This window comes from Malania oleifera, chromosome 6 (assembly GCF_029873635.1).
Source record: "Malania oleifera isolate guangnan ecotype guangnan chromosome 6, ASM2987363v1, whole genome shotgun sequence".
In the NCBI taxonomy this organism is placed as follows: Eukaryota; Viridiplantae; Streptophyta; class Magnoliopsida; order Santalales; family Ximeniaceae; genus Malania; species Malania oleifera.
This window is the reverse complement of record NC_080422.1, coordinates 49,048,637-49,120,725: the sequence shown is the minus strand read 5'-3', so window position 1 is coordinate 49,120,725 and position 72,089 is coordinate 49,048,637. Positions and strand designations below refer to the sequence as shown.

At 35.3% G+C, this 72,089-nt stretch overlaps 1 protein-coding gene across 1 annotated transcript; it reads left to right on the top strand.

Moving 5' to 3' along the window:
* Positions 1-20,162: 20,162 nt before the first annotated feature.
* LOC131158270 (uncharacterized) lies at positions 20,163-70,897 on the top strand. The gene is made up of 7 exons (XM_058113013.1): positions 20,163-20,733; positions 40,468-40,676; positions 51,765-52,437; positions 53,396-53,762; positions 55,911-56,002; positions 69,511-69,705; positions 69,981-70,897. Exons 1-7 carry the CDS (start codon positions 20,542-20,544, stop codon positions 70,650-70,652), a joined length of 2,400 nt encoding a protein of 799 aa, XP_057968996.1. The 5' UTR covers positions 20,163-20,541; the 3' UTR covers positions 70,653-70,897.
* The last annotated feature ends 1,192 nt before the right edge of the window (positions 70,898-72,089 follow it).

The window sequence follows — 72,089 nt, the reverse complement described above, 5'->3', positions numbered from 1 at the left end:
ATGAAAACACCTACTGGGATCTTCAACCCATGCTTGAGGTGTTTGGAAACCCAAACCCAACAATCACAACACCCTAATTTAATTAACCCAAACACCAGTATATTTCCATCTAACCCAAAATATGGGTTCAGAAAAGCTTGATAACTACTAAACCCTTTAACAACCTACTTATCCTGATTTTGGGATGGTGTCTAAATTCCTCAAACCAAAATTTTGCTCCCACTAAGTTGTAGAGAATCTCCCCAGGATCGTCGTGGTAGCTTCTGATTGTCAAACCGAGGAGAAACAGGGCCGAAATCGATTTTCTCACCAAAATCCATCTTTTTGCATATTTATAGGTGGCCGGCCACGTGGCTTTGTCAACGAACCATGTGTACTCATCAACGAACCAAAGAACGGAGTTCGTCGACGAAAGTAAAGAACTCGTCGACGAACCAATGGGTCAGAATTATCCCCCTCTCAGTATCTCTTCGTCGACGACATACTAGAACTCGTCCACGAACACTACATGGGGGTTCATCGACGAAATCAGGACATTCGTCAACGAAACCTGCTTTGATTCTTCTAAATTTTTCCTTCCTCTCTATTATTTAATTATTATAATTTTTGGGTCTTTACATTCTTCCCTTCTTATAAAATTTCATCCTTGAAATTTGCTATCTGCACTATACACCATCCTCTGAGGAAAACTTGCTACTTATTTTATTAATTACCCTCACTTATGGCGGAGGAATACCATGGTTACAATTAAGGTTCTAGGAGATTACAAATATATTCATAAAAGAAAATTCTCCTGAAACCAAAAACACTACATATCCTATATTCTACTATACAGTTTATACATTATTTACTCTGAACTATATAAATGATATTAAAATAAAACTTATTCTATCTGTTATGTTGTTGTTTCTTCTCTGTTTAATACTAATCCCCACTGAACAAATGTGGGTATTTCTATCGTATCTCTTCGTCTAAATCCCACGAGGCCTCTTCCACTACATGATTCCTCCACAGGACCTTTACTAATGGAATTTTCTTGGTACGCAATTCTTGTTCCTTTCTATCTAGAATTAGCACTAGTGTTTCCTTATATTCTAATGTATCTCTAAGCTCTATCTCCTCGCAACTGACTACATGGAAGGGATCTAAGACATATTTCCTCAGCATGGAAACATGAAATACGTCATGTATCCTAGATAGTGCTGATGGTAACGCTAGCCTATAGGTGACTAGACCCACCCTCTCTAGTATCTCAAATGGGCCAATAAACCTAGGGATCAACTTACCCTTCCTCCAAAACCTTATAGTTCCCTTCAGCGGTGCTACTCTAAAAAACACTCAATCTCCTACATTAAACTCTAACTTCCGGTGGCGTGTATCTCTGTAACTCTTCTACCGACTCTTAGCTACACTAATTCTATCTTTAATAAGTCAGAATTTATCATATTCCTACTACACTAACTCTGGTCCCAAAATTCACCATTTGCTCATTTCATCCCAATATAGTGGAGAACGACACCTACTGTCATATAATGCCTCGTATGGTGCCATCCCTATGCTGACCTGATAGCTGTTATTATATGTGAACTCAACCAATGGCATATACTGGGTCCAACTACCCTCAAAATCTAACACACATGCTCATAGCATATCCTCAAGTATCTGAATCGTCCTCTCTGTCTGCCCATCATTCTAAGGATGAAATGTTGTGCTGAATGACAATTGAGACCCCAAAGCCTCATGTAAGCTTCTCCAAAATCGTGATGTAAATCGTGGGTCTTGGTTTAAAACTATAGATACTGGCACACCATGGGGTCGAACTATTTCCTCAATCTATATCTCTGCTAGTCTATTCATAGGGAAGCTAATTTTAATAGGTAAGAAGTGGGTAATCTTCGTCAGCCGGTCTACAATCACCCAAATGGCATTCTGACCATGCAGCGCCGGTGGTAATCCTATGACAAAATCCATGGATATATGGTCCTATTTCCACTCAGGGATCTGGAGTGGTTGTAGCTGTCCTGTAGGCCTCTAGTGTTCAACCTTCACTTGCTGGCATGTCAAACACTACTCCACAAATTTAGCTTTCTCACTCTTCATAGCACTCCACTAGAAAGATTCCCAAAAGTCTCGATACATCTTAGTGCTGCCAAGATGAACTATGTAAAGGGATTTATGCACCTCTTCTAAGATAGCCCTCCTAATCTCAACATCTACAGCGACGCACAATTTGGTACGAAACCGTAGAGCACCATCATCTGATATATTGAACTCCTCTTCCTTACCGTCCTACACTTTATCTATCGGCTCCACCAATTCTGTGTCATTTCTCTTAGCAGTTTTAATCTTCTATTGCAGGGTAGGCTATAATACTAAGATGACAATGAATGTCTGGGAATCACCCTTTATTAACTTTACATCGAGCCTCTCTAGGTCCATCTGAATCAGATGCTGAATCTGTACTGCTGACAATGCTGCACCCACTGACTTTCAACTTAGCGCAACAACTACCACGTTTTCTTTCCTTAGATGGTAACTTATGGTACAATCATAATCTTTAATAAGCTCTAACCATGTTCTTTGCCTTATATTCAACTCTTTTTTAAGAAAAGAAATATTTCAAATTTTTATGGTTAGTGAAGTTTTCACATCTTTCACCATAAAGATAGTGCATCCAAATCTTTAGAGCACACACCACTACAATTAACTCTAAATCATACACTGGGTAATTCCTTTCATATTCTTTAAACTGCCTTGATGCGTAGGCAATAATTGTCCTATGCTGCATCAACCCGCATCCGAGTCCCTTTAGAGATGCATCACTATATATAACAAATCCATCCGCTCATGATGGAATGGATAACACTGGTGAGTGACCAACTGCTGCTTCAACTCCTGGAAGCTCTACTCATAATCGTTGATCCATTCAAATCTCACATTTTTCCTCGTGAGTCATGTCAGTGGACCCGATAATCTGGAGAAGTCATCCACAAAACATCTGTAGTATCCTACCAGACCTAGAAAACTCCTGACTCCTGAACGTTCCTTGGTCTCACCCAACTCACCACTACATCTATCTTGCTCGGGTCTACTAATATGCCTTCCCTCGAAATTACATGTCTGAGAAAAGTAACCTGCCTCAACCAGAATTTGCATTTCTTAAATTTAGCGAATAGTTTTTTTCCCCTCAATACCTGCAATACCAACCTTAAATGATTCTTGTACTCATCAAAACTTCTCAAGTAGACTAGTATATCATCAATAAATACCACAACAAACTAGTCTAAGTACTAATAGAACTCCCGATTTATTAAATCCATAAATATTGTCGATGCATTAGTTAACCTGAACGACATTACCAGGAATTCATAGTGCCCATACCTGGTTCAGAAAGCTGTCTTTGAGATGTCCTCTACTTTAACTCTCACCTGATGATATCCTAACTATAGGTCAATTTTGGAGTAGACATAGGTCCCCTAAAGCTGATCAAATAAATCATCAATTTTGGGAAAAGGATATTAATTCTTGACAGTTACTTTATTTATTTCTTTATAATCAATGCACATCCTCATAATCCCGCCTTTCTTATTCACGAACAAGATTAGTGTTCCCCAAGGCGACACGCTAGGTCTAATAAGCCCTTTATCCAAAAACTCCTACAAGTGATCTTTCAATTCTTTTAGTTCAGTTGGAGCCATTTTGTAGAGCGCTTTAGATATTGGTGCTGACCCTGGTGGTAAATCCACGGCAAATTCAATCTCTTGATATGGTGGTAAACCAGGTAATTCTTATGGAAAAACATATAAAAATTCTCTAACTACTGGAATATCAATTTGTTTCAATTCTTCTTTTACCATCTCCTTTATATACATAACATACCCTTGACAAACACCCTGAAGCAGCCTCCTCTCCTAAATAGCTAATACTAATTGTGGTGTGGCGTGTGCACGTAATCCCATGAATCTGAATTCTTGCTCACCCGAGGGTCTAAATATCACTTCTTTTTTATGGTAGTCAATGCTGGCATAGTTAGCTGCCAGCCAGTCCATACCCAATATCACATCAAACCCCTCATATCTAATACTACAAGGTCATCTGGTAATACTTTTTCCTGAATACTTAAGTACTTTCCTACACCTCATTACTGATCCAGTCGGCATGACAACTAACAATTCAATATCTAACAACTGCGCCTCCACCCTAGATATTTTAACATATCCTAACGATACAAAGGAATGGGTGGCACCTGAGTCAAATAAAACAACTTTATATGGTAAAGCAGTAAGTGTACCTGTAACATCATCTCTTGTAGCCTCGGCGTCTCCTGGCATCAGTGTATAAACCCTCGTCAGAGCTATGTTCCTCTGTTTGCCTCTATAGGGCACCTAATAACCATCCTAGAATGGTCTGTGAGTTAGTGCGTGGGTTGGCGGTCCTCGACATAATCGTGTCATATGGCCAAATCTCCCACACCGATAGCATATGTTCTCTTCCACTCTACATTCTCTCGGATACCTCCTGGCACATCTAAGGTTGACAAGATAATTCTGCTCACCCTGAGCACCACTATGTCTCGTCATCTACCTCTGACCTCCACTATACCAATCTTCCCTCCGTAAGCCCCAACTAGAACTTGCCTGAAAACTCAGAGGTGTGGGCCTCTTCCTCTGGCTCAGTATTCCCATATCTCTCTATTCACTTTCTTCTACTACTATGGCTCGATCAACTAGCTCAGAGAAATCCTTTATCTTTAGTACTGCCACCTATTTATATATTTCTCGCCTCAAGCCCCTCTCAAACATCCTTGCCTTCTTAACATTTTTTGGAACAAACATAGGGGGTGAAGCATGACAATTCGATAAATTTTGCTGCATATTGTTAAACTATGAGATTTGCTTAAGATAAATTCAGAAACTCCACTACCTTAGCCTCTCTGACAGTGGCTGGAAAATATCTGTCAAAGAATACTTCTCTAAACTAGCTCCAAGTCATAGCCATTGGTATGTGCCTTTGCTCCTTTTAAAATCTCATAGTCGTCCACCATCTCTCGACCTCGCTTGTCAACTTGTACGTGGCATAGAGGACCCCCTGCTCATCGGTGTAGTGGAGCACCGTTAGTATTTTCTTAATCTCTTGCATCCAATTCTCTGCAACTGCGGGATCTGCTCCTCCTAAAAGTGCTAATGGATTCATCTTCGGGAACTTTTCTATCATACAGCCCTAAACTGTAAACGGGCCTCCCTACTCCTTGGAGCTCCATGCAATCTCAGTCATAACCTATTAAGCTACGCTACACAAAACAGCATTTGAATCCCCGACACCCATGCTAGAAGGCCCTGCTTCATCATCACCACTAGCGTGAGCACTACTACCTCTAGGGTCCATCCTGTAATAGCACCAAATTATTTTGAGAATCCGAACCTCACAATATTTCTTCTCACATTAATCTAACTAAGATACCCTCATAACTCCTATCACTAAGTTAAAGTCTAGTCCTACCATATGAAAATTGAAACTAACGATAGTTTACTATGATTTTCCTGAAATCGTCACCCTCGGAAAAACATAGAAACCACCCTGAAATTCCTGCTTCTAGACTGAAGAACAGAACCCTAAATTCTTATCCTAATTTCCAACATTAACTCACTGAAATTCTGTTTTATCCAAAATTCTATCTTTCTCCAAAATACATTCCTATATTCTGGTATTGTTTTCCGATGTACTCTAGAATCTACAGAACCTAACAACCTAGGCTCTGATAACAAAATGTAATGACTTGAAAATTCACACCATTTTTTTCTTCTATATATATTAAAATAAATAAATTTACTCTAATACCATTGTATTATCTATTATAACATCTCAGGCCCCAAGTGGCACTGAGGAAATTCTTGTTCACAAGATAGCATTCCTATGCAGTTGAAAACATAAACTCATACACCCATATTTAAAATACCAGAATTCAGTAATTTCTCAAACATTAATACATACATATCCACCAAAAATCCCCCACCAGATCCCCTATAAACTACTGAAAAATACATCTCCCCAAAACCACTTATCCTTCTGACAGAGCAGTATAACTATCCCCTCTACCTCCAAGCCTGATCTGCTCATCTAATTGGATCACCTGAAATATGTTAAATTACTGGGCTGAGACAACTCTCAGTAAGAAGAAATATGCTATTACCAGTGTGTGACAACTGAGTTTACATAATATACTGATAAATAATTGAAACTGAGATAACATGTAAAATAATATTCAATATAACTCACACCTATATGGCTTAAAATACAACTGTGATATCTTAGTTTTCTATTTATTCATACTTCTAGTACTATAATATATCTGATGTTATTCTGTAAATTTGTATACATATAAATAACTACGAAAGCTTCCCTAGAAAACTGTATGTCATGATTTAATCCCTCATGACAGGGTTGTGCGGTCCATAGGCGAGACTTAACACTAGTTGGCCTACAAGGATAAGTCAACTGAAACCTCTATCGTCAGATTGGCTGCCTCAACCTAGACTATTGGGGAGCCTACAATCTCTCCCAAGACACGATTGACTACTCATAAAATTCACACACTATCTGAGATATGTGGTTGCACTCTGAACTGAATAGCTACGATACCATGCTTTTATACTGATCTAATTCATTATGGTCTGATACTGTAAAATACTATTCTCTGTATATATCTTACTCTTTCATCATGATTCCAAAATAACCATAACACTGTAAAATTGATCTGAATATACTATATTATCTGAGCTAAAATATCTACAATATCTAATCTGTATGATCTATAATATCTGAACTGATTAAACTGTAATATCTAATTTGTATGATCTGTAATATCTGAACTAAATAAACTATAATATCTGAGTGTTATGGTTTTGTAATTCTAGAAATCATGGTATTTTGTGAATGTTATAAAATATTTTTCTATGTATATATTGTAAATCATGATTCTATAATTTTGGTAAAACATATTTCTATGCATAAATACTGTAGATCATGATATTTTGAAAACTGTATAAATTCCATACTAAACAATATTTACTCAGGCCACACAATTAATGAATAAAACTCATATACTGAAATTTATATAACTATATGATTTATACTTTTTATCTCATAATTAATTACTATAATTTATTGGCAAAATTCCTGATTTAACTAGCATAACATATTTCCCTAACCTAACTGGCTAGGAGATCTGACTCCAATTATATTCCTACACCCGCCACATCAAACACAGAATCCTATAATAATATACATTTCCCAATTCAATCAACCCTTCTCAGAATAATAACCATATCTACCTTTTCCCCAGACTCACATTTATCTTTTATTCATAAAATTCCTAAACTATTAATTATTTATCAATATTTACTGAGTTCCTAGGAAAACACCTTCTGGGATCCTCAACCCATGCCTGAGGTGTTTGGAAACCCAAACTGTAACGCCCCGGCCCTCTAGGTCGCCCCCGAGTGCTACTAACATACATAATATGCATATCTCTGGTAATAAACATAAACTACCTGCCACAATGGGTGTATCATACTGATATATACTCTCATGTACAGTGGAAAACATAAAAGTTCATACATCTTTTGATAGATTACCAGAGTATCTAACTGTTTCTTACATACATTCATATGTACTAAAATATAATTTGCTATTACAATCCCCAAAAGACATCCTGGCCAAAACTCCAATACATATACAAAACTTACATAAAGTAAAACAACACTACGCTCCAAAGTCCCTCTAGAAATCTTGGACCAGTTTCTCGTAGGACTTGAAACAAAAGGTTGTATATTGGGGTGAGACACTTCTCAATAAAGTAGATCATATTACATCTGTGTGTGACAACATGAGTTTATTTCAATAAAAGCAGTTAAACATTTAAAATATTCTCAATCCTGTAATATAGGACACACACACACACACACACACACACACACACACACACACACACACACACACATATATATATATATATATATAATTCCTGCAATAGATACTTCAGCATCATTACAAGCGTGAGTTCCCGAGGTTAGGGTAGGGTATAGGCTCATACACTGGACAATCCCTCCGCTCGGTACTTAACCCTGTGACTTTGCCTATTTTAGTTTTTAAATCATGTATATGTATATAAAACTCATCCTAGCTTTGAAACATCATAACTAAGCCATCTACTACCCCTATGGCAAGGGTTGTGCGATAATAAAGCTCCGATCAAGCCTTGTTCGTGCAAGCATTGTTAGGCATCATATTCTCTCTACTCCGATTTGTCCATCACCACCCTGGCCCTTAAGTTGACTAGTGGCCTTTCGTACCAATCAACTATCTTGATACCCACACTAAAGAAACTATCGTGTGGTTGCACTGTACCTTATATTCTAGCAACGATACCGCGTTTACTGATAATAACGAGCTTTTTAACGCTTTCTGATAATAAGCTTATCTAAAGCTTTATTAGTAACAAGCTTTCTAAGTCGGTTCCAACATCATATATACAGTTTATAATAAAAGCATATTAACCTGTTTCATTCCGTAATTCATCTAAGCAATTCCAGTATTTTTCACAAACTCATTCATACATTCTTTCATACATTCATTTTGTGGTATAAACCGGCACACGCACTCTCGATTTAACCCTTGCATACATAGCGCTCGGTATCTAACTGGAATCTCTTTGCTGTATTTCCTGATAATCATTTGAAACTCTAGTTCCCATATTTCATAAACATGCTTTTCATTTTAGTACATTCCTATTTCATATCATATGCCACACTTATTTGGTTAAGTATACAAGACATAGTAAAATGGTTCGTAAAATATCATTTGAACTGCAAACAAGGGTTTCAAGCATCTCCTACTTTAAATTTAATGCAAATAAAGGAGTTTTTAGAAGTTTGGAGATCATATGCCAAAACCCTAGTTTTTACCAAAATCGTAAAATCGTAAAAACGACCATTTTACCCGATAGAATTTTCCAAATGAACAGTCTACTGGTTTAGTTTTCTAAAATAACTTATGTAAACAAATCCCCTTACCTATTTCCCGAAAAACAACCCGAGACGTTCGAAAATCAAACCCTAGTTTTTTCCCGAGTTCGAGAATCTGCCCTACTAGACTTGTAGATGTTCACTCCTTGATCCTCGTGGTAACTTTCGATTGTTGAACCGAGTAACGATCGACAAAAGATCAAAGAGAGAGAGAGAGAGAGAGAGAGAGAGAGAGAGAGAGAGAGTTATATATAAAAAAATACATAACTTAGCTCTTAAGTAACTAAAATATCTCCTCCAAGATATTTATATATAAATATCTAAAAAAATATGTAAAAATATCTCCTCCGAGATATTTATTATATAAATATATAAAAGTATCTGAAAATATCTCCTCCAAGATATTTATTATTATATTTATTTTTATTTTTTTTGGGTTCGGGCTCCTATAATATCCCCTCCTTATAAGAATTTCGACCTTGAAGTTTGCTAACCGTTTCCTAACCCATCATCTTATCTGATACTGTTTCGACCCTAAGATCCCAAATTTATTACCTGGCTCACTTATGGCTGAGGAATACCGTGGTTACAACATAATGTCTCGGGGGTTAACAATACCATACATAAAACTCCAGAGACCATCCATACATAAACTCATACACAACTAACAACTAAACGTACTTACTTTACCTGACATGCATATAACTAACTCTTACCTAATCAACCATACTAGTTTGTCTAACCCTAATCATCACTGAAAAGTTGTGGGTACTTTTAGTGTATTTCTATTTCTAGTTCCCATGAAGCCTCCTCAACCGCATGATTACGCCACAGTACCCTGACTAACGGTATTTCCTTCGTACGCAGCTTCCGTACCTTCTGATCCAGAATATGAACTGGTACATCCTCGTAAGTCAAAACATCCCCTAATTCTAAGGGTTCATAACTTAGCACGTGCGAAGGATCTGGCATGTACTTCCTCAGCACTAACACATAAAACACGTCATGAACTCTGGATAGTGCTAGAGGTAACACCACTTGATAAGCAACTAGACCTATTCTTTCCAGGATCTCGAATGATCCAATATACCAAGGACTTAACTTCCCCTTTTTCTCAAACCTCATCACTCCCTTCATTGGAGCAATCTTTAGGAATATCATATCTTCTACCTCAAACTCTAGCTCTCGTCGGTGAGTATCTACATAACTCTTCTACCGACTCTATGTTGCCCTGGTCCTCTCCCTAATTAGCTCAACCTTTGAGAAGGTCTGCTGAATCAATTCCAGTCCTAGTATATGTCGCTTACCTACTTCATCCCAGTACAATGGAGATCGACACTGATGACCATATAATGCCTCATATGGTGCCATCTCTATACTGGCTTGGTAACTGTTATTATATGCAAACTCCACAAGTAGTAGATATCGTATCCAACTATCCCCACAATCCAATACACATGCTCGTAGCATATCCTTTAAAGTTTGAATAGTCCTCTCGGATTGTCCATTCATCTGTAGGTGAAACGATGTACTGAATGTGAGCTACGATCCCAAGGCATCTTGTAGGCTCTTCCATAATCAAGAGGTAAAATGTGGGTCTCAATCTAAAATGATAGAAACTAGGATGCCATGGAGTCATACAATCTCCTGCATATATAGCTCTGCCATCTTGTTCAGAGAATAGCTGACTCTAATTAGATTAAAATGCGCAGTCTTTGTCAGCCGATCTACTACAACCCATACAGCATTTTGTCTATGCACAACTACAAGTAGCTTCGATACAAAATACATCAAGATGTGTTCCCACTTCCACTTGGGGATGTCAAGTGGCTGAAGTGGTCCTACTAGCCTCTGGTGCTCTGCCTTAACCTATTGACATGTCAGACACTGCTCTACAAAATGGGCAATCTCTATTTTCATGTTAGACCACCAGAAAGATTCTCTCAAATCCTCATACATCTTCATACTTCCTAAATGTACGGTGTAGAGTGAACAATGTGTCTCCTCCAGAATGACTCTCTTAATCTCGGTGTCATTCGGTACAAAAATTCTGCTATGGAATCTTAATATCCCATCACCTGGGATATTAAAATCTGGCTTTACACCCTCCTGAACCCTTTCCATAACCTCTATCAACTCTGCATCTTCCTTTCGAGTAGCTCTGATTCTTTCCTGTAAAGCTAGCTGAACAACTAGACTAGAAATGAACGCTTGTGGATCCTAGTCCACCAACTCCATTCCCAACCTCTCTAAATCTATCATGACCTGATGTTGCATAACAACTACTAAAACCGACGCATCTACTGATTTCAGACTCAATGTATCAGCTACCACGTTAGCTTTTTTCAAGGTGGTAACTAGTGGTGCAGTCATAGTCTTTAATCAGATCAATCCATCTGCGTTGTCTCATGTTCAACTTCTGGGTGAAGAAGTATTTGAGGCTCTTGTGATCCGTAAAGATCTCACACTTTTCACCGTAAAGGTATTGCCTCCAAATCTTTAGTGCAAAAACAAAAGCCGCCAATTCGAAATCATGCGTAGGGTAATTATTCTCGTACTCTTTGAGTTGGTGAGAAGCATAAGCAATAACCTTACCCCATTGCGTCAAAACATACCCAAGTCCTTTCTGTGATGTGTCACTGTAAATCACGTAGCCATCCTCCCCTGACAGAATGGTTAGTGCTGGAGTAGTAACTAAAAGTTGCTTCAGCTCTTGAAAAGTTTGATCACATTCCTTAGTCCACTCAAATCTTCTATTCTTCCTCGTAAGTTGCGTTAGAGGACTTGACAGTTTATAAAAGCCCTCGACGAACTAACAATAATACCCGGTCAGACCCAAGAAACTCCAAACCTCATACACGTTCCTCGGTCTCACCCAGTTCACTACCGCCTCTACCTTGCTAGGGTCCACTAATATCCCTTCCTTGGACACTACATGCCTTAGAAATGCCACATGTTCTAACCAAAACTCGCATTTCTTCAGTTTACCAAATAACTTCTTTTCTCTGAGTACTTGCAGTACTAGCCTCAAATGACTTTCGTGTTCTGTAGAATTCCTAGAATACACTAGGCTATCATCTATGAATACCACGATGAACTGGTCTAAATATTCGTGAAACACCTTGTTCATTAGATCCATAAATGTTGTAGGTACATTCGTTAAATCGAATGGCATAACCATGAATTCGTAATGGCCATACCGAGTTCGGAAAGCTATCTTTGGTACATCCTCTACTTTCACCTTCAGCTGATGATACCCAAATCGCAGATCAATCTTATAAAAGATCTGTATGCCCTGTAGCTGGTCAAACAGATCATCAATTTTGGGTAATGGGTATTTATTCTTTATCATTACCTTGTTGAACTCTATGTAGTTCGTGCACATCCTCATCGACCCATCCGTCTTATTTACAAATAGTACCAGTGCTCCCCAGGGTGAAACACTCAGTTGAATGTATCCCTTATCTAGTAGCTTATCTAGTAGCTCCTGTAGCTCCTTTAATTCTCTCAATTCTGCTGGAGCCATACAATACGAAGCTTTCGATATTGGCTTCGTACCAGGAATAAACTCTATAGCAAACTCCAACTCACGATCTGGAGATAATCCCGGCAAAGTCCTTTGGAAATACATCGGGAAACTCGCTCACTACAGGAATCTCTTCCAGCTTAAGTTCTTATTTTGGCGTTTCTTTCACACACGCCTAGTACCCGTGGCATCCCTCCTAGAGTAATCTACTAGCCTGGATAGATGAGAGGATCTGTGGTGTAGAATGCACACATAACCCTATGAACTTGAATTCCTGCTCCCCAAGAGGCCTGAATACTACCTCTCTCCTGTGGCAATCGATACTAGCATAACTGGCTGATAGCCAGTCCATACCCAAAATGATATCGAAGCCATGCATATCAAACATAATAAGGCTGATTGGTAAAACTCTCCCTAGAATCTCTACTAGGAAATCCTGAGTCACCCATTTACAGATGACTACTGACCCTGAAGAAAACTATTTAGAATCTTAGTACCCTACATATCTTGTACAACTATAATACTATAAGACTCATTTCATGAATTAACATTTATAAGAATGACATACTCTGCTAACTTAACACTCTCATTCTAACTCAAGTTCTACCCCTCCACTTGGAAACAAAACCATCAATAAATTGCCATGATTTTCTGAACAGTCGACTAACCTAGAAAAACATAGAAGTCTGTCAATGGATTTTTGTCTCCAAGTCTACAAAGTGAAACTTGAATATCTTATTCTTGTCCGATACTCTGGTAAAGTCTAGTCTACAGAACCTAACAACCTAAGTTCTGAGCATTTCCATAACCAGGCAGTGTGAATATTATCACATTTCCAGTTGGCTATGGCTCTGATACCAACTGTAATGCCTTGGCTTTCTAAATGGCCCCAGAGTGCTACTAACATACATAACATGCATATCTCTGATAATAAATATAAACTACCCACCCTAATAAGGGACATACGGGTTTATCATACTGATTTGTACTCTCATGCACAATAGAAAACATAAAAGCTCATACATCTTTTGATAGATTACCAGAGTATCTAACTGTTTCTTACATATATTCATACGTACTAAAACATAATTTGTTATTACAATCCCCAAAAGACATCCTAGCCAAAACTCCAATACATATACAAAACTTACATAAAGTAAAACAACACTACGCTCCAAAGTCCCTCTAGAAATCTTGGACTAGTTTTTTGTAGGACCTGAAACAAAGGTTGTATATTAGGGTGAGACACTTCTCAGTAAGGTAGATCATATTACATTAGTGTGTGACAACATGAGTTTATTTCAATAAAAGCAGTTAAACATTTAAAATATTATCAATCCTGTAATATAGGACATATATATATATATATATATATATATATAATTCCTGCAATAGATAATTCAGCATCATTACAAGTGTGAGTTCCTGAGGTTAGGGTAGGCATTTTAGTTTTTAAATCATGTATATGTATATAGAACTCATCCTAAATTTGAAACATCATAACTAAGCCATCTACTGCCCCCGTGGCAAGGGTTGTGCGACAATAAAGCTCTGATCTAGCCTTGTTCATGTAGGCATTGTTAGGCATCATATTCTCTCTAGTCCAATTTGGCCATCACCACCCTGGCCCTTAAGTTGACTAGTGGCCCTTCATACCAATCAACTATCTCGATACCCACACCAAAGAAACTGTCGTGTGGTTGCACTGTACCTCATATTCTAGCAACGGTACTGCGCTTACTGATAATAACGAGCTTTTTAAGGCTCTCTGATAATAAGCTTATCTAAAGCTTTATTAGTAACAAGCTTTTTAAGTCGGTTCCAACATCATATATACAATTTATAATAAAAGCATATTAACCTGTTTCATTCCATAAATCATCTAAGCAATTCTAATATTTTTCACAAACTCATTCATATATTCTTTCATACATTCATTCTATGGTATAAACCGGCACACGCCCTCTCAATTTAACCCTTGCATACATAGTGCTCGGTATCTAACTGGAATCTCTTTTCTGTATTTCCTGATAATCATTTGAAACTCTAGTTCCCATATTTCATAAACATGCTTTTCATTTCAATACATTCCTATTTCATATCATATACCACGCTCATTTCGTTAAGTATACAATACATAGTAAAATGGTTCGTAAAATATCATTTAAACTACAAATAAGGGCTTCAAGCATCTCCTACTTTAAGTTTAATGCAAATAAAGGAGTTTTGAGAAGTTAGGAGATTATATGCCAAAACCCTAGTTTTTACCGAAATCGTAAAAACGACCATTTTACCCAATAGAATTTTCCAAATGAACAGTCATATTGTACATATAAACATAAGCTACAGTTCTACTGGTTTAGTTTTCTAAAATAACTAATGTAAATAAATCCCCTTACCTATTTCCTGAAAAACAACCCAAGAAGCTCGAAAATCGAACCCTAACTTTTTCCCAAGTTTGAGAATATTCACTCCTTCATCCTCATGGTAACTTCGGTGAAAGATCGGAGAGAGAGAGAGAGTTACATATATAAAAAAAATACATAACTTAGCTCTTAAGTAACTAAAATATCTCCTCCAAGATACTTATATATAAATATCTTAAAAAATATCTAAAAATATCTCCTCTAAGATATTTATTATTATATTATATTATTTATTTATTATTTTATTTTATTTTATTTTTCGAGTTTGGGTTCCCACACAAACCCTGCAATCATAACACCTTAATTTAATCAACCCAAATGCTAGTATATTTCCATCTAACCCAAAATATGGATTCAGAAAAGCTTGATAACTACTAAACCCTAAACAACCTACTTACCCTGCTTTTGGGATGGTGTCTAAATTCCTCAAACCAAAATTCTACTCTGGTTAAGTTGTAGAGAATCTCCCCATAATCATCGTGGTAGCTTTTGATTGTTGAACCGAGGAGAAACAGGGCCAAAATCTTAGAGAGAAGGCATAGAACCCGAATTCTAGAGAGAGAAAGGAGGGAGAAACTAATTTTCTTGCCAAAATCGGTCTTTTTGCATATTTGTAAGTGGCTGGCCATGTGGCTTCATCGACGAGCCACGTGTACTCGTCGACGAACCAAAGAAAGGAGTTCGTCGACGAAGGTAAAGAACTCTTTGGCGAATCAATGGGTTAGAATTACCCCCTCTCAGTATCTATTTGTCGATGAGATACTAGAACTCGTCCATGAACATTGCATGGGGGTTCGTCAACGAAACCAGGACATTCATTGACAAACCCAGCTTTGATTCTTCTAAAATTTTCCTTCCATTCTATTATTTAATTATTATAATTTTTGGGTCTTTACACCCTAGGTACATCGGGCCATTTGAGATTCTGGAAAGAGTCGATTTGGTGGCGTAGAGGATAGCATTACCTCCCGCATTATCTAGGATTCACAACGTGTTCCACGTGTCCATACTTAGGAGGTATATACCAGATCCTTCACATGTGATCAGTTACGAGTTGTTGGAACTCGGGGACACATTAGTATATGAGGAGATACCAGTTTAGATCCTAGATAATAGAGAGTAGGAGTTACGTATGAAAAATATTCCTCTAGTAAAAGTACTATAGCGTAATTACATAGTAAAGAAGGCCTCATGAGAGTTAGAGTTAGAGATACGTCAGAAGTATCCTCATCTTTTTAGAGACACTAAGAGCTAGTCAGATAAGTAGAGCAATAGGTAAGTAGTTTTATGTATGTATGTTTTGTTCATGTTTAGAGTATGTATGGTCTCCAGAAGAGTTTTGTATGAATATTATAATATCCCGAGACATGGTATGTAACCACGATATTTCTCTGCCATAAGTGAGTGTAGGTAATAAACTTGGGATAGGGTTACTATGTGGGTGGCCACCGGCTTTTACTAAAGTCGGCCCAGCAAATCAGTAGTAATCTAGTGGATGTAATGGGAGTTAGTTAGCAAATTCCAAGGACGAATTTGCTTATAAGGAGGGGAGAATGTAGTAACTCGAACAAAAAAATAAATAAATAATAAAATAAATAATAAATAAATAAATATAATAATAAATATCTTGGAGGAGATATTTTTGTTACTTAAGAGTTAAGTTATATATTTTTTTTTATACAACTCTCTCTCTCTCTTTAGAACAAACGCCCACTCTTTCTCTCTCTCTCACACACTTCGATCTTTCACCGATCATTGCCCGTTTCAACAATTAGAAGTAACCACGAGGATCAGGGAGTGAATATCTACAAGTCTAGCGGAGTGGATTCTTGAACTCAGGAAAAAGTTAGGGTTTGGTTTTTGAGCTTCTAGAGTTGTTTTTCAGGAAATAGGTGAGGGGATCTAGTTAAGTAAACTTTTTAATGATTTTGAACCGTACGAAATATTTATGGAGTAAGTGAATTTATGTTTTCAGTTGAGGTTTCACAAATTAACCATTCAAAAGGTCATTTTTCAAACTTAGGATATATGGTATCCTACTTTAAGTACAAATGAATGGTGGGAAGGCCGATTTTTTGTTTCTAAACCATAAGTACTACATTTTCATGGTTGCCTACGGGTTGTGTTTAAAGTACAGGAGATTGTGTGGCAGGTGAATAGTATGTATGTATTATGTTATAATTGAAATGATGAATGTTTGTGAAATACTGAACTATTTGTGAAATATACTGGAACTGCTTGTGAAAATACAAGATAATGTTTACGGCCGTGAGGGACAGGTCTATGTTTAATGGCTGTGAACTGGGTATGATATGACGGCCGAGGACCAGAAGTCACATATCAGGTTTTATATGAAATGATTATGAAATATGGTCTTATTACTTAAATTACACGATATGCTTTAGGAACCCTGATGGACCATTATGTCAAGAGCACGATATCGTTGCTAGGATTTATATATGTGACCATGTGCGCCACACTGTACTGCAAGAGTGGTGTGGTGGTCTATGCCGATTAGTCTCGGTAGAGGGTGTACTATACCTGGAAGGACGAACTTTTAGGACACGGTAGGGCAATCAGGGCGCACAAGTACGTTGCGGATGCCTGCGTAGTTGGAGTTATGACGTAGATGAATATTGACTTTGTTTGGGTTGATCACCCCAAGCTTAGTCCAGCCTTCGGATAGCACAACCTTGACCACGGGGGTTTATACATGGCGTTAGTCCCAGGAGGTTTCTTTTATGCATATCTGTACATTTATGTAAATGATAATGTTATGAAATGAATGAAGTGTTATGTCAAGAAAACAAAATGAGTATTTCCAACTGTATATGTATGTATGATGTTAAGACAACTATTTTCGGTTATATGAAGATTGAATGTTTTTTTGTAAGTACTAAAAGCATGTTGCCCACACACTGATATTAACTTGATCACCCTTACTGAGAAGTGTCTCACCTTAATATACAAATCATCTTTTTAAAAAACTACAGGTATCGTGCTTAGGAGGATTAGAGGGTGAATGTTAGATTAGTTCCTTCTTGAGAGTGTTTGTAAGAACTCTGGCATATGTAAGTTATGTTGTCAGGCTCAGGGCTTGTATTATGGTCATATGGACCTGAACTAGTTGTCCAGAGTTGGTCAGATTGTAATATGGATGCATGGAAACCTTTATGTATGAACGAACTTAGAACTTTGGTAATGTATGTATGGAGAATGTTTCATTACTTCCGTTGCATTATTGTGTAATGATTATGGTATCAGGTACGCGGACGTCACTTTAGTAGCACCCCGGGCCCACATGGTGGGTCGGGGCATTACACATACGTCCCTAATGTTTCAATATAAATGCATCTACATAATAGAGGTTACTTTGGCAACTTATTCTTTGAATATACTTATACTGAAACACTAGACATACATAAATTACCTTAGAAAGAAAAAAAAAAAATTTTTTTACAGGTGCTGAAGCATGAATTTCCTCTTTTATTTTTATTATTATTTTTTTCTTTTTTAGCCAGCGAGCCCTAAAGAATTTCCTTAAATTTTTTTTTTTTTCCAATTGGAATTACTCCAAATCGATCCCAAACCTTAAAAATATGAAATTAAGGCTAGAAAAACATAATTTTAAGCATGGCAAATAAAATTCCTTTAACCCTAAAACATGTTGATCCATAAAATAATGCAACAACACATCAAATCTAGGTTTTCTTTAAACTTTATCATGCAAAACCTAGATCTAGGGTTTTAATACAATCAATATCATTCTTAAATCAGATCATGCATAGTTTCTTAATCAACAATATGATTAGGTTCCGATACCACTTGTTGAAAATAACTTTAATTCATAAAATCTAATAACCCAAGATCATCATATTATTCAATTAATAAAACTAAAAGCAGAATAAATACCTGGATTGATAGATGTGTCTGATTTGATTGATTGTCCAACAGCCTTTAGTGGAGAGTTTTGATCTTCCACAATCAAACCCTTAAGTGTCTTACTTGTGTTCTTCTCTTTAGATGGAGGAAAGAAAGAACAAGAAATTGTTTCTGATTTGACTTGAGGACCATAGTCCTATTAGGCTTTCCTTATATATTAGGTTATTTTAGAAACTCAACAGTCCTAAATTAACTCAATATTAGGTTTCTACACATTGCAAAACCTATACCCAATAATTGTTAAAATAGCACAGTAACATAATTGCTTTTAAATATGTGAGTCCACAATAAGAAATTAAAATTTCCTAACATGAACATATGTAAGTATCTATGAATTTCACCATTATTTTTTTTGATTATATAGGAAATCCAGCCACCAATAAGCCTTTTGGACCCCCTAGTGCGACACCAAACCTACGGATCAGCGTCCTCCGCCTCCAGGTCTCGTTGATCAGGGTAAAGTTCGGATGCAAATATAACTTCTGTGCATCAGTTAGACGTTTGGTCAACTCGATCCTTAGGACACATCTCCATTACCATCCACGGTCCTTACTGACTCACAGAGAACTCTCACCATCCACGGTCCTCACTGGCTCACAGAGTAAATTCTTACCATCCATAGGTACTACTGGTGGATATTCAACAGATAGAACCTGAAAGCTATCAATAAACTCTTTTAAAGTTGAATAGAATTTTTCTAAAACCATATCCAATTCATTTAATGTGCGGATTGGTTATGGATCAATTTAAGCGGTTCCAAATCGATATAGAGTAACAAATTCGTTTTGTTAGGTTTAGACAAAAGATTTTACCTAATCAAATTCTTTTCAAAAATAATTTTTATTAGGGTCATTGTAATTTATGGTAAAATTTCAAATTGGCTTGAAGGTAGTAAGGCTTCGTTACAAAAATTATTATTTTAATTCATTTTTTTTTCAAACCAACTTCCAATAGGTTGAGGCTCACTTTAGAAAACCTTTATTGATCAAATTCATCTTCCCAAAAATAGTAACTATTAAAGCAATTGCAATTTATTGAGACATTTCAAATTCACAGGATATTCAATACTTTAAAATATATTGTTTAAACTATGACATTTGTTTTACTTCTAATACACCAATGGTATTTTTTTTTTTTATCAAATTCTAATAAGTGAAGGATCATTTTTTATTACAAAAAATGTTATATAATCAAATTCTTTCTGAAAATAATTGTTATCAACTTCAAGCACTCCAAAGAAGTATTATTTTAGTTAAGACATGTATTTATTTTTTTACACTTTCTGATCAGCTGAGGGCCGGAGGTAACAGAAGATCTGGCTTAACCGCTCCTGCTCCCTCTCTCGCCTGCTATTTTCCCCTCTCTCTCTCTCTCTCTCTCTCTCTCTCTCTCTCATCGAGCAGCATCGGATTCTTGGCTTGCAATTTCCGAATTCTGTAACGGGTTGTTTTATTGAATTATTGCGGAATATTTGCTTCAAGGAGCGCATTCAATCCGCCGATTTTTCTTCCTGTGATATTCTTGCTAATCATTTCAGTCTACTCTTTCCTCTCACCACTTGAAACAGTCATTGCGTTCTGTTTTCCGGGTTTTCTTGCGCTTCTTGTTCTTGTTGGTGTCGCCAATGGCGTTTGTTTTCCTCCTCGGCTTTCTTTTTGGGGTACTGGCAATTGTCGCCGTCGAAGCTCTGGGCCTCCTTGTTCTAATAGATCGACTGAAACGAAAAACCATAGCGGTGGGTGCATCACTGGGACTGTCTGAAGTCTGCCGTGACCTTGATTCCCAACAGTCCCTCGATTTTGCTTATCGCAAGCAGGTTAGAATTCCTTTCTGGCCTTTTCAAAATTGAAGTCGATTTTTTCTCCGTGATGCTGGTAATCTAATGCACTTCGACTTTTGTTTTATTATGAATTTCAATTAATTTTATTAAATTAAGTGTGCTTTGCACCGCATGATTCGGAGAATGCAAAACTCAGCACGCAGAATAATACGAAATTCTGATCTCTGTCTGTGCGTGTGGTGTTTTTATCCTTCTTTTTTTTGGTGGGGTTGGGAGTTGAGAGGGGGTTGGCAAGCGCTACCTCTTCGTTAACTGTTCCTTCGACGGCATCATGGTGCTAAACATCAGCGCAATTGAAGTTCCTATCCATATTTCTTTAATTTAGTTGTTTTTGTAAAAAGAAATGCGACTTTTTGCATTAGTCGGCTTTCATGATTTGAAGAACCTGGATAGGTTCTTATATTGTGTTTAAATTTTAAAACGAACTTGAAAAAATGACTAACTTGGATTGCACGGAAGAAGATATGTTATTACATGCTATTATTTTCTTTAATATGGAAGCCTAATATAGAAAAAATCCCGAGTGTTTAGATGCTTTTCAAGAACTGGACCCCCCTCCCTCTTTCTTTTTTGATGACAGGAACTTGGTGCATTTTTTAAAGATGTTTGTAATGAGAGCATCAATAAGAGGTTATTTAATACTTTATCTCCTAGTGTATTTGTTCCATGAAAGAAGTGAGAGCTGGGTGAACTTTATATATATATATATATTTATATTTATATTGGTGGAGAACTTTTGATGGTTAGCTGGTGTATTCCCCAATAGATTATAGGGCCGGTGCAAGGCTGTTGCTTTGGGCGTAGGTTGAGAAGGAGACATGTGGTTTCGAAAAACACCACCCATCTTTGATGTATTTGGATGAAAAGGAATGGAAGGAGTTTTCATAATAGAATTGGGGATATTGGAGCCAGTGGCTATTATGTTTGTTGGTAAGATTCTTCTATCAAGTGTATTAAAGGGTCATGTTTAATTTCTAATGGCCATTTGTTAGGGGATATATGGCTTATGGATATTGATGGAGAATTTCAAAGACATAAATACTGAGATCACTTGCTGTTTTTGAGTATTTTTTGGGTGGGGGAATCAACTATCTAGGTTGACAATGATGCTCTTTAGAAGAGTTGAGATATGCTGCAAGGAGGGGAATTTGAGATTGTTTGGCAGTTGAAGAGTAATGAAGCATGGATATGGTCATAGGACACTAGTATAATATAGATATGTAGACGTGATGAAATTTTTGAAAATAAGTAAGAAATGATCATAAATAATATGAATTCTAAAAATGCCGTCATTTTTTTGTTCTTATTTTTCCAATTTACCTATACAAGTTTTGGAAAATGGGAGAAAAAAGTGGCATATTGTAATTCTTCAAAAAACTAGAAATGAAAAATAAAAATTTTTTTTTGAACAAATGAAAAAACCCTAAAGTGGTGTTTAATTTGCAGGTTCAAAATTATTCATTTGGATATTCCTGAGAATCTCATTCCTTGGAATTGGATGCTGCCTCATGGGCATATTTTTCTTTGGTTCACGTTGTAAGATTGTCAAGAATGTAGATAAAATGCCCATGTCAGTGTTTGGTTGAAGATGGAATCACGGTAGGCATTTTGAAAAGGTTAGCATTTATACCCTTGACACGTGCATGAACCATATATGCCGAATAATCATATTTTTAGCACAAAAACTACTAAGAACATGTACCGAATTAGATCCATGTCCTAAAGCTTTCAACCATCATTAAAAAAATTCGACAAATAATAGTCCAACTAACCAAAACAGTATGGTCTCAAAATTTCATTATGTTATAACATAATAACAAAATAATAGTATCTCATTCATTTTTTTTTATCAATTTCCATTATTATTACTGTTATAATGATTTATTATTTATTATTATAGATATAATAATCATGTGTAATAGGACTATATCATATGGGACATTCATTCTCATGCAACCAAAATAGTGAGGGCAAGCTAGTCCCAAAAATAGGATACTAATGGGAATCTTATTTCCAAGTTTCTAAAACAAATGTGGAAATGGGATGCCATGACATTAGTTTCCTGGGAATGCTGGAAGATGCCGTTAACCAAATAACCTCTAAATTTTTATTTGTTTATGTAGCACTGTAAGTAAAAGGTCTGTTATACATGTGTGATTTTCCTTGCTCCTCTTCTTGCTATAAAAATTTCATTTGATGAAAATGTTACCACATTGTAATATTCACATAGTGATGATGGTAGTAGTATCTCTTCGTGGAGAGAAGGCCCATCTCAAAAGCCATATGAATCATTCAACAAATTTGTAAATTTTAGTTTTTAATATGTTCCTTTTAATAATTTTACTAAAGTTTGTTTATTTTAATTTTGGAAATTATATTTTAGGGTATGCTATTGTTGTGTAATCATATTGGATTCAACATTGAAATTTTAGAATAAATTTGAGAATTGAATTTTAGGGTTTTATCCTTTTGTTGGAATGATGCATCCTACACCAATTGTTCTCAAAGCATTGGTGCTCCGTTGTTATTAGCCCGACACCATATCCACCGTTGATAAGATATTGAATTAACATGGAATGTGTGAGCTCCATGGGCAATCAAAAAATGTTCTTATGGGTTAAAAGAAAGCTGGCCTGGTTAGGAAGGATGCTGCTGGTGCTGCCCCTGGCTCACTTGTGTAAGATGTGGGAGGACAGGGGGTTTGATTTGTTGCTATGTGATGGAGGACCACCAATGGGGAACTTTAGATGTTTATATTGTAGCTAGGTTTTTATATTTTAGTTTGGTAAAACTCTTGTTATTCTAGAAGTTTAGTTATTTTATGTTTATGCTGTGTATTTAAGTTCATTGGGATTATTTTGTAATTTCTTGTTTTATTGGGATTTTGAGTAAATATGGGTTTTAGTTAGTAGTGGGGATAAGTGCTGGACATGCTAGTTATTGTATAGTTACTCATTTTGAATTCATACTACTGCGGTTTCTGTCTGGCTGTCTATTTCTCTGTCTCTCTCTCTCTACCCCACTGGCTCCTGCTATGCTTCTTCTTCTTCCTTCTTCTTCCTCTCCCTCTCCCTCTCTCTTCTCTGTTCTGTTCTTTCTTCCTCTTTTCTTCTAAATCTCTCCTTTAATTTTCCCAATTCTATCTCTTACTCCTGAATTCTATTACTATACTACATCACTATGGGATCAGGAAGTTTTGGAGATGGAGTGTATGGGCTGCATTATCAGATTGCTGCAGCGGAATGTCTTTTGAATTTTGGTGTTTATAAGTTGGATGAAGGGGTGGTTTTGGAGATGATTTCACTTATGGCAGGACTTGTGTTGGTGGTGGCTTTCAGATGTGATGTTGCTTTGGGTTTGTTCCTTGGAGTGTAGTAGTAGGACTACGAAAATAGTGGCTCATGAGGGACTACGCATGATCCAACTTTGAAGTTTCACTTTCCTTTTTTTATTTGGACAATTTCTTATTTCAGCATTGCGGGATGAAATCTTCCATAGGACTGAAGAAAATTCTTCCAAGGACAATGTTAGAGTATCAATTATTATTTATGCTCCATTGTAAGGTGGTGTGTTAAGAAAAACTTTGTTCAAATCTGAGGATATGTGGTTCAATGTGAAAGGATTCAAAACTTGGTTGGAGTTGGTAGTTGGAGGGAGCCTTACTTTTCTTGTAGCCTCTAACTTGAAGGTTTTGAAGGCATAGTTGATAAAAATGAAGCCATGAGGTGGTGGTAATTTAAAAATTGAGAAGTGGGAATTGATGGGAGGAGATTGTGGCCTTGATGAGGGACATGAATGGAGGGTTGGAAGTGAGAGGAGAGTTGGGGTAAACTATGGAGGTTAAGAAAATATTTTGGAGACATAAGTCAAGAGCTATTTTGCTGAAAGAAGGAGATTGTATCCTAGTCCCTAGATCCTTCCATAGGGTGATCAATGCTTCTAGAAGGTTTAAATTCATGGATTTGGTGGAGATTAATGGGGTGATATACTTTGAAGAGAGTGAGATCAAAGGAGGGCAATGTTCATGTTATGAGACTAAGGCCACTTGATGATTATTTTGAATATAGTTTCCATAGATTTTCTAGGAATTCAATGTTTTCATCTATCTTTGAATCATTTTCCTTCTATAAAAATTAATTCTAGGAGGGTGAGAACTATAAATGAAGGGTGGATGCTTTGGACTTTATTACTTTGGATTGACATTGACATTAAAATTTCCATTGAAATTTCAGTACTTTTGATGCTTCAGAATTTTAGTCGAAATTGAAATTTAAAACATTGGGTGTAGAGCAAGGTGGAATACATTAAAGCAAAATTTTCATCCCAGTTGGAGAATTGTCAAATAATTGTTCAATATTTAAAATTTTAAAATATATTTTGATATATTAGACATAGATGGAGAGGGTTGGATAGCTGTTTGAGGAGTAGCTATTGTCAATGACATGGACGTGGGTACCCTATAGTCTGTGAAAGTGTTTATGCTTTGTACAGGGGTTCGAATGTTGATCTAAAAGGGACAATGATGCTTGAGATTAGCTGGATCACCTGGCATGCAAATTGTTATATTTTTCTTTCTAAATAAGAAAAATATATATCAACAAAAAAATAAAGTAAAACAACAGCGGAACAAGATGTTTTCCAAAGAAACAAATGAGAAGTTCTAAACAATTACTCCAATTCCTTTGCAGGTCGGTTGGTGACATTCCCCCCAAAAACCCAATTGAATGAGCCCAAAAAGAGGCAAGGAGCACAACTCTATCCTATAACAAATGAGGGGAGGTTCTGAGATCCTTGAAGGTTATTGAATTTCTTTTGATCCAAAGGCTTCACATGGTTGCAAAAGTAGCATGTTGACTTTTTGAGTTCGATCCTTATTTTGATTATGACAAACCACAGTATCTCATGTGTGTGCTAAGTGTATGAACAAGTTCATTTTTCTAAGCACGGATGACAGATGAGAAATGGAAGCTGAGAAGCACTTAAACGCGCACACCATTCAGCGCATTCCATGTAATTGCAAAGGAGCAGAGCATGAAGATTTTTGTTTATTTTCTCAAGTTGTATTGTAATAGTAATTAGGATTTAATTGTGCATACATGCTTACATGATTTAAAGTTGAAGCTCTCACAAAATGACCAAGACCTTAGATTGACCTTAGGGGCTTGAATTTTTCATGAAAACATTTTTCCAAAACAAGTTCTTTCAAAAAAATCCCTTCATGTTTCTTCCGTTGCTTTGATGAGCACTTTTCTCTATCAATCACTCCTTATCTTGAAAAGTGTCCAACATGAAAGTTGTGGGATTTTCTCTAAGCTTTCCGTTGATTCCAAGAAAGTTTAATTTGGAGTTGTATAGAAAAAAGTTATGTCCAAAAAACTGAAAGGTGTCCACGTAGAAAGCTCAACTGACTAGTTGACCAGAGCAGGGGACTGGTCGATCAGTGGGGGGGACTAGTCGACCCACTGCTTGGCAAGGCGGTAAGGTCTTCCCTACCCATATGCTACTGTCTTGTCTTTGAAACCCAATTGTTGCAATACTAGCATGATTATTTTCTCCTTTTTTGGTGTAGACTTGTAATGGTTGAGCTGAACTAGAGTTGACTCCAACTCAAGACAGTTCGAGCCGGTTCGCTCCTTGACAGTCAGTTTCTTCCTGGTTCCCTCCATTTCTGAGTCTAGGCTATCTCGCCCGGATCGGTCTAGTGATTTGTTTCGGTCAAACTGAGTTAGACTATCCAGTCTGGGTTTCAAAACTATGGTTTAGACTTTAAAGAAACAAAAGAATCCACAATGTTAAGCAAGACAGTGAGTTCATCAAGCTCTCTCTCATTGATTTTTTTTGAAAAATGGAAATCTCGAGAGAGGACTCCCACCTTTGAAGAGAATAAAGAGTTGATAGGTGCATTTTGAAGAGCGGAAATCTTAAAAAGACTAGGCGCCATCAACTCCAATAACCACACTCGCTCAAGAATCCTCCCAAAACCGAACCCTATTTCTATTACCCACTCTAAAATGGGTGAGAAGAAAGAACAAACAAGCAACCTAGGAAACAAATTTCTAGGAGCTTGCATGAGAAACAATGCCACTTCCTTTAGTTCCCAACCCATTTCGATGGACCTCACTCTTACTTTCTAAGGGAAACTCCACAACCATTTTCCAAGAAGGGAAATGCTTTAAGAACCCACCTTGATAAGGTCTAGGCCCCTTTTGATTTGGGTCTCCTAACAATCTCCCTACAAACTAGGTGATTTCTCTTATTCTCCTCAAAATCAGCCCAAAGAAAGTCACACATAGCCTCTTAAGCCCTAGTGACACTTGTGGGAACTCTAGTACGACCTTCTAGAGATAAATACACTCTATTTCACCCCTTTAACCTCTTGCCAACCCTTTGTCATAGGATCCAGAAGGTCGTAGAATTAGGGTTGCCTTTGAGAGGGGGATCAAGATAGGAAAGCAGCCAATCTAAAGAGATGCAAATCACTAAGATCTTAAACCTCTCTAAATCCCTATTGCCCATATTAGCCCCCATTTGGAATGTCTTAAAAAATAAGCGCCTTTCCAAAAAACTACTTTGTATAGGTACTTGTGTCAATAAGTAGTGTTTGGTTTACCGTTAAATAAAGACATATTTCAAAAAGTACTTTTCCAAACTATTTTTTAAAAAGAAAATAAGTATTTTCTAAAAAAATATTTTTTCAAAAAGGTACTTATAAAAAAAGTACTTATAATTAGTAATCCCATACTACTTTTAAATAAGTAAATTTTCATATAAGTACTTTTTCTTATAGAAACTTTTCTATAAGTAGTTCCAAATTATCCCTTGATGTCTACCATCCACTTTTGGACAAGTTGATCCTTAATCTCAAAATATTTTCAATAGTGTAATAACCTTTTAAAATTTTGCAACATGGTCCTCGAGAAACAAATTAATACTGCTGGCTCGAGATGTGACACCTCCACTTCCTCCCTTCCAACTGATAAACCTCTAATAACTGCTTCCTTGAAAACTTAGGTGGACAAAACCATCCTACTCAAATCATCCTTGATGAAAGTGAACAAAAAGGAGGACAATGGATACCCTAGCCTAAACACCCTATAGTTGAATGAACTTGAGGCCATCGTGAATTGGTTGGATTCGATCGACAGAAGTGTGAAGGAAGCTAGGGTTTTGGATGGTGCAGAGATGATCATAGAGCGGCTAGGGTTGCATTTGGGGTAGGAGGCATTGAAGATAATTGGGCTGGGCTGCATGCTTCTCATTTTGGACTTGGCCTAGGCCATTGAAAAAGGTGTTATTTCATTTTTGATTGAGTCGGGCCAAATATTTGAATAGGCCCACTGTTTTGGAAAGGTTGATTTGGGCTTTAGTTTGGATGAAAAGGGAGGCTTTCCTCATATGGGCTTCCTGCAAGAGAGTCTCGGTGGTAATCAAACCAATGATTCAGAAATTAGGGACCAAAGTACTGCCATGTTGGTTTCTGATAATGGACAGGCCCAAAATGTTGCTTCTACATCTTAGAAGACGAGTATTGGGAGTAGGAAGAAATACCCTCTGGAAACTGAATTTTTATTCAGCCTCCAATTAATAGAAATATTATTCAGCCTCCAGTTATTGGAAATATGAATCGAACTAACCAAGAGTGAGAGGAAGCTCAGGATGCTAGAAGATTAGATTCGACACAAGATTGTGGTGATAAAATTGCATCTAGTTCTGGAGACGTAATCAGAGGTGGTGTGAAAATGAGTAAAAAAGAAGTGGGGTTGGGGGAGAAATCTGATGATTGTCATCTTTATACTTATAAATTTGAAGGTAATAAGGTTTATGCTCATAGAAAAGGCTTGTTGGAGTGCTGAAATGAAAAAGATATTTGAAGATAAGAGAGAAAATTCTAGTGAGTCAATGACAAAAGTGACTGAGGAGAGATTCTACTGGAGAGTTTAGTATTGTGGAAATCTCTTATGTTAAGAAGAATGTTGGGGGTTCTAATGGGAGTAGAAAAGGTGAAGGAATGGGTGGATTTTTCAAATTTAAAAAGTGATGATAATAGTGATTTTGCTTGTGGTGGGGGGTTGTTGTTGGATAAGATTTGAAAATAATATCAGTATATTTTTGACTCCTATGATGAAATAGGGGATTTATCTCATGTCTAACCACCTCCATTGGAAGGTTTGGAGGAAGTTTCTATTTTTGATAATGATGGGTCGGTGAATAAGTTTTAGCGTAGGGATGGAATTTTGCTTATACTTCTGTAGGAGATTCCAACGGAGGAGTTAGAAGCTCAAAATCTTCTGGATAAAATGGATTTAAAGCCAAGTCATAGTGGAGGAAATGAAGTGCATTTGGATGGTGGCAAATGTCAAAAGGTGAAGGGTCAAAGGGAATTAGCAAATTTGAAGATTTTGAGAAATTGCTATGGAAAGGGTTTGAAAAGGGGGTTACGTGGTTAATTTTATTTAGTTTTATTTTGGATCTTGTGTTTTTTGTTTTTTTTTTCTTTTTTATATGGTGGACTCTTTGTCCCCTCATATTGTACCTTCTCTTCTTTCAATATACTTTCTTTTGTTATATAAAAAAAAACACCATAAAAGCTCTAAATTGCTCACTAGGCCCACGGTTGGCAATAACTGACATTTTGGTTGAACTCAAGTAGCATCTAATCCACTTCCTCCACGAAGTCCCAAAGCCTTTCGTGTTCATCACTTTATCTAGAAAACCCTAGTTTGCTATATCGTAAGTTTCTGAAAGTAACTTAAACATTAGTACCTTCCTACCGATCCCTCCTTATGTCCTCGATCACCATATCAGCAACCAACACAGCATTGATGATTTGTTTTATCTTTAATGAAAGTTAACTAAGCCATGGTCAAAACCTCTCTTTATCTTTTGGATAAGACCTTTGAAAGAATCTTATAGAGACTCAAACTAATAGGACTGAAGTCCCTTACCCTTGTTGACCTCTTTTTTTTTAGGAACAAGGGCTAAAAAAGTTAGAATTCACACTAGTAACCACCACCCCATTATTATGAAATTCCCCAAAATATCTCAAAATGTCATCCTAGATAAACTCTTAACTATCCTATTAGAAGGCCGTCATGTAATCATGAGGATCCATCTCCCTACGCATATCAAATACCAATTTTTATTTTATTTTATTTTATTTCTATTTTTATTAAAAATTCTTTAATCATGAAATGCCTCTCAAGCTAATTGAATGTGCCTTAATGGGACTCCAATCAATGCCCTCCAACATTAATATATTTGGGCACACCTTTGTGTACACAAATGGTTTGCACAATTGTTAGATAGAACAAATGGCTACTAGTACAAGAGGGTTTGCACTTATAGGTAATTGTCCAAGAATGTTATACCTCTTTAAAGTGTGATAGTTGTAGTTTTGGGCCATTGCTATTAGCTCTTGGTTACTGTTGGAGGATGCCTTTGTTGGCCTGACAAGACTTAATCTTGTTTTGATAATGACAAACCAAGGCATCTAATTGTGCAATTTAAGTGTGTATACATGTATTACAGTATAAAAGCACAATGGAAGATGCAAAATGGAAAGCCATGAAGCAAACATGATGATCATGTATGGCCAATAACATGAAGTTTGGATGAAGACCAAGCTTAAGGACATGAAAACCTAAATAGTTTATCATGTGTGTTGTAAAATAGGTTTCATGTAGTACATCTCAATTGATTTTTGTTACGAAGCTCTTCGGTGACTTAGTTGGACCTTAGGTATTTTTAAAAATATCTTGGAAAATATTTTTACAAGGTCAAAAGTTAATTCAAAGGACTAAACTCAATTTTGGAATGAAAAACCCCAAAACAAGATTCTCCAAATCCCCTTCTTTTTTTTGCAGTCGCATTGATGTGCGATTTTCTCTATCAATAACTTCTCATCTTAAAAAATCTTCAACATGAAAGTTGTGGGATTTTTTTCTTATATTTTTGTTGGTACCAAGATCGCCCTATTTGGAGTTCTCTAGCAAAAGTTATGTCCCAAATATTGAAGGGTGTTCAGGAAAATTGTGGCTGAAATTTCCCAGCAATTCGAGTGACCGAACCTCAGGGTTCAGTCGACTGAATGGCTACTGCTAGTTTGAAAATCCTAATTTAATTGGTTCGAGTGACCGAACACATGGTTCAGTCGACTAAAGAGCTGCGATGAGTGTCGCAAACGAGAGAAAATCTTTTTGATTTTCAAATATAATGTTACAAAAACACGCACAACGGCTATAATTCAAAAGATGATATAAATAGCTAACCCTAAATGTGTTTTGAATAAGAGATTACACCTATTATTGAATATCAAGGGTGATTTGCGTCGTTCTTGTTGAAAGGCTTTTCTATGTTCATATTTTCAAGCTTATAGCTTTTCAAAACCAGAAAACCTAGCTTAAATCTTCGAGCTTCATAGCAATATCTTTCTGAGAGTGCATTTGCTATGATGGTGTGCATCTACTCTATTCAGAGAGCTTCTATTTGTACTACTCTGCTTTTATTACATCTTTGTAACAAGCGAAAGGGGATTTTTGCTTGAGAGGTTTCTTTGCCTATTGAAGGAGATAGGTAACTCCACTTAAGTAAAGGAGAGAGATGACTCTACCTAGTGAAGGATTGGGGTACTCCGCCCAAGCAAAGTAGGTAGGTAACTCCACCTAAGTAAAGGAAAGAGGCGACTCTGCCTATTGAAGGAGGGTTTGTTAAAGGCATCTCCGCCTACTTAAAGAGAGAGGCTTCTTTGCCTATTGAAGGAGGGATAGTGAATCCTCATAGCGGGTTGCTTGAGGCAAGGATGTAGGAACGGTTGCCGAACCTTGTAAAAAATCGGGTGTCACTCTCAACCTTGTCTCTTTTATATTTCTAAGCATATTTATCTTGAAATATATCTGCTATAAATGCTGTGAATATTTTACTTTGATTTGTGAATGCTGTGAATGATTTGAGTATTCTTATTGATTAAAATCTACAGTAGTTACTAAGATTGTATTGATTTAATCTGTTGGGAATTTTATTGTGATTGATATATCATTCAAGTTATAACGTATACTATCTAGTGGATTGTGCATATGTTGAGTGATATTGATTTGTTGTAAGAATTGGTAATATTGTGTAGTTTGGTTTAATATTTAAATCATAGCATAAACCTGTTTATATTCAAAGCATATTTTGACATACTTATTTGTTAAAGAATATTGCTGTTAAGAAGTTAGATTGTGTGTGAAATAATAGTTTTAAAATTGATTAAAGCTTCCACGTATAAAATTTTAAAATACCCAATTCACCCCCCTCTTGGGATCACATCTCGACTTTCAGCCTTGGCCTTGGTTTTCTTCATTCTCTACCAGCTTTTGTTAGCTTCTGGATCCCTTACATCGTCATTACAGCTAGAGGTTTCTTCACCTAACTTCTTAGTGTTTGTTTGTTTAGCTATCGGTCATTCAAATTAATGAATGCTAAATTGAAGAGCGCTTGTTTAGTTTTTTTTTTTAGAAGTTGTTCTTGTAGGCAATTGAGACCCTGGTATGATTTGCTTTAATTTGCCATAATTGCTGGACTAAGATTCTGATACTCGGTTGATATTGTTAGTTGTAGAAATCCTTGTGGTTATAATTTAAATTGATTGGATTAAGGTTGTGTGAAGATTTGTCTTCGTTGAAATAGCACATGCTATTTGAAGGATTATGTTATTTTTTTTATTTTTATTTTTGAAAAACAGAAATTTATCAGAAATATGGGAAGAATTATGTTAGATTACCACTTCATCTAAAAGTTTAAGTGGTTGTCGTCCAACAATGTACATGAAGCTTTAACACTGCATGTGGAGAGATAAACAAATAATAAATGACATTCCATGCAGGGAGTAAGATACTTCTTAAGCACCAAACAGTAAATGTGGGCAGCAAGACTAGAACCCATTACCTCTTGGCAACCATGGCTCTAATACCATGTTAGATTACTACTTCACCTAAAAGCTTAAGCTGGCAGGTTGTTGGCCAACAATTTATTTCAAGCTTTAACAACAAAAGAAAAGAAAAAAAAATAATGGAGAACAGGTCATCCTCCAACATGTAATTGAAAACAGTTAAAGAAAAAAACAGCAATAAAAATCTACAAAACAACTCTAATAAAGCAAACTAAAGCAATTTGAGACAACCGACTTTGCTCCAAACCGAATTATGAGATGTAACCTTATCCTTAAAGATTCTAGCATTCCTTTACAACAAGATGCTTTATATAATGTCAAAAGACCATACATCCATTTGACAAAAACCATACATCTCTACAAAGCTTTCCTCTCTCCCCTCCTATCCGAAGGAAGAAGAAACCTCATTGAGGTCCATAGCCCTAAGTAGGTAGCAAGGACGGATATAATAGATATTTCACTGTAGACATGCCATGCATTGAGTTCATATTTCTTATATATGAAATACACTGGATGGAACAGTTGATTTGTTTTCCTTTCCTAAGAAGACCACAAATTCAGGCACTTGATACTCTTTGGGAAATGGGTTAACCCTACCAGTTGGATATGGTTTTCTTTTTGTTGGGAGGGAAGCTTAGAGATTAAATTAAAAATATAAGTAGTGAAGTAGCTCGCACAATGGGTGGGGGTGAAGTACTTGACTGATTTTGTTCATCGTAAGAACCTTTCCAAGGACGGTGCAGTGTTGTCATAATGATTGCTCTCTTTCCTTTCCTGGAGTGAAGGAATTTGTTTATTTTTGTAGTAAAGGCTCTATGCCTATAATTTTCTTTCTGAGAAAATATGTACCATAGTTGTCAAGCCTATAAAATTAACAGCACAAAATGCATCTGTACTCCACAGAAGAAAAACAAGCCTATTTCTCATGAAGAACTCCAAACAGATTATTCCATGTATTCAATAAAAAAGGACAGTATAAAAATAGATGATAACAAAGTCACCTCCCTCCTAAACCAAAGGGCACATACATCTAGTAACAATGTCTTGTTTGGTCTTCTCTTATGAAGCAAGTCATTAGTATCGACTTTTTTAGGATCACAGTCCAATTAAAAGCCATTATTTTTTAGGGGTTTTGAGGGTTTGTTTAGGGATTGCTTAATATCACTGTCAAAAATTATGAAAACTAAAACTAGAAACTTAATTAAAAAATGCTCATTTTCGTCTTTAAATCAAATAATATTATAAAAATATAATTAAAATATAAAATTGCAAAATAATACACATTAAAAAAAAAATACTATAATAAAAATAAAAATTATTATAACTATTTTACTTAATTGTTATGCTTTCAAGTTTTACTTTGCAATAAAAATTTTATTGTACATGACAATTGAGAAATAATAAAATATTTTCGTATTGGATTTATTATTATTATTTTTTGAAATTTATATATATATTTTTTATTTTAATTATATTTAAATTCATATGATCATTTTATTTTAATTGTAATTTAAAAAGTGTATAAAATGAATGATTTTAATTCAAAAAAACTATTTTTGGATATTAAAATATTTGGAAATAGGTTGCCAAAACAATTAAAAACCTAAAAATCTAATTTTGAGTTTTATTTTTATTTTTATTTTTTACAAACAATTGAAAACCGACAGCAAAATAGAAAACTAGCATCATAAACAAATGCATTTTTTATAAGCTGTTTCTATATTGTGCTGAACTAGAAATAGAAAACAAAAAACAACAATGATACCAAACATACCTAGTTGTGGAAAACATTTTTCATATTTTAGTTTGTCTAAGAATTAAAAATTTTAACTTGTTTTTTAGTTTTCTAAGATTCATATTTAAAAGGTAGGAAATAAATTTTTTTTTAGTTGCGCAAAACATTTTTTTTTAATTTTTATTTCTAAAATTTTAAAATAATTATAAAAAAAATCAATTTATTTTTCTACTTTTCAAAAGATGTAAAGGTAGTGTTTGATATCATGGAATTTGGGGCTTGGATTTGGATTTGTGAAGATTTGGAAGAATGTCAATAAGTAATCCACACAAATCAAAGTATAAGATCCGAATTCCATGCTCCCATATGCAAATAAGAAGTTAGAAATCTATAAAATAATAAAAATATTTTCCAACTTTTTTATACAAATTTTAAAACTAGAAAACAAGGTTGCATTTTTTTTTTTCATTAATAGAACTATAGTGCCAAAACCTTTTATTGTTGTTTATTTGTTTTATAAAAATGTTGTAAAATTGAAAGTTAGCTAGATTTTTTTATAATTCTTTGAAAACTAAAATGGAAAATGAGAATTGGTTTCCACAACTAAATGGGCCCTTAGCTTTCCAAATAAATGTATGTATGAAGAAAGGATTAGCATTAGGAGCATGAATCAACTAAAGGAAAGAAAGACTAGCAAGAATAATCTCTGAAGGAATCTAGCAACCAAATCCTTGTCTTTCTCCTTATAGGAAGTCAAGTTCTGAAGGGAATCACAAAAGAAATGCTTTTGAACACCAAATTACCTAAACCCAAATCCCCTCGCTCTTATAGGTCTATTCACAGTCTCCCAACTCACAAAGTGATTTGTACCCCTTTCCCACATCCGACCACAAAAGATCTGTAATCAACTTCTTTAATCTACGCTTACAAGAGTTTTTTTGAAGGATGAAGAAACTCTCATAAAATTGGGTTTCAAAAGGAAGGTGCAATAGGATGTTACCATCTAAGGGGGACACCTAAGTAATAGGCCAAGTCAAAGCTCCACACGATTTATCCTAGAGTATGGGACTTAATCCCAGTTCCTGCAGTTTCACTCTTGGAAAAAATGATGCTCAGTCTTTTGAATTTCCAAAAAATCTACAAAATGATCAATGAAGTTTTGAAAGGTGTTGATAGAAGGAGGAAAAGTATTGTTTATAAATTGAATTTTGGAGAAGCATCTAATTGCATTAGTTGAGGGCGGGCCCTGGATCAACAGTAAGGTTGCTCTTATGTGATTGGTTGGTCATGAGTTTAAGTCCTAGGAAACAACCTCCATGCATAAAAAGCAAAGGCAAGGCTGCAGATACTGTGATGACACTCCCCCCCTCCCCTCCCCGCCCTTGCAAAGTAGGGAGCCCTGTGGCTCGGGGACGCCCTTTTTTTTCTTTTATATATATTTGCAGTAGTTGGGCTTTTTGGATGAAGTTTTTGGTTGGAAGGGTTTTAGGATGAAGTGGAGGAACTTGATTAGAGGGTGTCTCTTTTTCATAATCTTCTCAATGTTAGTGGATGGAAAGGCCAAGTTGTGACTTAAGGAGGGGTATTAGACAAAGTGATGTAGAGCAAGAAGCAAGACCTTGGGAATATTCTTGTTGGAGATTAATACAGGAAAATTGGACAAGGGTTGTTGTGTTTAATTAATTAGTTTATTATGTATGTTAGTTTGATGGTATAGGATTATGTGTATTTGGGGGTCTATTTGTAATATTTGTGTATTCTAAGGTTATGTTTGTAATGTAATGTAGTTTTAGAAGTATATGTGTAATTTAATGTGAAGAGGCTTTCTTATAAATAGTGTGTGGAAGCCATGTTGCAGGAGTTGTGGGAATTTGAGTTGAAGTGAATGTGAGTTTCCACTGTGTATTTCCTCTCTCCTCTCTCTCTTTCGGCCTTTCTTCAATTTCTTCTAATCTCTCCCATGGCTGCAGATCCACCATGCTGCCCCTGCATCATTTGGTAGCAAAACTCAAAACTGATCTTCATTCTTCCATTTCAATTCCCTTATCTTCTTCTTTCACTATTCTTCTCCCCCTCTTCTTTTCTTCTTCCTCCTTTCTCTTCTGATCTCTCTAGTTCTGTTCCTAACTTCTGCTGCCCAGCAGCATTCTTTCCTCTTTCTTCTTCTATGTTCTAATCTCTTTCTAGTTTCTGTCCTACACTTCTGCGACTATTTTCTTCTACTTTAATCTTTCTTCTTCTTCTTCTTCTTCTTCTCTCAATTCTTTGAATTTCTACTTCTCCTCTTAATTTCTTCTTCTCCCTTCTTCTGTACTCACTTCTTTTAATCTCTTCTTCATCTGCCCAGTGTATTCTGCAATTTCCTGTCTAGCAAAAAATGTCACAGCCATGATATTTTGGGTTTTCTCTGTGAAATTTTGTTCAACAACAAGATATTTTGATTGTGGACTCGATATATTGCAAGAAAGTGTGATAATTTTCTGCAAAAAGCAAGAAATTGTCACTGCTAGCATCAGAAATCAGGATTTATTTCTGCAATTGTGAGTTTTGTAAGTGAATTTGTTTCATTTCTACGTGATACTCAAGATTAAAGGCGACTTGAAGATAGTTCTAGAAAATTGAGAGTGAACTTGTGGTTTTACATGAATAGATTGAGAATTGTGGCCAAATTGTATTAATTATTGGAAAAAGGAATGTCATTTATCATACCATAGGCACAATATCAAGCTTTTCCTCACCGTTCTCAAGTGTGGAGGAAGTATTTGCCAAATCATCATTGATGAATGATACCCTATGAATGTGTTTTCTACAAATAGAGTCACTCGCATGCAACTTCACCTAGAACCTCACCCAGGGCCTTTTGAGATGTCTTGGATTGATAACGTTGTCTTACATGTTTATGAAAGATATTTGGTTCCTATCCAAATGGGTGACTATTATGATGAAGTTTGATGTGATATCATACTCATGTATATTGGTCATGTAGTCCTCGGTTCTCCTTGGTTGTATGATTGGGGTGTGACCGAAGGACTCAAGAACACATATGTCTTCCACTATAAGGGTAAAAGATCATTTTGAAGCCTTTTTACCACACAACCAAGACAAAGATTCTGCAAGAGTTACTCAACTTGAAGACACTACAAGAAGGGAATGGAAGTGTTTGAACTTTGAAGAATTCAAAGTCTTTTAGACATTCCTTTTGTAGAGTTTGTCATCCTTGATGAGTTCATTGATGCCAATTCTAAATTCAAGTCTATAGTGCTGTCAATGGAGCGTGGTTTCTTGCATCACTCAAGCATCGCCTTTTGAAGAGTTCAAATTTTCTTCTTACTTTTGATCCTCCATCATTTCAAAATCCGAGGCTGAATTTTTGCTAACTAGGGGAGATTTGACATAGGTCAAGAAGCAAGTCCTTCGGAAGATTCTGGCTTGAGATTAATGGAGGAAATTGGACAAGGGTTGTTGCATTTAATTAATTAGTTTATTGTGTATGTTCAGTTTAATAGTATAGGATTATGTGTATTTGGGGGTTTGTTTGTAATATTTTTGTATTCTAGGGGTATGTCTGTAATGTAATGTTGTTATTAGGGGTATATGTGTAATTTCATGTGGAGCGGCTTTCTTATAAGTAGTGGGTGAAAGCCATGTTGTAGGCAGTTGTGGCTGAATTTGAATTGAACGTGAGTTTCCCCCTTGTATCTCCTCTCTCCTCTCTTCCCCCTTCAATTTCTTCTAACCTCTCCCATGGCTACAGATCCTTGATGCTGCTGCCCTGCATCACAATATAATCTGTTTTCCCATTTTTTATTCACCATTGTGGCCAATGCATTGAGTTGAATGATACAGACGTGTTGACTAAGGTTTTATAGAGGGGATTAAGGCTGGGTTATGAGGATTTATCTGGCTCACATTTATAGCCAGTGAATGATACCATTATTTATTTATTTATTCAGGTGGAGTAATATAGCATAGCATGTCTCTGTTTTGAAATAGCCAGGTAAGCCTTTGACAGCACAGGAGTAAGAACATGATGCAGTAGCTGTTGTTTCATTTGAGAAATCATACGTTTTTTGGAAGCCTAAAATGAGGGTGCTTTATCCAATACTCAATGTCAACCAAGAAGCATTTTTGGTTTGGGAGAAAATTTTCGGGAAGTTAGGATATTTTGATAATTTTTATGTTTTCATACTTGATAGCCAACTTAGTCTTTATTTGGTTACAAGAGTTGTCTTATTTGAAATGTGTCTTTTTTGGGATTTCGAAAGTTGTCTTCACAGGAAATTTCTTATTTTGAGCAGTTTCTAATTTTGGCAGGCTTCCTAATTTCTACTTTTGTTTATTTTGAGTTGAAGTTTGATTAGGAGTTTAATGTGTTCCTATTTAGAGTAATTTGAGTCTTAAACTCTTAATTAGCGTGCTTTGTCTGACTGTCTTAGAAGGTTTTTTACTTGTGCAGAAAATTCCTAATAGCTGGATTAATAAAATTTAAGTGTCTGCTTTCATTGTTGTGCATGAAGTTTCAGCTTCTGGATTATCTTCTTCTTTTCTTCGTCTCCGGCTGCCTCCCCTTCTATTATTATTATTATTATTAATTTTTTTTCCCTGGTTGCATTTGTGCTCTCCTTTCAAGTTCGAAGTTACTATAAGTCATAACTGTAGTTACTAGAATACTATCATGCCCTAGCAAACCACATTTTGGTGCAAACATTTCGGAACGTGGTACATTTTTATTCCGGAAGGCTAAGTTTAATGATTAAAGTGTTAATTCGATAGTTTTCACTTAACATATTTTTTTATCAATTAAAGTGGAAAATTGTCCACTTATAATTCCTTTTTCTGTCATTATTAATATATGTTGCAGAAGGAAATCTCTTCTAGGTTTCGAAACACTTCAACATCCTCCCCAAAATATACTAGTGCCATTTCCTATTTTTCACCAATATATTGATAAAAAATATACCCTAAATATTCCACATTTTAGAGCATGTTCCGCTCATGATCCCATTTCCGTTCGATGAACAAGAACATTCTGCATTCAAATTTCAATGTAGCATTGGTTAGAACAAAATTGAACCCAAAAATCCTAAGAGCCGGTGAAAACAGTTTTCATTTTCCATATTTAGTCTTTCAAAGAAATAAAAGAAAAACCAGCTTATTTTTAAGTTTTGCAACAAGTTTTGGCACCATTCACTTGTGGAAAATAGTTTTATTTTCAAATTTCAAAATTTAAATTAACTGTAAAAATGCCACCTTGTTTTTCAATTTTCTAAATTTGTATTGGAAAGTTGGAAAACATCTTTTTTTTTTTTTTCTAGATTTCTAATTTCTAATGAAATTTTTGGGAAATTGGAAAACAAGGTGTCCTTTTTGTAGTTATTTTGAAATCTAGAAATGAAAATTGAAACTGTTTGCACAACCAAACAAACCGTTTATTTTCTATCTTTTAATAGAAACTTAGAAAACTAAAAACTAAGCGGGAATTTTATAGTTTGGAAAACTAAAAATGGAAAATGAAATTCTTTTCCACAACTAGATGGCCTAACCTTTTCATACTTTAAACTTCAAAAATCTTGTTGTTTCACTATCGTAATTCTAAAATCTGTTCATCCTCTGTTCCTATGTGCATGGATTTCTTCTACTATTGGATTAACTATTAAAGTTGCTGTTAAGAAGTTTTACCAATCTGGTTTTTGGGTTTTCAGCAACTAATTTAGAGACCTTTCCCTGAACCCCAAGAATTGGCTTGATTCTTCACAAACACTAAAAATTGGCTTGCTCTTTCACAAGCCCTAAAATCGCTGCGTTTGGCTTGCAGGACAGCCCATAGGTAAGTCCTTGGTTACCCTGCTTCAAAATAAAGATGAAGTCAGTTTCATTTCTAAGGTTGCTGGGAGTAGACAAATGAGCACATGCCAATGTCTTCATACTTTTATTAAGGGGAAATTTTATTATGATGCTTCTGTTTCTGATTTTCTGATTTCAATTTTGCTTTCATTTTCAAACTTCTGTTCTGTAACTGTTTTTGTCTTTCCCCCTTTTGTCTCAGGGTGTCGTTTGGGTTTTAGAAGAAGACAAAATACCTATAGAGCAAAAGAGAAAAAAGGAGACACTGGAGGTTTTCCCTGTGCGAAAGTATGCAAAGATCAAGGACCGCTCACTTGTTATGACGAATCTAGATGGTTCCTGTGTAGCAATTCCATTAAAAGGTTGTGTTGTTGCAGCTGTATCAGCTTCAAGCTTGTCCTCAAGAAAATGGTATGAAGCTTTTCTAGTTAATATTCTTTGCATATTATATTGTCTAATTTGACATAATATTGATAAATCTTTTGTAAATCAACTTTCCATGTTAATTTTCTTGAGGGATACTCTGTTTGTGGGTTTAGTAGTGATCTCTATTTCTTCATGAGAAATAATAAGTACAAAAATATGGTTTGAGATCATAGTTTCCTGTAAAATTAAATAAAAAAAACCCAATTAGGCTATAGGGGGAAAATGAACTGCACTCTTAATTTTGTATCTGAATGTGTGGAAGGCCAAATCTATTCTAATGAATGGATTCTTTATAACTAGGAGAATCCATTTCCTCAGTGTGAATAGTATTATTTTCTTCATTGCAATTATGACATGCAAGCCTACAGATTGTATGATATTTCTGAAAACTTGCTGAAGTAAAAAGTTTTGAAACCTTGACTTCTAGGCTCTGATTCTTGAGACTGCTAGTTTTTCCTTTTTATTTTTCTTTTTCATTTTTGTTCCAATTGATGAAGAAGCAAAAATTATTCCTAAGAGGGCATCAATAAGTTGCCATCCCATGCACAAAATAATTTACAAGCCAAAAATTAACTAGATCTAAAATGTACTACAAATCCACATTTTGAATACCTATACCAGAAGGGGAAGATCTTTAAACACCCATCTTTAAGTCTCAATAGGGTGACTTCCGTTTCTTGAATGCTCTTTTGTTTCTTTTCCTCTAAACAGCTCAAAAAAAATGATCAGAGGGATAAAGATAAATTTTTCATCTTTTGTTTCATTCTCTCCACACAGCCAAAAAGATAGTGAGAGGGGTAAGGATAAAAAATTTTCTTGTTCCTATACAAGTGTTTACACCAAGCTACGAAGCCGTTATCTCCCTAGTTTTGTTGCTAGATTCCTTGCCTTGAGTGGGAGGATCATTTTGTTAGGTCACTGAAAAGTTGTTTCCAAGGCATTGTCTTATCATCCTCGATCCTTCTTGACGAAGGGGAATTAGGGGAGTTAGATTGGACCTACTACTTTCTTTTGAAGGAAGTGGTGTAGGTAAAAGATATGGGGATTTGGTGAAAGGAAGATGATAGTGCTTAAGTGTTGTTCTTTGCTAATTTTGTTGTTGCAAAGAAAAATGAATTTCTTAGAGAAGAAATTAGCACTATGTTTGGGAGGAAGGGAAGCAAGTGGAAGGGAAGGGAAGGAAGGAGGGATTTAAAATGCATTAATTTGGAAGTTACATTCTTTAGGAGGGGAAGGGAATCATAGGTTTCCTCATTTCATTCCAATCCCTATGAAATCCCCAAAATATAAAATCCCAAATTGGGGTGTTTTAGATAGAACATGAGAGTAAATTTAATTCTTACCTTCTAGTTCTCTTCTGTACTTAAATGAAGCATCCACGCATGGGAAGGTAATGACCTCACACTACACTTTCATCCCTTTCTTTCTTAGAAATAATTCTATTCCATTGCATTCATACTCCCAAACATAGTGTAAGAGATGGAATAAGGGATCTTTTGGGTGGATAATCCAAAAGAGAAGCATTTGGGGTGTGAAGGTAAAAAAGGAATTGCTGTTATGGCAGTGTAGATATGCTATACTAGGTGGCCGCTAATGGCCTCATGAGGTAGGAAAATAGTCATGGAATTTTACATGGGAAGGAGTTCTCTATTACCCAAGTTCTTAAATTTTGATTTAAGCTAAAATTTCAGAACATCAAAAGCATGTAAATTTTGGGGGAAATTTCGATTTTGATTCTAACAGAAGATGGAAATTTGTAGTAAAGCATGGAATTTTTATTTTTTTATTTTATTTTATTTTTATTTTTTTGAAACTTTAGAAATGGTTGATAGGCATAATAATGCAAGTATTACAACTGTAAGAAACAATAGCAACAAGCCTTAGGTCCCACTAGGAGGGGTTGTGACTACATGGATCCTTTTCCGCAAATTCATCCTATCAAGAGCGTTTTCCTCTAATAGATTAAGGGCTATTAAATCCTCACCCACTGCTTCATTTCAAGTTATTTTAGGTCTAGCCCTACTCCTTTTCATGCCAAAAACATTAACTAACTCACTCCTCCTCACAGGTGCTCTACTAGGCTTGCGTTTCAAATGCTTAAACCATCTAAACCGCCCCTCCCTTATCTTGTTTTCAACAGGTGCTACAGCTAAATTATTGCGTATATGCTCGTTTATGACTTTATCTTTTAATGTTGACCACTCATCCACCTTAACATTCGCATTTCAATAACTTCAAATTTTTGTACATGTTGTTTCTTCATTGTCAAACATTCTGAGCCATAAAGCATAGCTGGCCTTACAACCGTCTTATGGAACTTTCCTTTTAATTTTAAGGCTATTCTACGATCACACAACACACCTGATGCACTCTTCCATTTTTCCCAATCTATTTTAATTCTATGTGCTACATCTTCTTCAAATTCCCCTTCCACTTGCTTGATAGATCCAAGATATGAACTAAGTACTGCTTTTTTTTTTGGGGGGTGGGGGGGAACTTAGGGAAACTATTATTCCATTAGTCCCTAATTCTCATAAAAGAAACAATTGCTATAACAAGATGGAGATAAATAAAGAGCTGTTTGAAGAGGATAGAGAAACAAAAGGGGCCACTTGTATTTATTTATTTTTATCAAGAATTGAACTCTCTCTCTCTAAAAAGGAGGGTTTGATATTGCTGAATTTTCTTGGTTACATCTTTTTTACGTAAAATAAGCACCTTTAGAAAGGGTGAGATATTGAGAAATAGTAAGTGAAGTAATGAGAACTCATACTAGCCCCCCGTAAAGGTGCCCCTTTGAAGGCACATGGCCATGATGTATTGAATGGAAAAATTACATGTTCATAGAGAGATCATTTTCTGCCGTTAAAAAACTATTTATAGATAGCCTACCTAAATTCCCATTCAAACTACAAGGGGTTTGGAATATCTCATTCTTATCTCCATACGCATTCACTAGTAAAACTTATCAAGTTACTTTGAATTTGAATGTGATCTCATCACTACCCTTACATTTTAAACCCATGAGTGAATCCAATTCAATTTGAAAACATAACTATCCTTGTAATCCTGCACAATATTTGTAGTTGCATCTTGATTTATTTCTTTAGCTGCAACTCTTGGGCAGCACTTTAGTTCAGGGTGATGTATAGCACCCAATGTCTTAAATTTCGATTTCTACTAAAATTTCTAAGCTCCAAAAATACACAAATTTTGATTTCTTGGTCAATTTTGATTTCGATTTGAAAAAAAAAAAAAAACGATGGAAATTAGTAGTAAAGTATGGAATCCTTTTATGAAACTTTAGACATAATAATGTAAGTTTTTGATTAATATATTGTATATTAAATATATCTATGTTGTGTATGAGGTGTAATAATTGTAATATAATATGCGTATTAAACATATTGACAATGTAATATGTGTATTGAAAATATTCAGTTTATATAAATGAAATTCATTAATCAAATCAACAACAACAACAACAAAACCAAGCCTTAGTCCCACTAGGTAGGGTCTGCTATATGAATCATTTTTCGCCAATTTATGTGATCATGGACCATTTCTTTTGATAGATTCAAGGATATTAAATCCTTGCTCACTATCTTCTCCCAAGCTATTTTAGGTCTACCCCTACCCCTTCCACTAACCCTGACAATAACTAAGTCACTCTTCCTCACAGGTGTACTACGTGACCTACATTGCAAGTGTCCATACCATCTGAGTCGTCCCTACCTTATCTTATCTTCTATAGGAGCTACACCTAACTTGACACGAATATGTTCATTCCTTAATTTATCTTTCAATGTTATATCACTCATCCATCTAAGCATTCTCATCTTGGCAACTTTTACTTTTTGGATATTATGTTTTTTCGTCGCCTAACATTCCGATCCATATAGCATAGCTGGTCTTATAACTGTCCTATAAAACTTCCCTTTCAATTTTAAGGGTATTCTACAATCACAGAGCACACTTGAAGCACTTCGCCATTTTACCCAACCTGCTTTAACTCTATGCATTACATCATCTTCAATTTCTCCTTCAGCTTGCATAATAGATCCAAGGTATTGAAATCTACAAGTGCTACTTATTTTTTCATCATCAAGTTTAACTTTGTTTCCAATAATCCTCCTATCATTACTAAAGTTATATTTCATATATTCTGTCTTATTTCTACTTATCCTAAAGCCTTTGGATTCCAAAGCTTCTCTCCATAATTCTAACTCAGCCTCTACTCCGTCTCTAGTTTCGTCAATTAATACAATATCATCTACAAACAACATATACCATGGAACCTCCTTTTGAATACTTTTAGTCAATTGGTCCACCACTAAAGCAAAAAGATAAGGATTCAAAGATAATTAAGACATGAGTGGTTAAATAAAATGTCGTAAGTTTTATTTTCATATAATTTCAGAAGATAATTTAGACATGAATGATTAATAAAATGTTGTAATAATCTTTTGTTTCAATAAAAAAATAATATACATTAAGAGAAAAATTTCACTTTACTTTTGAATCTTATATTCTAATTTCAAGGGAATGAAAATAGTTTTAATCTTGATAGGTTTCAGTAAAAATTCAAGATTTTGATAAATTTCGAAGGACTTGTTGAAATTTCGACGGAAATTATGTAAGATAGAAATCAACTGCCATTTCAATTTCTAGAGTGATAGAAGGCTGTTATTTCAATGGAAATTTCGACAATTTCATGGAAATTTAAGACCATGATACTTGGGTGACCTTACTTGTCTTGCTCGGCTGAGTGTTTGACCCTAATCATGTTGTTTGATCTCTTAATCTTGCTCATTCATTTTGGTCATATTGGTCACGTGGCCAATTGTGTAGCTCCCACATAATTTTCTCAGCAAGTGAGCACAAATGGCTCAAATAATGCCGCCGCCCCCGCCGCGCCCCCCCCCCCCCCCCCCCCGCCTACGGCCATTCATTTGTATACATCTGATTTGGTAGCTAAGGTTTATAGGAGTTGACTGCTGAAATGGACTGGGTTGGATTGGCTATAAAAGTTATCTTTGTCCCATGTTTGGTTTGTCATCGATAAAGGGTAGCATAATTGTAGGCTAATCATTCAAAAGACCAAAATGTCCTCAATAAAAAGCAACATCCCAACCTCTAAAGATAAACAATTAAATTTATATCATGTGTTAAGATATTGGTACAAACATGTAGGAATATAGCTTTTAGTTCTACTTCACTCATTAATAAAATCATTATCTTTATCGCATTTTCTTCTCCATTGCCCCCTCCCCCCAATTTTGATTAGAAAATCCTCTAAGAAATCACACCATCTTCAGCCGGAATCTTTGAAGTCATGAGTGGCAGGCTCATTACCAAAATCTTAAACCCCTCACTTTTATCAAAATTTGTTCCTAATGATGCCCATGTCAAGCTATGATGGTGTGCTTCTTCTTCATCCTGTAGTGCAGGCTTCCTTATCATAAATTGATAAATCGTGTTGCTTCATTGGTGAGGCTGCCAAAGCTCTGATAAGGCATGCTTGCACGGACAAGTGGAGCAAAGCTTGTGGGGTGGTTCTTAGATGGTGAGCTCTGAGCAAAGCATGTGGGTGGGAGGGCAGAAAGACGAGGGGGCATCCACATTTATTTTTTGGTTAGCCGGCGTTAGCCAGTGGGGGGAGATTGGCCAGCACTATCCAATATAAAATGGCTAAGCTCCACTTCTTGGTTTGTCCAATCCTATTTATGTGTTCCAGCAAACATAGGCTATGGATTCTTAACCTAGCCTAGCCATTGAACCAAACACACCCTTGTTGCCTTTATCGCTATGCTAATAAATGTTTAGTTGTCACTAGATTCCAAAAGTCCTTTCGATTCTGCCCTAGCCACATGGTGACACTAGGTGCCTCTTCTTCCTTTTCTACACACCCTTTGGAATCCCTTGGCAAACTGTCATTATAAAATTTTTGGCACCCATGCTCTCTTTTTAATACCCCTTGCCTTCCATTTCAAGCTATTGCCATTTTTGAAGCCTCTTTGAGCTCCCATAACATTGCTATCTCATCCTGCTAACATTCTTGCTTTTTCTGCTTCCTCCTACTCAATTATGTTTCGATTGTTCTGCTTGCAATCCCAAGGTCCCCTATCTGGTGGAACAATCAACCCTTGACATGTTATTTTGGAAGGTTAGATCCTCTATCCACTATAACCTCCACCAAAGGGTACACCCTATGGGTGGATCATGTTCAGATTGTATTTGAAGACTGGTGGAAGGCTTACTGTTCCATCTTATCTGACTCACTATGGCTGGCATTCCCTTTTATTGCGAAGTTTGGGTCCCCTCTTTACATTTTTGATCATTAAGATTCAGCGTCTTTGTCTTTTGGTTCAGTCTGCTTATAATGGTGCTTCTAGATCTGGCAACAATGTTCAGCCTCTACCCACATCGGATAGAAGCTTTGGCTTTCCTAAAACTTGAGATTGAGATTTCATTGAACTCTTGTAGTGCCTCATACTCCAACTTCCTATCAGATCACCAAGGTGAAGATATTGAACACATTGCGCTTTTGCTATTGGCTTTGAAATATGTATTTTGCATAGCCTCTATTAAAGTGGTTAAAGCATACAATAATCGAGCCATGTGTTTGGCCAAAGTTCAACCCATTGCGTTGTGTGCTTTGGTTCTATCACACCTATATACTAATGCATGGTGTCATGGACCCCCGAATAAGACTCAATTAAGGGCCGCGTGGCACTCGTCAAGAGCTCTCCACCAATCGAGTTAGCCAATAATCACATGTTCAAAACCTGCAGGCATGAGCACTAGCTAAGTATCGGTGATGACTAGAGATTAGAAAGGCGTCAATACAAATGAAAATAGAGCACATAGGCAAGACATTCATATGCAAAGGATATTCAAAAAGCAATAAGGTACAACCCTGTCCTAGACACCAACACAATGATGAACAATCACACAATCATTGACACAGGTAATCAGATATTCATTATAAATCCTAGGAGAATACATGTAAAGCAATCTTCCCCCCCCCCCCCCCCCCCCCCAATTTATCACATTACATTGTCAACCCCTAACATCCTCCCCCACTTGTTTTATCGACGTCCTTGTTGATTTGTTGTAAGAAGTCTTCGGTCTTTGGGTTTTGGTGCCGCTGTCTTGGAGCTCGTGAAGTCTTGAATCTTTTTCGTGATATGCTGGAGGTTTTCTGCCTTTTCCTAATTGTTCTCTTCTTCTCCCAGCCTCATCCACTTAACCAGTTATTGTTGTTGTTGACGACCTTCTTCGTTGATGACTTTATCTGTAAGGATCTCTTGGACGTCTCTGTTTACAGTCTTCATTCTGGAAATAGTTGATCTCCTTGACTTCTGTCGGTGCTGGTCTTCTTCATCAATATGGAATGGTTTTAAGTTGCTGATGTGAAACACTAGATGGATTGGTTGTCTATGGCTCTTCATCCACTATAGCTGTTCAAGTTGATACGATGCATGCCCAACTTTTTCCATCACCATGATTGGGCCTTCATATCTTCATAGAAGACTTTTATCCTTGTTGCGATGAAATTAAAATGTTTTTGGTGGCACTTTTACAAGGACTCGGTCCTTAGCTTCAAATTGTTGTGGTCGTCGCCCTTTGTCCGCCCATTTCTTCATGTGCTTTGAAGCTTTTTCCAACTGAGCTCTAGTGACTTCTATGTTTTGTGACTAGTTATTTGTGAATTGGTATGCCTTCAGGCAGTTTCCACTATATGGACCATAAAGAGTGTGTGGGAGTGTCGGTTGTTGACATGTCACAATCTCAAAAGGACTTTTGTTAGTTGTAGAATATTTCATAGAATTAAAGCAAAATTGCACTGTATGCAACAGTGATGGCTTCAAGCTCTATTGACACGCCTTTCTCTTTTAACAATTTTGTCACCACTCCTTGGAGTTCAAAGAACTTCATCTCCAAGGTTTCAAGTTTTGCCACTCTTTCTTGAAGTGCCTTAACGTGTGTTCCAAACTTTGAGGTTCTCATGCTACTACTCATGGTGCTTGCACACACTGTGCTTTGATACCATCACAGATCCCTGAATAAGAATCAATTAATGGCCAAGCGCACTCGTTGAGAGCTCTCCTTCAACTGAGTTAGCTGATAATCACACGTTCAAAACTTGCAGGCTTGAGCACCAGATAAGTATCGATAACCATGAGAGACTAGAAAGGTGTCAATACAAATGACAACAGGGCACATAGGCAAGACATTCATATGCAAAGGATATTCACAAAGCAATAATGTACAACCCTGTCCCAGACACCAGCACAATGATGAAAAAGGACTACTTGTTTTATTATATTCAAGAGAACAATCATACAATTATTGACACGGGTGATAAGATATTCATTATAAATCCTTGGAGAATATATGTAAAGAAATCTCTCCCCCCATTTATTCCATTACATTGTCACCCTGTAACACATCACTGATTTAATTTGACATAAGGACAAAGAGAAGGCCTTTGAAAACGCTCGAGGGCCCCCTTGGTGGGTGTTGCTCTCTTTGTTTTTTGCTCATTTTCTTAATTGGCTGAACATCCCAACATCTCGCATCTTAGACAGTGATACATGCTGCTATAACTTATAAGTTATTATTAGGGGTATGCTGTCTGAAGCTTAACACCCATCGAGAGAACTTCCATTGCCTTTGTGTTTGCAAGTCCTGTCCAACCTTGATATGGTATCCATTCCTTCCTAGGCTAACTGGGCATGAGTGGTCAAATTTTCTGGATGAAGAGGTATGGGACTGTACCCTTATTTCCTGAGACCTTCCTTACCGAATGATGATTGAGAAGTCCAAGAATAACAGGTGTAGGCAATAATTGTATAACAAACACTTTTGCGCCCATCAATTTGTTATGGTTCAGTTCCTCCCCGCATTTCACAAACCAAGAACTTCACACTGTGAAGTGTCGTTGAGCTCCATCCATCCCCATGAACTAAGTCAATAGTTAAGTGACCATTGACAGAATTGACTTTTCTTTTGGACGTGATACCCAAAAATCACACAATTTCCAGCAGTGTGGCTCTAAGGATTGTGCTACTTGCAGCCTTTTTTCCCTTTATAATTTATCATTGGGAGGTATTACATGACCTTCACCCAATTTTATTCGGGCATCCTTCAACCACCTATCGAAATCTCCTCTGCCTTGGTGATGTCAAGGGTATACTGTTGACCCACTTCAGGTGATGAGACTTAAACTTGTCATCCTTCTTTCCAAAGTCAGTATGCTTAGGCCGGCAAGAGCTGATCACTCATAAGCTCTGCGTGGCTTGAACTCATCCACGTTCACTTCCACCTCAGAGTTGTCGTCTTCTTGGCTGAACTCACACTCAACACATGGAACAAATATAGTACGTCACCTTGCACGAAGATTTTTTCTGCTCTACCTCAGCAAGTAATCATTGCAGCTCGCAATATGAATGGTTAACTGACATAAATAAGTAAACTCACTTCTCATCCTAACTTCAAGGGATTAGGAATCTATCATTCTTGTCTCCTTACCCATGATATTTAAGTTTGAACTTAAAAATCATTCTAATCTCCTAACCCATAAATAAACTATATCAAGTTACTTTGAATTTAAATATGATTTTATTACTATCCTAGAAATTTAAACTTATGAGTGAATCCAATTCAAATTTGTGCCCATAACTAACCTTAGTAATCCTTCACAATGCTCTGGTGCATCTTCATAGATTTCTTTGGCTACAACTTCTGGGCAACATTAAATCTGGGCTATATATAGCACCTGCTACCTGGGCAATCTCACTTTTCCCAATCCAGACTGTGTGCTTGGCCCTCGTCATGTTTAAGTTGTGAGATCACTTAATCTTGGTGCTGAACCATTTGGGTCATATTGGTGCCAGTGGCCAATTCTGTAGCTACCAAACAATTTTCTCAGCAAGTGAAACAGAAATGGCACAAACACATCATTAGTCCCAATTGTATATAAATTTGTAATTAGTATATATGACTCAGATTTGCCAAATTATTTTATCCTTTGGAGGAAAGTAAGCAGCAACAAAAATTTGTCCTGGAATTTGAGGAGTTAAAGAACTTTTTTTTTTTTTTTTCATTTTATTTTATAGAACCTTCCAATAGAAGAAAGAGAAATTTGTTTGTTAATTTTTTTTTTTTAATAATGTCCATGTATGGATGTAGTTAATGATAAAACCTTTCAATTTTGGTTTGTTATTTGTATGATTTGTTGCACCTTATGATTGTGAAAAGATAAACAAAATGCAGACATTTTGATTTCCTAAAATTAGTGTACATGAAAGTCGTGTGCTAAAATAATATTCAAGCATGTGGAAGTTGCCTTGATATCCTTGATCAGTCACTTAGAGAAAATAAAATAATTCAATAATATGAAAAAAAATTTAAATTTTCTTCTAAAATTATTTAGACTTAGACCTTCTCATAAAATTTTAATTAAAAATGAATGCTATTGGTATTATATGTTCTATAAGTATCATATTTTGTATCTTGCTGAGAAAAAAAAATGAAAATGCAGAAGTATATTTTGTATAACATTTTTTTAAAATAAATAATAAGTATCTTGGTTGACACTATTTGACAAATCTGTACTTGTAAAACTGAATAATCTAGAAATTAAATAATTTAAAAATATGCAGTTGCAATTATGTGCAATGCATGTGACAAATTTACTGGTACAACAAATCAGGAGATTATCATGTGGTAAGAGATGCTTTTTAGATATTGATGACAAAAAGCTTTGTCAGATTGAATGACTCTTCTTTGAAATATAATTGATTGCTTTTCAGCACCCTTGAATGTAGGCTAACTTCTGAATAAAAGGTCTACTTTATGAGATTCATTGTTGTATACTTAAGGATTCCCACGACTATTTATGAGGTTTTATCTGCAATTTTTTCCGCTTCATTCTATTCCATTTAACAGGTGCACTGTGCAGGGCACTACTATGGGTTTCATTTATTGTTGCTGTCTGTACTTTTCATATAAGTCATATATGAGATGTCTTAATTTTTATATTCAGTCTGTTTATGGTTTCTACAGGGCCAAAAGGTTTCCCATTAAATTGGAAAACAAGACATCAGTAATACATAATGGAAGTAAAATTTTTTACATTTATCTCGATACTTCTTGGGAGAAGGAGTCATGGTGTAAAGCTCTTCGCCTTGCTTCCTTTGATGACAAAGAAAGGATTGACTGGTTTTTCAAGTTGAGTGAAGAGTTCCGCAGTTATCTAACATCCTTAAATGCAGGATATCCTTCTTTCATGAAACCCTTTATGGGTTTCTATAATGAACCTGTAGACAGGGTAAATAGACCTGATGGTCCTTCATCAAAGGTCCGCCTCTTTTGGAAAAAGCTTGCGAAAAAGGCCTCTAAAGCTGGTTCAGAAAATAAGACAAGTTGGAATTCTTTATCAAGCCGTGAAGAGAGAAGGATTAATGACAAAGCTCAATCATTCCATGATTCAGTTTCAACTTCAGGAATGGTAAAGACTGCTTTGTCAGAGAACAATTCAGTGGAAGAAAGTATGGTTCTACCATCACCATCAGCATTTCCCCGCATTTGTAGCCAGAGTCATATCTCTGATATAGACGCAGATGAAAAATTTGGTACTGATGAGGGGACGCTCTGTTGCAATTTGTTAATTTCACGACTCTTTTTTGATGCCAAAAGCAATATGAAGATGATTAATTCTTTGCAAGCACGGATTCAGGTTTTACTTATTTACACTGTGAGATAAAATTGTATGTATTTGTGTGCCTGTGTATGCATCTTGTTTGTTGCGGCTGATGGCATCTGTTTGATTGTATCACCCATTCGATTCTCCTTATGTGCAAACTGTTATGGAATTGTACTGGCCATTTAAATTAGTTTGCTCACCTGTCACCATAAGGAGATAAGCATGCTTAGCAGTAGCAGTCAGATATGGTATTCATGCATGCTATCATTGCTACCTGTTCTAGTTGACATGTCTGTAGATGTATGTGTTGCTTTCCATGTATAGTGGCTGCCAGGGTGGTTTCAACTGGACCCTCCAGCTTGAGCCAATTTTTACTTCTTTCTTTAGGTTGGAAACATGATGAATGGGAGAGAAATTTTTTTGGTCTTGCACGAGATGTGCATCTTTATTTAGGTTTAATGAGAATACTGTTTTGAAGATAATTTTGTCCTGTAAAACCATACACTGCTGTGTGTTTAGTACTTGTAGATGCACATGGTTTATTCCTTTTTGGTCAGCCCCCAAAGTGCCTGCCTCAGTGGGTCCATTGGTGGCTAAGGAAAAGGTGATAATTAAAATTGAGATGGAGATTCTTGTTATTGACATTTTCGTGGTAAAAGCAAGGTGGTTGGAAGCTATGGAATTTTTTTTTTCCCGCATCCTAGATGACTGCTTTCTCAAATTAACAGTGTTAAAATTTTACATGTATTTAGTGAAGCAAATAGAGTGGTAGACTTAGCAAATTTAGATCATCCCTTCCCTGGATGTCAATTCTAGAATACTGTCCTTTGTCGACCTGTTCATTGTTTTATGTATGTGGATATATCTATTAGGGCTACTCCAAGATGTATTCTTCTTTTTTATTGAAAGAAATGCTTATACGTAAAAAAAAAAAAAAATATGAATTTGATATTTTCTTTTTTATTTTGCCTTTTTTTCCTTGTTTTAACAGAGAACATTATCCAACATGAGGATCCCTGGTTACATAGGTGATGTCATTTGTACGGGCATAAATATTGGGAATATTCCGCCATACATCCATGGTATGAGAGTTCTTCCTTCAGACATGAATGAGGTTTGGGCTCTGGAAATTGACATTGAGTATTCTGGAGGAGCAGCATTGGACATCGAAACTAGACTGGATGTTCATGAATTAGATTTCCAGAAAGGCATTGTTGATACGAGCTTAGAATCAACCTCTGTTGGGGATGTTACTTCAGATCTACTTGAAGGATTTGAGTACTTTGGAAAGCAGTTAAAGCTTTCTGAAGGATCACCTGAAGCACTAGAGCAGAAGGATGAAGTTGATCCTAAACTAGGTAAGTTTGAAAGGCCTTTCATGTTATTTATGGACTTATTTATGCATAAAAATTGTGCCTTTTGGGAGAAGACTGCCTGAAATAGTTATACATGCTTTTCCTCCTTAACCCTAACCACACGATTTGTGCGCATATACATAGTTATTCCTCATCACCCCACACACCCAAAAAGACATGGATGCATCCATTGGTGGGGTTCACTTCTTTATTTTTTATTATCCTAACTAGATAATGGCTGAAAGTGCATGTTATTGTATGAAAGAATGAGGTGGTTGAGGATTGGATGTTTTCCAATCTTCACTCAAATTGAAATTTGGATGGGTTAGGATTAGATGGCTACTGATCTTCATTCAAATTTACCTATTTTATTGAATTAAAATCTACTTTATTTTTTTTTTCTTTTTTGGATGATATCTTGTTCTCTAAATTATACTTTTCTCTCTTCAATAAATTCTTCACTTTTCCATACAAGAGAAGGCAAAGAATTCTTCATACAGCCTATCAACATCACTAAAGTTGGTGGTTGATGTATCAACCATGTGTTTAAACATGACAGCATATGGCTAATCAACTGTGGAATTGTATTCATATATTGCAGCAACATCGTTCTTCTAAATTGTTACGAGTCCAGATGCTTGTAAATTGGACGCGTTGAGTTTGATTGAATTATGTCCAACATACAATTATTGGGTTGGAGATGCTCCTTCATTCTTTTCCCCATCGTTGTCATTTGTCTCATAATTCTTCAATTCTTGATTTCTTTTTGACACGTAGGAGCGTGGAGTTGTGGATTTTTTCATTTATGAGGATTTTATGTGGGAGGGAGAAGTATCATCTACCTCCTTCTATAGAATGTGTTGGGTTCTGTGGGTTTGTCTTTGAGGAGGGATAGGAGTCAGCCTTTGGATGTTCACAGGATTTCTCTTAGAATTCATTTTTTTTTTAAATCTGATTTGACTCATCTTCCTAATGCTTCTCCTTTACTCTTGCATTTCTGTTTTTTTTTTGTTTGGTTTTTGGAAAGCTAAGGCACCCTTTAAAGTAAAGGCTTTCATTTTGACTACAATCCTTAATAGGATCAATAATAATGATTTGCTTCAAAGAAGAGATAAAGTACTTTCTGGTAGATTGCATTTTTACAAGGAATTAAATTAGCAAGAGATAAGGTTATAGAATAGTAAGAGATTGTTTAGGATTAAATTGTTTTATTCTCTTGGAGTGGATCATGCTGTACAAAAAACAAGGATTTTCACATTATTTATAACAAAGTAAGGGTATTTTCGTTCAATTAAATGATTCACAATATTCATTCTTTATATGTATTATTGTGTTGTGAACATAGTTATGTACTGATGCATCTAACTGAGAGACTTAAATGGCTGAATGTTTTGCCTGTGCGGAGGTGAAGCAGCTCTAGTTGACCCAGCAAAGCCTTGTCCCAACCATTTTGGTTTTTACAGAATATGTTATGCTATTCTCTGTTATCTAAGAAAACTGCCTATTCCATTTTTGTCTTCTTTCTGATCAGTAAACATGAAATTTTGGTTTCCTAACAACTGTTATTGGATAAATTGCGACTTACTCCATGTGTGGTGGATAAATTTATTACATATATATTTGGATAAATGGTAATAAGAATAGTAAGGATACAACTTGATGTTAAAGGTACTGGGATGATGGGGTACACTCAGAATAACTTGGACCGAGATAGTTAAGATTTGACTACCCTCTAACTTTTGGCAGATATTGCCCTAGATTATGTGCAGTGGTGGAAGAGGATTCTCATAGCTGATGACACCTAGCGGGAGTCAAGGCTTGGTGGTGGTTGTATGCTAGATACATCTACATGTCCCTATTCAATTTGTCATGTTGTCACAATACACATGCTCTTATACTAATTAAGACTTAGATATCTTTGCCTCATGAATGTTGTTTATCTTTTCTGAAACTTTAGATACTTGTAGTGCGAAGTGTTTAAGCATGCTATGTTGGTTTAGCAGCAAGATTTTTTTCTGGTTTCTTTAAAACTGTGGTGCTTATTTTTTACTTGCTTTGCTGCTCCCTAACAGTGGGAAGAAATTATGCAGCTTCCTCTCGTTAGTTTTGGACATAAGCCGAAGTTATTTAATGTGGACTTTCTTGTTGCAGATGGGATTAGAAGCTCCAAGAGCACCTTGCCATCAACCCATGGATCTCGGTGGAAGTCAATTCTAAATTCCATCGCAAAGCAAGTTTCCCAGGTTTGTGAATACACCTCAATATAATTAAGGTGTTTACTTTCGTCAGTGTTTGCATTTACATGCACATGTCTACACACATGCATAAACACAAAAAATTTCTTTACCAAGCTTAAGGTGGTCCCTTTCCCCCTCCCTCCCTAATTTTGGTATGTACAGAAGAATTTCTAATTTGAATACAAACTTAATCATTAGTTTTCCTTTGAATGTGCAAGAAGAAGTATCATGATGCTAATTGGCTTTTGTTTTTCAAAGTTTCTAATATAAATGTTGGGAAACTGGAAAACAAGGTGACATTTTTGTAAAATTCTTTGGAAAATTGGAAATAGAAAATTAGAACTCTTTTCAACAACCAAATTGGTCCTAACTCCTTTTGTTCCCATTAGTTTGGATGTTAGAGTTTATTGCATGCGATTAACTGCACTTGTATAAGTTATAATCAAGGTCTTAAATTTCGATTTTGATTCAAATTTTGAAGCTCCAAAAGTACGGATATTTCAACGGAAATTTCAATTTTGATGTCAATTTCGATTTCGATTTGAAAAAATAATGGAAATCATTAGTAAAACATGGAATTCTTTTATGAAGCTTTAGAAATAATTAATAGACATAATAATGTAAGTTTTAGGACTAATATATTACAAGTAAATACATCTATGTTGTGTATAATGTGGAGAAGTTGTAATATAATATGTGCGTCAAACATATTTGTAAGATAATGTACATGAAACATATTTAGTGAATTAGTTAATACAAATGAAATTCATAAATTGTTTAAATATAATTTATTATACAAATAATGATAATTTAGAAATGGATGGTTAAATAAAATGTTGTTGTATGTTTATTTTTTCATATAATTTCAAAAGCACTTGTAATAATCATTTGTTTCGATAAAAATAAATAAAATAAATTAAAAGAGAAATTTCATTTCACTCCTAAATCCCTCATTTGAATTTCAAGGAAATTTCATTGTGTATTTCAAATTTTGACAAGTTTCGCTAAAAATTCGAGATTTCAATAAATTTTGGATGATTTGTTGAGATTTCGGCTGAATTTATGCAAGACAGAAATCAACTACCACTTCGATTTCGAGGGTGATGGAAATCGGAAATTTCAACGGAAATTTCGACAATTTCGTGGAAATTTAAGACCATGGTTATAATATTGGGGCGTCTATGGAAAATTTATTTTCATAGGTGTGGCAGCCTTGATTCTGGATTTTGCAAGTGTACTTACTAAGTCTTTCTAGAGATTGTCAGTGGCAATAAATTTTTTTTTTTTATATTTTATTGTTTATTGCTTTCTATGTTTTTATGTGTTATTGTCATTCTACAACATATTGCATTAATTAGATCCAAAATCTCACTCAATGCCTACATGTCATATGTCATATGTCATGGCTCCTGGCATGGCATGAAAACTTTGTGGTGTAATGGATGTTCTTTTCTTCTTCTCTTTAATTCTTTGCATTTTTTCCTTTGTTTCTATATCTGTTGTTGCTTGTATCTTTTTTCTTTAGTTATGGATGAACTTAGGTAAATCGAAGATGAGGTTTCATTGTGCATGCTGTTTTTCTTTTGCTTTGTTTTGTTTTGTATTTTTTTTTAATAGAAAAAGAAAAATTCATAGATTAATAATTTACAACTAGGAGAATAAGACATCTTAGCAAAGGTTGGAAAAAGCCAAACAAAAACCGAGAAAATTGGAAACTAAAAAGAACAAATAAAATCAGCACAATATAACAAACAAACAAATACCGCCAGTCATGCTGAATATCTGAAAAGCTACCTCTTTAAATTCCCATGATGAAGACACCAAACAGCAGCCAAATAATGTATCTTCTCCCAAACCAGCAAATACGTTGACTTCTTCCCTGAAAAAATATGTGCATTACACTCCATCTGCAGCATGCAAAATATTGCAAAGAAGCTTTTGAATGTACAGGTTTCATGGTAAGTAGGTGAGACAGAATATGTGAGATGGGTTTTGTTAACTCTAGGATGAATAATAGAAAAAATATTGAAATTGATGGTCAAGAAATTCCTAGTAATAGTACATTCTTTACTTGGGTTCTACTGTGCGAGTAGGAGGAGAAATTGAAGCTATCATATACAGAGCTAAAGCAGGTTGGGGGAATTGAGAAGTGTACTAGGCATGTTGTGTGATTGTAGAAAGCCTCTAAGTTAGAAGGAAGGTTCTATAGGATGGTTTAGACCAGCTCAATTATATGGATTAAAATGTTGGGCAAGGAAGAAACAGCATAACCAAATACTAAAGGTTTCAAAAGTGAGAATGTTAAGATTGATGAGTAGAATGACTAAAAAAATAAAAGTAACACATAGATAGATCTCTGATAGGAAGGTGAGCACTTGTACAAGATTAGATATGGGAAGAGGGTGGCTAAGATAGTTTTGGTAAGTTGCAATGTGCATTAGATAACATACTAGTATAAAAGAGTGATTTGGTTGACTTTAGAGGTTATATGAGGAACTTGGTCTTAAATTTTTATGAAATTGGCAAAATTTCCATCGAAATTTCCACTTTCCACCACCCTGAAATCAAAATGGCAGTTTACAAAATTTCTGTCAAAATTTACACATATCAGCCAAAATTTATTGAAATCTTGAAATTTAGAAAATTTTGTTGAAATTTTAACTAACAACAAACAACAACAATAAAACCAAGCCTTAGTCCCACTAAGTGGGGTCAGCTATATGAATCCTTTTCCGTCAATTTATGCGATCATGAACCATTTCTTTTGATAGATTCAAGGATATTAAATCCTTACTTACTATTTCCTCCCAAGTTATTTTAAGTCTACCCCTACCCCTTCTACTGCCTCCCACAATAATTAAGTCACTCTTCCTCACAGGTGCACTATAAGGCCTACGTTGCAAGTGTCCATACCATTTGAGTCGTCCCTCCCTTATCTTATCTTCTATGGGAGTTACACCTAACTTATCACGAATAAGTTCATTCCTTAATTTATCTTTCAATGTTATACCACTCATCCATCTAAGCATTCTCATCTTGGCAACTTTTATTTTTTGAATATTATGTTTCTTCGTCGCCCAACATTTTGATCCATATAGCATAGCTGGTCTTAAAGCTGTCCTATAAAACTTCTCTTTCAGTTTTAAGGGTATTCTACGATCACATAGCACACTTGAAGCACTTCTCCATTTTAACCATCCTGCTTTAACTCTGTGCATTACATCATCTTCAATTTCTCCTTCAGCTTGCATAACAAATCTAAGGTATCGAAATCTACAAGTGCTATTTATTTCTTTATCATCAAATTTAACTTTGTCTTCAATATTCCTCCTATCATTACTAAAATTACATTTCATATATTTTGTTTTATTTCTTCTTATCCTAAAGCTTCTAGATTCCAAAGCTTCTCTCCATAATTCCAACTCAGCCTCTACTTTGTCTCTAGTTTCGTCAATTAATACAATATTATCTGCAAACAACATACACCATGGAACCTCCTTTTGAATACTTTTAGTCAATTGGTCCATCACTAAAGCAAAAAGATAAGGACTCAAAGCAGATCCTTGATGTACACCTATGACAATTGGAAATTCTCTAGTTTCTCCATCTATAGTCCTTACACTAGTCAGTACTCCATCGTACATATCCTTAATGACATCGGTATACCTACAACATACGCCCTTTTTTTTCTAAAACTCACCATAAAACTTCCCTAGGTATCCTATCATATGCTTTCTCAAGATCAATAAATATCATATGCAAGTCCCTCTTCTTTTCCCTAAACTTTTCTATTAATCTTCTTAAAAGATAAATAGCTTCTGTGGTAGATCTCCCAGGCATAAAACCAAATTGATTTTCTGAGATCTTCATTTCTAACCTTAATCTTTGTTCAACTACCATTTCCCTTAGTTTCATCGTATGATTCATAAGTTTAATTCCACGATAGTTATTACAATTTTGAATATCTCCTTTATTTTTGTATATAGGTATTAAAGTGTTTTTCCTCCATTCATCTGGCATTTTCCTAGTTTTTACAATTGTATTAAATAAATTAGTTAACCATATAATTCCGTTATCACCCAAGCATTTCCAAACTTCAATTGGGATGTTATATGGTCCCATAGCTTTCCCATTTTTCATCTTTTTTAGTGCAATCTTAACTTCGTTAACTCTAATTTTGCGAATAAATCTTATATTTTTAGTTTTTTCCTCATTTGACAATTCTAAGTTTAAGCCTTCTATTTGGTTTTCGTTAAACAACTTACTAAAGTAACTTCGCCATCTTTCTTTAATATCTTTGTCCTTAACCAAGACAATATCATCCTCACTTTTTATACATTTTACATTTCCTATGTCCTTGCTCTTCCTTTCTCTAGCTTTAGCAAGTTTAAATATATCTCTTTCCTCTTCTTTTGTGCCTAATCTATCATACAAACTATTAAATGATCTATATTTAACTTCACTAACGGCCCTTTTTGCATCTTTTCTTGCCTCCTTATATTTTTCAAAGTTATCTCTGTTTCTACATTTTTGTCACTTTTTATACCAAATTCTTTTTGTCTTTATGATTTTTTGTACATCTTTATCCCACTACCAACTCTCTTTGCTATTCGAGAATCTTCCTCTTGATTCACCTAAAATCTATTTTTCTATCTTTTTAATAGAGTTAGCTAATCTATTCCAAAGAGTATTTGTATCTATCCCATCCTCTAAGGTCCAATCCCCATGTTTGATCATTTTATCTTTAAATTTTATTATATTTTCTCCTTTTAGGTCCCACTATCTAGTTCTCCTACATTGGTTTATTTTATCCTTTTTCTTCCATTTTTTAATACATATATCTTATACTAAGACTCTATGTTGTGTGGTTAGGCTTTCACCTGAAATAACTTTACAATCCTTGTATGATAAACGATCTACCCTCCTAGTTAAAAAAAAATCTATTTGACTTATATTTTGTCCACTTTTAAAGGTTATTAAGTGTTCTTCTCTTTTCTTAAAGTAAGTATTCATTATACTAAAATCATATGACATAGCAAAGTCTAAGATCATCTCCCCAGACTCATTTTTGTTTCCATATCCATATCCTCTATGTATTCTGTCATAATTTTTATTATCTCTTCCAATGTGTCCATTCAGATCTCCTCCTATAAATATTTTCTCAGTCCCTGGTATGCCTTGTATAATACTATCCATATCTTCCCAAAATTGTCTCTTAAGATTTTATGCTAAGCCAACTTGAGGAGCATGAAAAATTTTAACTATAAAATAAAATTCCTGTGAGATTTGAAACCCAAATTGAAATCTCTCTTGATTAATATTTTTTTATTTTATTGAAAGTTTTCACATTTGAGATTGCATGAAAAATTAAAAATTAGACCTTAATTACAACAATCTCTCTTAATTATTATTTTCTTATTTTATTGGAAGTTTTCACATTTGAAATTGCATGAAAAATTAAAAACTTGGACACTAATTACAACATTTTGTTTGAGCATTTGTGTATAAAAATTCTCTGTATTTTGTATGACAAATAACATTTGACTAATTTATGGATTTTGTTTTTACTAATTGAATATGTTCAATGTGATTCTTATATTACATTAATTACATTTATTATACTGCATCCATGTCATAGAAGTATTTTATTGATGATATTTTATTTCTAATCTTGCATATGAAGTTCTAGAGTTTTGAAACAGATACAAGCAACAATAGATATAGAAACAAAAGAAAATAAAAATGAAAAGATGTATTAAAGATTATTACGAAGAGGATATGAATTATAACTTCTAGACTTTTGAAATTATATATAAATAAAAAAAAAAAAAAATGAACTTAGATATGAGCTACAACATTTTATTTGGCCATTTATGTCTTAAATATCTGTATATGTTTAATGAGTATCATATTATAGGCATTGCATCCTATACACCACATACCTGTTCTTGTTTATTTATAAAATTTTCAGTTCTAAATCTTGCATTATCATTTCTACTAATAGTTCTTGAAATTTCATAAAACAATTCCAGGCTTTACTACTAATTTCATCCTTTTTTAAAATTGAAATTGAAATTGTTATTGACATGAAATTCCCATAGAAATTTCTGTACTTTTAAAGCCTTGAAATTTTAGTTGAAATTGAAATTTAAGACCTTGCATATAGTCAGCTCCCTCTAGTAGGACTTAAGGGTTGCTGCGTTGGTGGTTTGTGTTAGCTTATTATTATCTATTAATGTTTGTGGTCCTTTTTGAGTGGCCTTTATTATTGGAAAAAAATTGTATAGTTGTATCAATGCAAAAAATCTGTTTTTTTGCCACTCTTTCAATTCTTTATGTGGAAGAACAGGAATTTGTGCATATTGGAAATTCTGTTTTGGGATGAGTTAGCTGTGAGAGGAAACAAATTTAGATTGGTTTGAAGTGCTACTATAAAAAATGAAAATTATGGGAAAATCAAAATAAATGTTTGCTTGGATTGCTATCCTTGAGAAAATTAATACCAGTTACTTGCTTCAGAAGGCATAATAAGGTCCTCTAGGGCTACAAACAAACCAAGCTGATCATGTGCAGCTCGGGAGCTTGGCTTAGTAAGAGCTCGTTTGGGCTCGTTTAGTACATAAATGAGCAATTCCCAAGCGCTCTTTTCAGGCTCGTTTAATAAAAGGCCTGAGCCTGAACACAGACGGGCTCAGCTTGTCAGTAGCTCAGTTAAAGGCTTGGTTAGGCTAGATAATAAGATCAAATTAGGCTTGTTTATGCCTCATGGGTTCACTTAATAAGCTTAAATTAGGCTTATGGTTACTGGGCTTGTTTAGTTTAGTTATTAATTTATTTAAAGCTTCAATAAACCAAGAGCAAACTTGAATACTTGATTTAGATGGGGATAGAGGTTTTTTATGAACATGGATGAGGGCTATTCCCTTCTTCCCCAAACTATGTGGGATAAGTGAGAAGACCTCTCCACTTGGTTTGTTCCATTCTCTGGAATTAATTTACCTGTTATTATTGTGATAACTGTGCCTGTGATGCACATATTGTCCTAATATTTTCATACACAGCCGGAGCCAAGACTAGGTAAAGGAGGAGGATTGCATTAGGTAGCTAACATCCAATGTAAAACTTGTGAAATCTCTATGATATGAATCCTTATGGATTATTCATTGGGGTTTCCCCTACAAGCAATGTGTTGCATTCATACCCGCCGGGTGTAACAAAAAATGTGCGAGGTGCTTGGAAGCGGCGTGCCACCTTTGTGCCTGGGTACGGTGTCAAATATGTGAGTATTCCCACATCATTTTGGTTGTAGGCGGGTGAAGATGTTAGTACAAGACCAAGACTAGGTTGCAACTTGGAATATAGGGGCACTTATAGGTAAAAACATGGTGATAGTGGACAAAATGATTAGGAGAAAAATTAATGTAATCCGCCTTCCAAAAAAAAAAAAAGTAGGTAGGGGAGAATTCTTGGGGAATTGAAAAATCAAGATTCAAACTTTGGTACACTAGAAAAGAAAAATATGAGAATGGAGTAGGAATTAGTATAAACAAAGACTTAAAAGGTTAGATATAAATAAGCAGGGGATAGGTTCATAAAAAACAAGATGTTCTTAGGCCAAGAGATAATATATGTTATTAGTGCTTAGGCTTCACAAATTAGCTTGTAACCTTAGGAGACAATTTCAGGAGATAGTGTTATATAAGGGATATTAGGGATTGAGAAAATATTCATAGGAGCTGATTTGAATAGACACTTTGGAAAGGATAATAATGGTTATGGGAAGATACATGAACAACATGGATGTGGAGATATAAAATGAGATGGAGGATAAGGATTGTAAATTAACCTTCAAAAGTAGACAAAACAAAAGTCATAGATTTTTTATCAGTGTTTTAAAAGGCGTTCTTGAGGCATGTCTATGCATTTTGAGCATAAAACGCCCTAAGGCGTAACTTGAAAGGTGTAAATCCTAAAATGCGTATGCCTTAAGGGAGAATGCGTATGCCTCAGGACAAAAGGTGCACCTTTTACCCCTCAAGCGCGCCTTTTACGCCTTAGATGGGAAGGCGTATGCCTTTTGGGAGCAGATTGATTTAAAATATTAAAAATGAAAACAAATAAATAGAACTAATAGGGCTTTGATGAGCATCAAAACCCCCCCTTTATTGACGAAGTCTTCTTTCTTCCAAGATTTTGTCTCCCTTTGACTCCTTTAGCTTCTCGCCTCTCTCTAATGAATCGACGACCCGTTTCGATGTCTCGTCTCTCTCCGAAGACCCCTTCAGACCTCTTGTTTCTTTCCTAGCTTGCGCTTGGCTTTAAAGACTCCTCTAGCTTTTCGTCTCTTTTTGACAAGTCGTTGACCCCTTCTAACGTAGCATCTCTTTCTGACGACCTCTTCGAACCTCTCTTCTCTTTCCGAGCTTGCGTCTGGCTTTTAAGATGACTCCAGCTTCTTGTCTCTCTTCGACGAGTCAATGTTTTTTCTTAACTAGGAGGGTAGATTGTTTATCATATAAGGATTGTAAATTTATCCTAGGTGAGAGTTTAACCATGCAACATAGAGTTTTAGTACTTTTGGGTGGTGGAACCTAAAGGGAGAAAATATGTTAAAATTCAAAGATAAAATGATCAAAGATTGTGCTTGGATAGTAAGGGATGACATAGACACAAACACTATTTGGACTAGGATAGCTAGCTCTATTAAAAAGATAGAAAAATAGATTTTAGGTGAATCAAGAGGAAGATTCTTGGATAGTAAAGAAAGTTGGTGGTGGGATCAAAATGTTCAAAAAGATGTAAAGACAAAAAGAATTTGGTATAAAACATGGAAAAAATTTAGAAACATGGAAAACTTTGAAAAGTATAAAGAGGCTAGAAAAGATGCAAAATGACTGTTAATGAAGCTAAACATAGATCACATAATAATTTATATGCTAGATTAGATACAAAAGAAGGGGAAAGAGACATTTAAACCTTCTACAACTAGAGAGGAAAAAAGAGTAAGGAGTTAGGTAATGAAAATTAAGTAAAAGAAAGAAAACATAAAAGAATGATAGTGAAGTTACTTTAATAAGCTATTTAATGAAAATCAAGTAAAAGGCTTAAACTTAGAATTCACAAATTAGGAAAAGACTAAAAAATTGAGAATTGTTTGTAAAATTAGTAAATGAAGTTTGCATTAAAAAAATGGAAAAATGGAAAAGTTATAGGACGTGATAACATTCCAATTGAAGTTTGGAAATGCCTAGGTGATAGCAGAATTATATGGTTAATGAATTTATTTAATACAATTATAAAAAATAAGAAAATGGTAGATGAATGGTGGAAAAATACTTTAATACCTATATACAAAAATAAAGGAGATATTCAAAATTGTAATGAGTATCATGGAATTAAACTTATTGAGTATATAATGAAACTATGGGAAAATGTGGTGGAACAAGGATTAAGGTTAGAAACTAGGGTCTCAAAAATCAATTTGGTTTTATGTTGGGGAGATCTTCTATAGAAGCTACACATCTTTTAAGAAGATTTGTGGACAAGTTTACAAAAATGAAGAGAGACTTGCATATGGTTTTTATTGACTTAGAGAAAATATATGAGAGGATACCTAGGGAAGTTATATAAAAAAAGAAAAAGAAAAAAAAGGGCATATGTAGTAGATATGCTGATGTCATTGAGGATATATAAGATAAAGTAATGACAAGTATTAGGACTACTGGTGGAGTGGCTAGGGAATTTCCAATTAGAATAGGTGTACATCAAAGATTTGCTTTGGGCCTTTATCTTCTCACCATGGTCTTAAATCGCGGTAGCGGGTAGCGTAATGTAACGGTAACGGGTGTAACAGGAAGCGGGGGTAGCAGATGTTACGTAACGGGAAGCGGGTGTAACGGCCATGAATTTTTTTGGAAGCACGTACAACCTTGTGCATATTAGTGTAATTGCATGTTTCAAGCTTTTTGCCCTTCTTAGAAAGAGTTTTAGTGTATTTTGGATCCTTTAGTTTGAGTAAGTAAGTTATTTGGTAAGGGCAACAAGTTTACATTTGTTTTAAACCACCATTGATAGAAAAATTATGTGTGTGCGTGTATTTATACTTTTCATTGTTCTTATCTGTGATAAATTCTTATGTTTGTTAAATAAATTAATAAAACAAAATACATTATACACTTCATTAATCTATTAGACACATAAGACATACGAATAATACAAATATAAAATAGTTAGAAAAGAAAGAAGATTGAAGTTGAAAAATATAGAACATAAATATCACATTACTAATATTATCAAAATAAAATATTTTCCTAACAAGTTAGTATTTTCAAATTGTTAATTAATGCATCTATTGTGAGTATTTAAAGAAATAGTAAATTTTTTATCATTGTCATTCATATAGCCGACCCCACTTAGTGGGACTAAGGCTTGGTCTTGTTGTTGTTGTCATCCTCTTTATAATCTTTTTTCCATCTTGCCACTTGGTATTTTGAGAATGATATATGAAAGAGGGAAAAAGTGATAAGAAAGAGTAAAAAATAAAATAATTTTTTCGTGTAATAGTCCTGTAACGGTTACGTAATGGCTGTAGCAGTCTTTACATAACGGTTGCGGTCTGTAACGGCCCCCACAGCCGTGATTTTTCTTCCCACTGATTTCGCAGTGCGTAACGGTATCGGTAACCCAAAAAACCGTTACGTAACAGCATTACGTAATAGTTGTGGCCTTTATTTAAAACCATGCTTCTCACCCTAGTGATGGATTGACTTATTAGGAGTATCTAAAATGAGGTTTCAAGGTGTTTGTTATTTGCAAAAGATGTTTTGATTGATGAAATTAGGGGTGGAGTAGAATCTAAGTTAGAATCATGGAGAAAAGCTTTAGGATCTAGAGATTTTAGGGTTAATAGAAAGAAGACAAAATATATGAAATGTAATTTGAGTTATATTAGTAGGAATAGTGGAGAAAAGATGATCAAGAAATCAATAGCGCTAATAGATTTCGATACCTTGGATCTATTATGCTAAATGAGAAATTGAAGATGTAATACATAGAGTTAAAGCAAGTTGGGTAAAATGGAGAAGTATTTCGGGTGCGTTGCGTGATTGTAGAATACCCTTAAAATTAAAAGGGAAGTTCTATAGGATGACTATAAGAGTAGTTTTGTTATATGGATTAGAAAATGTTCGGCATCTAAGAAACAACATATCAAAAAAATAAAAGTTACCAAGATGAGAATGTTAGGATGGATGAGTGGTATAATGTTAAAAGATATTTTAAGGAATGAACATATTCGTGCTAAGTTATGCATAACTCCTGTAGAAGATAAGGTAAGAGAGGGGTAACTTAAATTGCTTGAGCATGTGCAACATAGGCCAAATAGTGCACCAATGAAGAGGCGTGAGCTAGTTATTGTGAGGAGTAGTAGAAGAGGTAGGAGTAGATCTAAAATAACTTGGAATGAGATAGAAAAGATTTAATTGTGCTGAATTTGTCGGAGAAAATTGTCTATGATTGTGTAAATTGGTGGAAAAAGATTCATGTAGCCAACCCCACCTTGTTGTCATTGTAATAACAATGCTAAAGAACATTTTAGTACTCATATTACTACTTATATGATTAAATGATGGATCACCCAATAGTCATCTTGTGCTCGTGCTCAAGCAGCTCAACAACAATTGGAGTTTTTGAAAGAAATAACCAACATATTATCAAAGTCACTCATACCTGCTTACTTCAAATGAATGTGCCTAAAGTGGTTTGGAGTGATGTCTTAAGCTTGCTCTTTCTTCAATCATTTCTTGGAGTTAAAATACCATATTCGATTCCTCGTCCTCATGAACATCTATTTTCTTTAGTACCTTGTAAATTTGGTTACCCTTTATTAATGTGCTAACTCATGGTGTTGATAAATTAGATCCTGATGCTCTCAAGTGTGTTTTCTTGAGATATTCTTGTTTTTGGTAAGGGTATAAAGGTTACTGGCCTACCTTGCATCATTTCTTTGTCTCTTGAAATGCGTCTTTCTTCGAGTCCAATTCCATACTACTGTGTCTTTGAACCCTAAAGAACTTGTGAATATTGTGTAATCTTATCCCAGTCCCTGATTTAGGGTTGTGTCTTTGCCAAGTCCTAGTTCTTCTATATCTTCACCTTCTCTTAGTCCTTTTGGTCATTTGGACTTCCCGATGACACAAACCCACCATATTCAACTGCTGCTCCTTATTTCCCTGCCTGCATGTCCTGTCTCCCATAGCACAGATGTTAATTTGGTGATGTTGATAGGCTGTGCATTAAATGACATTTTTGACTTTTTATGTGTAAGAAATGTAAATGTACTATAAATACAGTGGGAGGCCTAATTGTTAGTGGGATAACCAATTCCAAGAAAATTATTTAGCTCGATTCTCTCCTCTCTTTATTTTTATGGTAGTCTTCTTCATCAATTCTCTCTTTCTTAGCCTCTTATGTTTTACTCAAATCCTGTTCTCTCTCTCTCTCTCTCTCTCTCTCTCTCTCTCTCTATATATATATATATATATATATATATATCTTCGTTTTGGTCTCAAAGTTTGAAGTTTTTTCAACATCACAATTCACAAGGCTACCATTGAAATTATTGTAGTTGTTCTCATGGACTAGAAAGTTATTTAGGAAGAGGCAGTTGCACCAAGCATAATTTTCAATCATAACCAAATGATTACATGCTTGATAGTTGAGCAATTTTATATAGGACATTATCCAGGCCCAATTTTTCTTTCCTAGCTAGTGGGGAGAATGATGCTGATAGGGAAGGGAAGTTTCGGGTTTAGTTTAGATATGGTGTTACTTGTATTGTGGTATTATTAATTGTTACACATGTAATGGTTTTGGTATTTTTGGAACTGTTTACTTGTAAATTTGGAACTTTTTACTTGTAAATTTATTTCTCAGCTTTGATTATGGTTAGTTTGACTGAAGTAGTTTTATTTGCTGGAATTTTTTCTTAGTGTTTTTATTTTTATTTTTCTGTACATAATATTTTGTTTTGTTGATTAATAGTCTCTCTTGGGTTGGTAATTTTTCTATTACAAGCTCGTAAACTTTTATAGTTTATTGAAATTCGAGTTCTTGTTAGGATTTGTGTTTTTCAAGCTTTTTTTACGAAGGTTTTTGCTTGTGCAGCAAGTTTTCAAGACCATAATGTGTGTTGTACCAGAATGAGATTAGATTTGATTAATGAAACTATATGTTGGTTTATTTCTTTATCTCCTCCCTCTGCCCTTGCCCCAGCCCCAAGGCCAAGGGTTTCCTCAAAATATCTTCCATTCCATTTTTATTATTTATTATTTAAACTTAATCTTTATGATTGAGAAATATGATGGAATTTCCTTGATGTTGTTGCTGTAGGCCTCTTCACCCTGCATTTTTATCTTGTTTTCCTGTGTTCTTTTGTAGACATGATAATCTTGTAAGCTTGTTAAGTTGTCATCAACAAAAATTATGTTCTTTAATTTGATCATTTATCCTTGCAGGTACCTCTCTCCTTGGCAATAAAGGTAGCATCACTTCGAGGAACTTTGCGGTTACATATAAAGCCGCCTCCATCGGATCAGTTATGGGTTGGGTTCACATCCATGCCTGATATAGAGTTCAGCTTGGAGTCTTCTGTTGGGGAGCGCAAGATTACTAACGGACACATTGCTCTATTCTTGGTTAATAGGTTTAAGGTTAGGGAATGTCCTCTGAAAAGTATCATTACTGTTTTGATACACTAATGAACCTATATTTAAAGGCAACATTCAGGATGTTACAATTTTTGTGCAGATGCATACATCCTCATATACATATGTTTTCTTCAGAATGTCTAAATCATCTTGTTTTTTGTTATCATGAGAGATTGCGTGTTCCTGCTGTATGTTGCAACTATAAGTAAAAATTCTGTTGCAGAGGATTAGAGTTGGGCATAGAATTCTAAGCTTGAGCTGTTTTATCACTTGTACAGGCTGCAATTCGGGACACACTTGTACTTCCAAATTGTGAAAGCGTGTGCATTCCATGGATGTTGGGGGAAAAGGATGACTGGGTCGCACGGAATGCAGCTCCTTTTATGTGGGTTAATCAAGAAGCTGTTATTGATCAAGCAACCACTCATGAAGTACCTAGTAACCCACCCGATCCAAAATCAACAAGGAATGAATTTAGTAGGGGAACACCCTTTGATCAAGCAGAAGTCAAGTGTGAAAAATCAAAGAAAATTGCACGTGATCAACCAGAAGTCATGAATGAAAAGCCAAAGAACATTCCATGTGTTCAACTAGTCAGTGAGTCCTCAAATGTATCCACAGCTTCATCAAGTCTAACCAATCCGGTTACATGGAGTGGCAAGTCTTCTTCAGAATTAAGAACCCCTTTGTTGAGTGATGAATTTGGAGAGGCCTGCCAACAGGGCAGGGAGTGCCAAGAGTGTGAACGGTCATCTGGTTCAGATATTTTGATCGAGGGGCCAACTATTTCTATTGAAGAGGATGATGCAAAGCCAAAGAGATTAGGTAGAAAAGCAAGGATGCTTGATTTAGGAAAGAAGATGGGGGAGAAATTTGAAGAAAAGAGGCGTAACATAGAAGAGAAGGGCAGGCATATTGTCGAGAAGATGCGAGGACCGGGAAGCAGCTAAAAGCAATGAGCCTGCCGATGAGCTCAAATCAGTAAAATAGCAGGACTGGAGAAAGGAGAAAGGAACAAAGAAATTACACAAGGATTGTATCATGCAGATTTATGGGGATCTATGATTGTACTGATAATTTTAACTGATGATAGAAGTTCATAATGCACAATATAGGAATATATACATGAGGTTGATCCCAATTTTATGATGTAAACAATTCTTTTAACATGAAAAATGAGTGTATATTCATGCAACCCATGCTTTACATGGAGGCCCTGCCTTGATTTCTTTCTCGTAAGTTTAAATTTAAATTCAGGTTGGAATGGTAATTCGAGAGTAAAAAATTTACTCAGCTAAATGTATAATATGTTGATGGTTCGGTCTTGAACAGCGGAGATGCTTCTGGCTTTATATTGGCAGCATGAATTATCTGAAGGATACCATTTTTATGGTTAAAAGTGTTGGCAAAAGAGGCAATCATACTCGGCATTACACCAATAAGGACTTGGATGCTCTTGGGGAGATGTTCTCATCTAAAGAAATGGTGTTGCATTAGTAATATGATCATTACGGATTTACATTATTATATAAACGAGGCTTTTATTGTTAGGCAGCTAAGTTTTAATCAAAAACTTACACTATTAATTAATATGATGATCTTTAATTTCCCTTTTCTTGTATATTATGTCTTATCTCTAAAATTTTTTATTGGAAAAAATAATAATGGATAATTTAGCAGATATAAATTCTATGTTAAACCATTCATTAATACTGATAATTACTAATTATTGAAAGTGATTGTACTCTTTAAATATTTACAATTATTACTGTTTATGACCATTGAAAGCCAGAAGGTACGCGGAATTTGTGTACCCATGATTAGTATATATAGTGTTAAGTTTATTCATTAGCAAAATAATTTTTAAGGCGCATGTGAAATTATAAATCAAAAGATGTTATATTAATATTTGGAAATATGAAAGTGATGTGGAACTTAAATCATTGAGACAACTAAACCATATTTCTCAAAAAGTAAATAACAATCCAAACGAATTGTACAAGTTCATAATAAGCGATACATAAATTACCATGTGAATATTTATTTCTTAGCCCTAGAGTCAAGTCTAGAGGGGGGGAGTGAATAGACTCTTTTGTGTATTTTAACTTTTCACTACAAAAAAAGAAACTTGCAAGATACAAATGATTATATCACAATATATAGAATATAAATCATGCACAAGATAAAAATTAAGAAGGGAAGAAAAACTTAAAACCGATGTTAACGTGGTTCGACCCATTGCCTACGTCCATGCCTTGAGTCACACCCAAAGTTTCCACAATCCACTAACACAACTCCTTCACCGGCGGAAAAGCTTTTACACTATGGGAACAAATCCCTTTTGCTCACCTAGAGCCTTTTAGTAAGGTTCACTGAGAACCCTTTTT

What these genes read in the sequence shown, in the direction of transcription:
- LOC131158270 (XM_058113013.1), top strand. Translation starts at nt 20,542, where the DNA reads ATGGCGTTTGTTTTCCTCCTCGGCTTTCTTTTTGGGGTACTGGCAATT. An exon ending in ATTTTGCTTATCGCAAGCAG is followed by an intron (nt 20,734 to 40,467) that starts GTTAGAATTCCT and finishes CTTTTGTCTCAG; the next exon opens with GGTGTCGTTTGGGTTTTAGA. An exon ending in CTTTGCAAGCACGGATTCAG is followed by an intron (nt 52,438 to 53,395) that starts GTTTTACTTATT and finishes TTGTTTTAACAG; the next exon opens with AGAACATTATCCAACATGAG.